Source organism: Protopterus annectens, chromosome 8.part0, assembly GCF_019279795.1.
Source record: "Protopterus annectens isolate FY-2018-M chromosome 8.part0, PAN1.0, whole genome shotgun sequence".
NCBI lineage: Eukaryota > Metazoa > Chordata > Ceratodontiformes > Protopteridae > Protopterus > Protopterus annectens.
Window position 1 is genome coordinate 1,595,054,612 of NC_056741.1, and position 72,089 is coordinate 1,595,126,700.

The window sequence follows — 72,089 nt, forward strand, 5'->3', positions numbered from 1 at the left end:
AAAGGCTAAACTAGGATTTCTCCTACCAGCCTCCTTGCGAGACCATCCTTTACCAAAACACAGTGAAAGTATGTACTGTAACAGCTACTAGAACATTGTTCATTACTATTGTTTAAATCTGTCCCTGGTGTGGCAAGCTTCCTACTTAGGTTGTCAGCAGTCAACAATCTCCCCCTCATTTATCTTATCCTTATCTAACCCTTACATCCAACTAGCTTCCCTCTTCTAACAACTAGCCTATCCTCCCCCCTCTTGTAGCCTGCTACCCCCTGTAGACGGACATTTCGCCACTATAACGTACTGGCCATTAGGTGGCGCTTTACCATTAGCCTCTGTATATTCTTTTCTCACAACTGTTCCTTACCATAACCCTTATGCCATACTTTTTTCTGCCTCTACTTTCTTGTACTTTCTGTTTCACTCTCTCACCCTTGTCCTAAGGTATCTTTCATCCCATTCTACTACTTCTGACACCCTAATCCTCCTTCTTACTAGCCTCAAAACTTGCCTGTATATTCTCTCCCTTTTAGACTTACCTGTAGAACTCTCACACTTCACAGATTTTCATCTTTATAGTCTACTTTCCTGTCTCTACCCACTCCGTTCACCCTTTGGGCTCACTCCTCTCCCCTACCCTGCCCCCAATTCTCACCCACCCCCAGTATTCCTAAATTTATTCTCACTAGGTCACACCCCTATTACTCCACACCCTATCGCACAAATCACATCAGTACCACACCCTACCCCTCCACACATAACTCCCCCACCATTACCTCCCCCCTTCCAATATACAATACCTAGTGACACTCCTCCTAATCTATATATACAACTTACCTCACCTTTAATTTCCAACTCACCAACCAATAGCATGTCTAAATTAATCATCCCATACCAACTACAACTATTAATATTGATTGCACTCACAACTGCTCTAACTACTACCTATCTCTCAACCTCCTATGAAAAGCCTCTTTTCTCTAGCATTCCCTTCCCTTCCAAACTCACTTCAACACCAATACAAACATTCTCTCCAAACATTTTATATTCTATCTGCAAACCTAGATACCTACTAGCCAAATTTCACAGACTAGTACACATTAAATTCAACAACCAAAAAACTAAAAAAACATTTGACCCCTGTTGTAAGCCTCACCAAATAAATTACTATATTCTCCTCCACTCCTTAATAGACGGAGACATTCATCCTAACCCTGGCCCAATCTTTACCCCTACCATTGCAAACTGCCACCAAGATAAAACTAGTGCCCTACCACATACAAAACCTTCCAATTCACTTTCCATTGCACATCTTAATATACGTAGCATTTGTAATAAAATCACCCAAGTCCATGCCCTCCTTGACGTCCACCAATTTGACATCCTTTATTTATCTGAAACATGGCTAAAACCTATAATAAAAGACAATTAAATCATCCCCCCAGGTTATAACATAACTTTACTAGACCGCATAACTAAAAAAGGTGGAGGGGTAGCAATTCTCTACAAATCTGAATTACATGTTAGCACTGTAAATCTTAATGAACCTCTAATTAATAATGCCGAAATAGTCATCTCCAAACTCCAGCTTAACCCACATAAAGCTATAAATATCATCTGTGCATATCTTCCCCCAGGAAACAATATTAGCTTACTTGAATACATACTCAATTGGCTTTCCCATAATCACCCACAAGAAACCATAGTCTTAGGAGACTTCAATATAGATTGGACTTCATGTAGCGGTACAAACCCCACTTCCCATATAAACATTTATGGCTTCTCTCAAACTATAAACTCCCCTACTAGAACTAATAAACTCAACAATAAAGACTACCTTGGATTGGATACTCACCAATAATCCTCACCAAACTTATACCACAGGAACTCTTCCAGATGACCTAAGTGACCATTCGCTAATATACATTATCAGACATAAAACCAACCTAACTCTCCCTAATACTTTTAGAACTGTACGTACCAAAAAGCACTTTAATTCCAAGCTATTCCAAACAGAACTAACGCAATGTAATTGGACTATACTGAAATCTCTCCCTATAAATAAAGCAGTTGAATACTTTAACTCTACATTCTTAAAAATCCTGGACCATCACGCCCCATTATGATCTACTAGAAATAAAACTAAACCTGCCCCTTGGCTCTCTAATAAAACCAGGCATTTAATCCATCAACGAAACAAATCCTGGGCAAAATGGCGTACTACTAAGAATCATGTAGATCACCAAACCTTCAGACAACTCAGAAACAATACAAAAAAAGCCATTTTACTAAACAAAAAGAACTATTACCACCAGTTACAACAATCCTCCCTCAAGTATCCACAAACATTTTGGACCAGCATTAACAAACTGCTTAACCCAGGACAATCTATCACCCCAACCCACTAGGCTCGAACCCTGAAAATCCAATACAAACAGCCAATGCCTTTAATTCTTTCTTTACTGACACTATCCAGACCCTTGCAAGCCATCTATCTCCCAATGGCGCTAACCTGCCTACTCCCACTGCATTTCATTTACAACCAGTGTCCACATCTTTTATCTGCTCCCTTCTACATAAAGTAAAACCAACCACCCCTTCAGCCGACAAACTCCCAGCAGAATTTCTGCAAAAAGGGGCCAATGCCATTGCTTAACCCATCTCTATTCTCATAAATAGAACTATAAATGAAGGTACTATCCCATCTATCTGGAAAATTTCTCACATCATTCCACTACATAAAGGCGGTAACTCCAATGACTTCTCTAACTTTCGCCCTATAGCTCTACTATCCCCCCTTGCAAAGATAATGGAAAAAATGCATTCACAAACAACTTCTTAACCACCTTCTCCCTCACATCCTATTAGCCAACTGTTAGCATGGATTCAGACCTTCCCACAGTACAACCACTTGCCCTGCTATCCATCACAAACTGTATCAACAAAAACCGCAATACAAATTTACTTTCCTCTGCAGTTTTTGTGGATTTATCTAAAGCTTTTGACATGGTTAATCACCAACTTCTTCTACACATACTGAAATCTCTTTCACTCAACACTCTATCCATGAGTTGGTTCACATCTTACCTTGAAAACCGACATCAAGCTGTACTGTGGCAAAATAAACTATCTAATCATCTTTCTATCTCCCTAGGTATACTACAGGGCTCCATATTAGGTCCACTCCTGTTTTCCATCTATATCAATGACCTTCATTTAGTTATTTCACACTCCACCTGCATCCAATATGCAGATGACTCTACAATAATCTGCTCAGCCACCTCCCAAGCCAAACTCCAGTCTCTTACCCAAAAAGCTTTCAATATTGTTGAGCATTGGTTCTCAAACAGCTGCCTCCTCCTAAACCCCCAAAAAACTAAACTGCTACTCTTCACACCTACCCATAAATCTTCTCCTTTACATTTTACCCTCACATCCAATAATGGTACTCTTATCTCTCCTGACCTAACCACCAAACTCTTAGGTATCACAGTTGACAACAACCTCAACTTTGACACTCACATAAATTCCACTATAAAATTAGTTAACAGAAAACTAGGATCCCCCTATAAAATTAAGCCCTTTCTTACACCACTAGCAAGGACCGCTATAGCTAGAACACACCTAATCTCAACCCTACTATACGCCTCTCCTAGATACACTAACCTCTCTAAGAATAACCTCAATAAACATGCCACATCTTATCACAATATTGCTAGATTTGCTACCGGCTCTCCATTCAGAACTCATCACTGTCTGCACCTAAAGCAACCAGGCTGGCTAGAATTTCTTAACCAGCTTCAATTCCACCAACTTACAATAGCCCATAAGACCCTGTATCAACCCTCTAACACGCCAATACTCTCAAGCCTTATTATACCTTATAAAAATCTCAATAATCTGTGCTCCTCACACAAAATGTTGATTAATACCACCAAAACTAAAAACTCAGCAGGTGACTCCTTGTTTTCTAACGCTGTCGGAAAAGTATGGAATCAACTACCTCCCAATCTCACATCTCAGACCTCTCTCTTGCTTTTTAAAAAGAATCTAAGGCTATTTCTTAATCAACACTGGTTATGCTCCTGCACCAATCCTGACTAACTTCTGTCCCCTACTCTAACATCCTACATCCTATACTTTTCCTCCCTCTCTCTGTTTCTACATAATTTGTTTTGTACACAAACCCCCTAGTTATTTTTATCTACACTAAGAAATATACTCAGAAAAAAAAATTATATATATATATATATATATATATATATATATATATATATATATATATATTGTTTTTATAATGTCATTCTTAACAATTGATGTATTTTATATTGTTTCTGTATTACCCTATATCAATGCTTTTATAATACATCTATGTAACAATTTGTTGTTTTTTATAATGGCTCTGTCTTAACCTAGACTAACTCTGTATGATTCCTGGAGCTTTTCTCCCCGGGCCTCTACTGAAAATGGTCATGTATCCAGTTAGACTAGCCCGGTCAACAAATGTAAAATAAATAAATAAATAAATAAATAAATAAATATTGGTACAACAGCTGTCTTCACATTGGCCATGGCGTAGTGGTTAAGTTTTGTGACTTCAGTGTATAGGGTATTGGGTTCAAGACCTGCAAGGGCTGTTCATTTTGTTGCTTAATGTAGTGCTGACAACAGGCACACCTGCGGGCATGGCTGGACACCGAGGCCTCCCTGTTGTATCCCTGGTGTGTGAGCTGTGTCACAGTATATACCCCTTACTGGGTAATGATTCATCATGTGGAATGTAACTGTAGACTACTACCTGTATAGCACATGTTAGTGAGGGCATCCAGGTTGGGAGGGTGGCCTAATGGTTAAAGTGTTTGCCTTACAAACACAAGGTGCAGGGTTTGAATCTCACAAGGGATAATTGGCTAGGCTTAAAATGGCTCACAAGGGCAGTTAGCTCAGTACTAATCTATGAACCTATGAACCTATGTAGTAATGGCATTCATATTGTTGTCAGACGTCTGTCAACACACTCATGCTGCTGCATAGCTACTTGCCAAGCTGATGACTGTCAGTACCTGTACAGATGTGCAGATGGCAGGTATCCAGCTGGGATATGTACAGGCAACCTAAGCTTGATTGACACTGACATGTCTGCCCAGCTGTGTAAGAAGTGGCACATATAGGAGATGTCACCCTGTATGTACCACATGCCACAGGTACCTACACTACACTACATAACCACAGTCAACCAAACATGCTTGGGTACAGGTCAGCATCACATACAGTAACCATGTGTTGTAATGCATGTTGCATACATGTCAACTTGATCACTTCAGTGGCCATGTGGAGGAGGCACCTGAAGGATTGGCTAATGCATGTCATTCACACCTTGAAGGTCGCAACAGTAGTGTCTTTCAATAAATGCCCACTGCCATCTGGTAGGTGGCAAGATAACACTGTACACACAACTTCTACACAACCCATCTCCCCTTGGACAATAGCTAGTTACACAGCTATGACCACCTGCAGGGATGCACCCCTGTACTGACACATGTGCACATGTGCATGACTGAGTATAGCAGTGTCTGTGTGTTAGCACACCTGTACTTGGGAATTCCATGAGGGCCTTCACAACCAATGCAACACCCATTGTCATAGTCAGTTGTGGCTGCTGCTGTATGGGACATTACATGTACCCTGTTAAGCTCCCCCCTTACTAGCTACATGAGCATTACAGTACCAGTACAACAGTGTTTTACAAATGGGGTGATAGGCTTGGGATACCCATTGTGTTCTGGCATGTATGTGAAGGTGTGCATGTCTGTATATCTGTAGAGTACAGCATTCTGAGGTCACATACTCCTATTACAGTACCCATTGCCACACAGTAGTACAGATAGTGTTGTTGCTGTCCATAGGTGAGACATGACAATGCAACACCCTACTATGCATGTAGCATATGCATGAAATGCATATCCCTGTATTACCACTGTTGGAGTATACTATGGGTTGTATCGCAGTCACAGCCAATGTGTGATGGTGGGTATGGCAGGTGTCATCATGGGTTTCAGGGAGTACAATATTCACTGGGGGATGTGGGTGCTGTGTACACTGTCATTACACCAAGGTACACCCAGTATATGTCCCATGTACCACGATATGGTTGCCACTGTCACCATCAACCATACAGGTAACTGTTACCACAATCCAAGCCAGTTATGCATGTGATGTGAGCAGCCTACCTGTAACACATTGGTAACATGGTCAGGTTAGTTAGTAGCGATAGGCCCTGGTATCTCGAATGTGTGTCTGGCTGTTATGTGTTTGTAAATGTGTATATGACGGTATGTCACACTACATATTGTCCAAATACAACCATCACATCCCCCATTAACATACTGTACATGTCTGGGGATGTTCTGCATGTAACATGTAACCTGGGACACACCTCACACTAAATGCTGTGTGGTGTGTGCAATGTAAGCCACACACATCAGTATCACTACATAGCTAGGTAGGGGTCTAGTCCCAGTTTTTCCAAGTAACAGTGTGGGTGTATGTGGATTGGTCTACATCAGGTTGCAGGGTATACATGCCTCAGCGGGCCACCGTCCATGTGGCACAGGCAATAACCAGTTTAGTAACCTGTGATATGTGTTCAGCTGTACCCCAGATATGTCACAGCCATGGTGTCACCACAGTGACATACTCCATTGTGGAATATGACTGCAGACCATCCTCGTGCTGACACCTGTACACCTACAATAAAAATGGATAACATTATAGGGACTGCAATCAACCAGTGTTACTAACAGCTATAAGGCATCATTGCTGGATGGCTACACTACCTGCCATATATGCATTACACTCTACTCCCTACAACATGTTATACTGCAGTACTGTGGTACACTGTAGTACAGTCACCATGTGCATCAAAACTGTATCAGCCTGTCCCCACATTGATGGTATGGATGACAGGGATGTGGCACAGGTATCATCTTATGCACAGGGCATCCTAGTGCTGACACAGTCACCATGTGCATCAGAACTATCATCATATGCACAGGGCATCCTAGTGCTGACACATGTACACCTACAACACAAATGGATAACATTATAGTGACCACATCCAACCAGTGTTACTAACAGCTATAAGGCATCATTGCTGGATGGCTACACTACCTGCCTTATATGCATTGCACTTTACTCCCTACAACATGTTACACTGCAGTACTGTGGTACATTGTTGTACAGTCACCATGTGCATCAAAACCATATCAGCCTGTCCCTGCATTGATGGTATGGATGACAGGGATATGGCACAGTTATCATCATATGCACAGAGTGTGATGTTGGTTTGCCAGAGGCCGAGGGTGGGCCATACATTTGACACCATGTGTGTGGGTGAGGGGTGTACTGTGGAGAGCTGGGTGAGGTGATGTGGTGTGTGTAGGTATGGGGTTGCCCTAGGTGTGTTTGCATAGTGTGTGGGTATTCATGCACACAGTTCTGCCATGTGGTTGCCCTACACAGGTGTTTATGGACAGATGCAGACCATACCTGGCAGGGTGTGCAGTTCACTGCCTCTGGCCATGGACACGTGGACTGTGCCTGCCAGGGGTTCCATGGGCATGTCCAGGTTCAGGCCTCGATGTGCTAGTCTCACCTGCTGATGGTAATTGTCTGCTGGTACCAGGTCTCTCTTGGGACTGGCCAGGACCATGTGCATGTGGCCTGTTGTGGTGTGGTGTGGACAGTACACCCCCACACTGCCGGGGCTGCTACTGCCACTACAGGAGCCCCTTGGTGTCCTAGCACGCCCATGTTGACTGTCAGCTGTTAGTGTTGCTGGCCCACATCCACGCGGGTGTCATCGCATCCCCACCAAACATTGAAGCTCGGACACACCACGGCCGATGAGGGCCATCATCTCACCATGCCATCTATCCATGAGCTCGGTATAAGCACGGATGGCACATGACAGTTCACAGAGGTTGTCACTTACAGATGCGAGAGCAGCCCCCTGTAGCCTCAGGCCCTGTCTGGTGTAACATTCCATATGTGCCTGCACCACCATGACAGCCTGAAACATGTGCCTGCTGGTACCAGCTATGTCACCTATGTCAGGAGCATGATGTCCAGTGGCCGTACTATGAGCACCCTGGGACATTGGCCTATGTAGTGCCCTGCTGGACATCCAGCTATGCCTGCTGTGACCAGACACAGTAAGCATGGTAACCACACTTCCCTGTACACTGCCACCAAATGCCAGCTGTTCCTCTGCTATGGCCACTGGTGATGGGGTATGTGTAGGCACTGAAACTGTGTGTAGGGTTGGGGTGGCTAAAAGGGGATGTCAAATGTTGGTACAGTGTTGGCCCCTGACAACCCCACCTGTACCTCAACAGTACTATCATCATCTTCAGTGTCTGTATGGACACCAACATCAGATTGCATGCAGGAGGGACCCTGACCCACCTTGTCACCTGTGGGGGAAAACAATAAACACACTTTAAAACCTGTACAGCATTGCTTAACAGTACACACACACACACACACACACACACACACACACACACACACACACACACACACACACACACACACACACACATCCATAATATCTACTTGTCCATGGCTGTACAGGCAGTCCCACGTATAAGCCCATGTGGTACGCCATCCTGCATCACACTTGTTAACATATACACATTGATACCACTCCTTAACATATCAGTCCTCTAAATGCCTACACAAGTGGACACACCACAAGACCTGTTACTACATTACCTGCCTGACTTGTGTGTAGTGGTTTTACATGGCCTCACTGCTGTCATTCTGTATGTACCCTCTGTATGTTCATACATCATGAGCTTGGCCCCTATATTTGTCGGATACTATGTTCTATACACAATTTCACTCACTGGTGTGGCATGAGTATGTCATGCTCAGTACATGTCAGATATGCTGCTCGTGCAGCCTATCATGTGACAACTGTAACATATGGAGACACTCCCTGGTGTTAACTAGTACTTCCCCAAAGAATCTATGGTGCTGCATATGTGGGTTGTAGGTGACCTCCCTGCTGAATGCGATATTATGGGTGTACCTGGTGTCTGCCTTCCCTCTGGATGCCTGTTCCATGCTACAGACCATATTATATTATCAGCTGTCCTGTGATTACGCACATGACAGGTATTCCTGGTATGTAATGTGGCAATCCATGTCCATGTACTGCATAGACCCAAAGGGAGGTACAGCTGTATGAACACCCCACAATCTCACATGTGCATACATGGCCACCCACACACACACATGCACACACGCATCCTACATGCATCTACCTCCCTCCACTTCCCCAGGGTGACTCTGCAGACAAACTAACTAACCACCAGGATGCACACACACACACACACACACACACACACACACACACACACACACACACACACACACACACACACACACACTCACGTGAGGTTGCACAATGATAGTACACACAGTTCTCCCATTATACAACTGTCAATATGCAGAACATATGGTACAGAACAACATGCAGTTCAGCTATAGTCAATCCATGCTAGCAACAGTATACATGTGTATGATGCATGTGCTGTGTCACTCGGTGATCTTCCTTCCTCTGGATACCACTGCACCCATGTACACAGTATTGCTGTGCACCAGTTCTGCACCCTTCCATGTAGTGTGCACCACAACTCACAGGTGTATAACCCATTGCGGAATGTGTAGTACTTTGTCAGTTATATCAGCTTTACTGCTCACATCCCCTATGTTTTTTAGCAACATATACCTGGGATGATATGTGGACATTTGTCATTGGTGAATACCTGATGCCTGATTTACAGTTGTCATCAACAGACCATGTATGACTAATCCAATACTCTTTACACTGACAACCATGAGAGTATACCATGGCTATGGGGGGGGGGGTTGTACACACCTTTATTGATTTGACACACACACATCCTTGATCTGCCATGGGACCACATCACCACATATCTTAGCAGTACACGAGCCCGATATGTGACATATGTCCTGTACTTTCACATGCAGTGTCTACAGACTGTGTTAGGTCGGCGGCCGCTGACCGCAATGCACACACACCGTGTGGGCATATGTGCGCACACCCTTATCATGACGGTTTATCGCACCTCTTGTGTGTACTACAACAGTCACTACTCCTGGCAGGGGTATACCAGCATGGGCCATCTGCATTTGCCAGTGTATGTTCAGTCTGCCCAACACATATCCCCCTATTCTGCATGATTGCAAGGTCTACTCGTGCATATCCCATGGTGTTCACACACTGTTGTCACTATTGCTGTGTGGGTAGGGTATGGCTGCCACAGGTCCTCAACCTGACTATGTGCAGATAGAGCCATTCCTAGCATCCTTAGGATCCCCTGGTGCAGTGCACTGGTGTGTCATGCTGAAACCCCACCTTCAGCCTTTATGCAGATGCATGACAAGCAAGCCCTACACATGTGTGCTACTTTGCAGTGTCCCATACACTGAACACCACATGTTGCAGCCTAGACCCAGCTGATAATGTGGACTACTATAATGCCTCATGCCATAGAGTATCTCTGCAGCAGTTGCCATTGTCCTACAGGTATATACACTGGTGTTGCACTGGATATGGGTGTTGTTCCGAACATGTCCCTACTGTAGGCCATGTCTACCACCAGTATGTTACTCCCTGTGGACACATTCCGCAATGACAGGATGTTAGTTATCATGCAGGTGTCTGACATACCCTTCCAATACCCCATCGTGGTCACCCCGTGACACCGTACATTTTACAGCAACAATACATGCACATGTACAGCATGCATTCAGAATAGGTGTGTTAGATGTGTGCATGGAATATACCATCGCCATTACATGCCCGGTGTGTTGGCAAGCATCTACATAAAACATACTCACCAGCTATAGGCTGCTGCCTTGGTGGTATCCCGGAGGGACCTACATAAGATTGTGAGAGATGCAATGTCACTGGCCACACCTATGGCAGTGCTACAGGGTGGGTGCAGTATTACAATACATCAACGGTACATTCTCACGATACTACCACATCTGGACATCTGTTTATCACGACAATGCAGCAACACAATATATCTATGACATGTCAGATTTGCATGTTCTACCTGTACCAATGCAGATGTATACACAAGAGTGGTCTACTGATGTGCCCAGTGTCCTTACCTGCATGCACCTTGGCCAGTGTGTGGGTGCCACCCTCCTCCACGAAGGTGTCCAGCGGTTGACAGCTGGCCAGGTGCTATGAGGCTGGCCAGGAGCTCCTCCACACATGTCAGGGGGAAGGATGACATGGCCCCCCATGGCAAGGTGATACCCCGGATTGCAGCAGCATGCCGACGTGCATTGCAAAGCAGGTCAGTACAATGATGTCAGACCTGCTCATAAATGCAGTTGTGCAGTCCGACATCATTGACCCTGTGGACTAGGTCCTTCCACAGGGCAGTCCACTCCTGCTGCTCATGGGCAGCCCTGCCAAGCAGCACTGGGTAGTGCTGGATTAGGTGTGATATAACCACATCATTCTCCTCTGTTGAATAGGTGGGCAACCATGCATGTGACATCTTGGCTGAAAGATATAAAGATGGAAACAGGTCTGCGCAACTCATACAGCAAGGTTACCACAGTTCGTAATACACATCTTTGTCACACCCCCCACTATATCATTTTCAACAAACTGTACACATAACTCATTAGGTATGGCTACAGCTTACCTACCAAACGGACATATATTGTATTGTACCACACTTTCTACTATGTGATTGTAGCCATGTCCCCTTGTGGACACTATCATTGCTGGCCTGCTACAGACTATTCAACTGCATGCCATTGTCAGGGCCACTATAGTTCCATTATGCCAGTGGTATGGCTGCTTTGGCATTGCTTCACATCTGACATTCTGTGTTACTGGGGATATCTATGCATGTTATTGGACATGTTTCGGGATTGTGTAGACTATTACTACCAACATATGTTCTATAACAGTGACACAATAACATTTATATGTTCTATTGGCCAGCAGAACCACCTCTCCAAATCCCTCTGCCCATGATACCAGGCCACATCACATGTGTGTCCCAACCTGGGGTCTCCTCATGTACTGGTCCAGCAATACCATCAGGTGGAACCAACCCAGGGGATGTTACCCACCTGGGGGGCACACACAGACATGTTCCTGTCCCCTGAGGTCAGGTCTAGGGTCTGTTCCATACCGGGCTCCACAGCCACATGTAGGATGCGCTACATCATTCTGAGGCACCCAGTACACATTCACAGGGCTGACATGCTCCTCCTGCTTAGCCTCCAGGCCAGGCACCTTCAGGATGTGGACTGCTGTTGTGAGTAGCAGTGAGTGGGAGGCTTGTTCCCATTGTGCCCTTATTGGGGCCCATGGGGTGTCCACATCACAGACCACACACATCATCCAGGGTGTTTATCCACCACATATGTCACATACCACCCCTGTAGGCTGTCCTCTATATCTACCAACCCTGACCACCTCCATAAGTATACCTGCCATACTTCCCCATATTCCCATTGAATACTTCATAGACGGGGGCAATGTGGTCTCAACAAGGGACTAACATGTGACATACCCGCTCATGTTGCACACGCTGCCAGCTGTAGATATCTGTGTGTATTGCTATGTGTGCTGGTGCCTCACACATAGCATGCATCACTGCGGTAGTAATATAGGGGACATGTCTTTACATACATATATGTTTGTGTGTGTGTTTGTATATATGTAAACGTGCATATAGGTATATATCTATATATGTGTAGATATATGTGATGTATATATGTGCACATATATATGTCTACTCATGGGTATCTGTATATTTGTGGACATACATGCGGATATTTATATATATCTTTACATATTATATATGTGACATCTGTACACATATGCCTACCTATATGTGGGTGCATTCAGACATCAGCTCCACAATCTCACAAAACCTTCCTGCACAGCTGCACTGCTCTGCCTTGCTACAACACAGACAGGTGCCACATATGGACATGGCCTAACATTAGGGGGTATATCTAGAACCCAATTGCAAGTAACCTTATTAAACGCCTATGGCATTCCTGCATGCTACATTACAGATTAACCTGAGTATCCTGCCAATGGTAGACCATGGGTCCCATGTGTCCATCATAATGGCATTACTTCCACCACCAACTACTGGCCACATAATATACATACTTCCCATTGCACAACAGACACTATAATGGTTTACATCTTGTCAGTCCATGCTGACCTGCACAGTTGACGACTATGGCCCACTACCCACAGGGACAGACACTATTGTCCATAGCAGTTGTTCAGTTGAACATCATCACAACAACACCTGATGGCACATATAAATCATTCCACATCAGCTATCCCATTATTATGGACCAGGTGCTACATTCTATTACATGTATATATACCTCACATACCTGCATGGGAATGATGTATTGATGAAAGAATGATGAATATATGCCTTTGCCTTAGGCATTTTGTTTTTGAAGTTTGTTTTTTTTCTTTTGTTCTCTTTCTCTTTCTCTCTCTCTCTCTCTCTCTCTTTCGGTCTCTCTCCAGTAAATGGATTGAACTGCTTTGAATAGATTACAACATGGCTTTAGTAGGTGATGCACATGATCAGGTGATGGCCCTTGCACCAATCAGTGTCCTCCACTTACTAATTGCATGTAGCTTGCTGTGTAGTACTTCCAATTACCACTGTTATGGCAACCACCTACTATAAATCCTTACATCATGTGGGTATGGTATGTTTACCTTTACTGTGGGATGGACATCCTTCCTGTGTGTGGTCATCAGTGTTACAGACAGCAGGTAGCAATGCCTCTTACAGGAGAACCTGCACACTCAGGCCAGCTACAGATTTGTAGGACATTTCAGAACTACAGACAGAGTGTGAGTAGAGTTGTGTTATGCTTTGTATAGTACTGGTGTTACAGGGTTTGTGTGTGCATACTAGTTTACCTTGGAATGCAGTCTGTCTGCATAGCTCTCAGCTGTGGGCCTATCCTCTTGATGGGCAGAGGTGTGTTTATCATGTTTTGCCTGTCAACCACGCAGGCCCTGTGTCAGATATTTCACTGGCAGTGTGTGTGTGTTGAGTGCTATCAGTACATGGCTACATCCATTTATGTTTCTAACCTCAAATCCCTGACTAAGGATATGTTACAGACCATCCTGTAACACCAGCAACTTGCTTAGTGTACGGCAACAGTTTTCCACATATGGGCCTGTGATCCAACCTCTGTCCTCCACCCTCATACCAAGCTTTGCACATATGACATGTTGTCAGGGGTTGTTCTGTAGTGGGCTGTGAGTATATCATGCTGGCATTCCTGCCATCAGTTCACTGCTGTTGTATCCCCCACACATACGGTGGGGTGGGGACCATATATGTGTGGGCTTCACCTACACAATACATGTATGCCCTTATGCACTCCAGAGGCCAGTGTATGTAACAGTGGTATATGGCCCTGTATTATTGAGCCGGGGGGGGGGGTGCACCATAAATAACCTATGCTGTTACAACATGTGGGGGTATCTAGGGTGAGCTGCCTTAAGGTATCTGGATGTATATTACCATACAATTCACCTATATTTAAATGAATTACATAAATTGCGTTAATGCAGGCCTACTGCCTCCTGCTATACAGACTGTTCTGTTTGTCAGTGTGCTTGTGATGGTGTCAGTTATGCCTTGTTATGTAACAGTTACATCCCATTGTGTAAACTGAGGTCTTTACCACCTAGTGATTGTGTACAGAGTGTAGAAAGAGGCTGCTGAACTATACACCTGCATTACTTACTACTGATTGTTTGGTATCCTGTGGCCCAGTCTGTCTTTACTATTGTACTAGTTGAAGGGCTCGGCTTGGACAGCAACATTTGTAAACCTTTCCAGACTACTGTATTAGTATAACTGTTTCACAGTTGCATTACTCTGTTTATATGGATGTCAGTGTCTGAACAGCTATATGACATGGCATATACAACTGTAATAGTACACAAATAAAGGTTTTCCATTTATGCAAACCTGTGTGTGGTGTTATATCCTATGACCTCTCTGTGGGTATATGTTGCAGGCAATGATTGTGATTTGTATGGGTGGCTCATACAGTGTCCAGTTGTTAAGGTGTTAACTGTAGGCATGGTGGCACATATGTATCTTACTGTACATATCTCTGCATGTGTATGTGTAGTCACACATATATATCTATCTCTCTTTCTCTCTCTCTCTCTCTATATATATATATATATATGTATATGTATATCTGTATCTGCATATATGTGTCTGTGCATATGTATCCTGGGGATGTTGATAGATTCCACATTGTACATTTCCTATGGGAGCCAGACTGTACTGCATGATATGCTACCGATACCAGCCTGACATAATACAGGTGGGATGTAGTACTGTTAACATCTTGTGCCCATGTCGTGTCAGGTCCTGGTTATGGGATCTGCAACACTTAACTCCAAAAAACCTCACGAACCAATGAAGACAAAAAGATGCCAAGGACCCAGTCTATCAAAGTCAGCTATTGCACGTTGTAAACACACTGCCACCGTCAGCTTTCATATGATGTAAAACTCTGCCAAAAGTAGATATTACACCAGTATAAGCCTAAGCAGTAATCCAGGTGTAAAACAGTAAGAACCACAAGTCACCGGACTTGAAGAAATAACGTAAGAACTTTTATTGTAACACAAGCACTTTTCCTTCCTTCCTCAGACAAAATCCAAACACTAATACATCCATTGTCTGCTTTAAATAACAGCATGATTAGTAACAATTCAATTAGTGATTATTCAATTAACCACCATGTTGTGTTGTTAAAACTAGTTCTCATATATTTTGTAAATAAATAAATAATTAAAAGTTATTGAGTGTATTGAAACATAACTTGACTTGATTGTTGCTTTAGTAATGTTTGTCCCTATTAGCTAGTTCGTGTAAGGAGTATGTTATACTTAACTAAGACCTTACTTAATACTGCTTACTATTCTAAATGTGCTCTCCCCAGCAAGAAGTAAAGCCAAGGGTCCCTAACTGTCACCCAAAAGAACCTACTACGCTGCTTAGCTGCCCAAACACTACCTTAACTGTAGTCATGTTAATTTCAGCAAAACACCATGCTACACTCACCCCATCAAACTCTTAGTCCCCTTACTAAAATCTGCACGACATGTTAAATAAGTTGCGTACCTTGTGTGCAAAAATGTTGTTAAAAATATAAAAACATACAGCCCATATAAAGTCTTATACTAGGTCATATAAAGTCTTACACTAGGATCGCTTATGTGTTCCCGATGTTCCGTGCCCTTAAAACCCCAGTACAAGAACCACCTGTAAAGGGTCCTTCCCGTTATGTTTTAGACCAAATTATCTCCTTAGGGCTAAAAGTTTTAAAATACAGTCAATAGTATCGTTTAACCCTGAAACATGTAAGCTGCCAGATAAACCACTGATTTGGATGTACAGTTAAACCTCCCTGTCAATTTGTATTTCACCCCATTTATTAGAACCGAGCTCCCTTCATGTATAAACTTACAGTACCTGCAACACCCACATACAGCCATTCCTTTATGCCTTTGAAAATCAGTGTTGTTGTTCTTTTCTAAAAGGGCTTTTAAGTTAAATCCTTTCCTAAAGGTGATGTTAGGTGTATCCCCCAATAACTGTTTTAAGTGTCTATCCTCCATTATATTTGCCCAGTTCTTCTGTAAAATGTTCCTAATGAAATGGTGATCAATGGAAAATGTACATAGAAATCTGACCTCAGTACCGGACTTTTTGTAATCTTGCCTGTCTTGTTGTGTGCTCTGTTGATCAACACCTATAGTGCTATCTTGCCCCCATAGGATAGGTTTAAAGTGTCCAGATTCTATGAGATGACTACAGTTAAGGTAGTGTTTGGGCAGCTAAGCAGCGTAGTAGGTTCTTTTGGGTGACAGTTAGGGACCCTTGGCTTTACTTCTTGCTGGGGAGAGCACATTTAGAATAGTAAGCAGTATTAAGTAAGGTCTTAGTTAAGTATAACATATTCCTTACACGAACTAGCTAATAGGGACAAACATTACTAAAGCAACAATCAAGTCAAGTTACGTTTCAATACACTCAATAACTTTTAATTATTTATTTATTTACAAAATATATGAGAACTAGTTTTAACAACACAACATGGTGGTTAATTGAATAATCACTAATTGAATTGTTACTAATCATGCTGTTATTTAAAGCAGACAATGGATGTATTAGTGTTTGGATTTTGTCTGAGGAAGGAAGGATATGTTACAATAAAAGTTCTTACGTTATTTCTTCAAGTCCAGTGACTTGTGGTTCTTACTGTTTTACACCTGGATTACTGCTTAGGCTTATACTGGTGTAATATCTACTTTTGGCAGAGTTTTACATCATATGAAAGCTGACGGTGGCAGTGTGTTTACAACGTGCAATAGCTGACTTTGATAGACTGGGTCCTTGGCGTCTTTTTGGATCTGCAACACTTGGTAGTGTATTGCAGGGCAGACGTGTTTGGCTGTGGGGGGCGTATACCTACTCGTACAAGACTTATATTGTTTGGGGCCTCTCAACCCCATTAACGGTGCATGTGGACATATATGTTTTAGTTATTTTCCCATTGTTATCTACAGATGTATGTCCATATATACCTATATAGATATATATATATCTGCTTACATAAATATAACTGTGTCCTTATATGCCTATATATATATATATATATATATATATATATATATATAGATATATATGCTTACATATATATATAACTTGCTGTATATATTTAGACATATAGATGTAGGCCTTTGCATGCATATATGTTCATATATATTTGTATATATGTATATATTTGTGTATGTGTGTGTGTATATATATATATATATATATATATATATATATATATATATATGTTGTATCTGTTTAGATATTAATATATTTACACACACACATACATCTGCATGTTGGAATACATTCTCTGTACTGTCAAATGACTGGTCTGGATGATATGTTTGTGAATACATCGGGGTTATTTATATCTGACATGGCTTAGTGGTAAATCATTTTGTCTGTGGTGTACAGGGTCCTGAGTTTGACCCTTGCAGAGGCTGGTTTGCGCATGTTTGTGCAAAGGTAAGGACTGCTAACTTCTGGTTGCAGTTTCTTATACTCAGTTAGCTTCTAAATTGCTTAACCAGTGTAGGCATTGCTTACCTCCGCGCAAACAGGCTTAAACCCACTTAAAAGTGCTTACTCCTGCTTACCCCCACGCTAATTTCTTTAAAAGAAAAGATAAAGGGGTTGTTAGGGAAGTGGTGAAAAGAGGGAAAGACTGTAGGGAAACTAGCCAGGTATGTGCAGGAAGGGTGTAGGGAAGGTCCATAGCTGCCCATTTCTTCTACAGCAACAGCTGTGCATATACACTGAATTTGGAGGTAGATTTGGACACGCAAACCCTTGGGAGGGGGTGAGGACAACAATAATAAGTTGTGATGCCAATTAGTCCAGATTACATGTGTCCAGTGGACATGTGTGCAAAATGGACAGCTATGTATGGGGCGAGATTTTTTTGTGGGAACAGATTGCCCTTTTTTTTCAGGTGACAGTGGGATGTTGGGGAGGGATAGTAAGTATATTTGGGGTGGTTGGTTGGGTAGATTAACAGACAAGACAAACAAGACACATACAGGGGCAATATGTGACACATGTTTATGGGGAGGGGGTGTTGGGAAATTGGAAGACCCTGAGCCCCCTAGTGGAAACAGAGGGATTGAGGTCCCTACTCATGGGCAGTCACCACTGCACCTTCACAGCCCTGATGGTGGCTATGCTTGGGGCTGAGTCGCAGAGCCAGATTGATGCACTAGTTGTGACATGCAGCCCTTGAGCTGGAGTAGAAGATCACCAAGCTGCTGGTTGATCTCTCTATGCACCACGACCCTGGCCAGGTGACAGGTGCCTGTCCACACCCGCTCCCAGGGGGGGGGTGAGCCCCATCCCCTGAGGTGGTTCCAACCAAAGGTGGTGCAGGACCAATGGACAGGGAGGTCCTGGGTTGGGTCCCAGACATGCTGTTGCCCGGTGCCACGGCCAGCTGAGGTAGGACAGGTGGGTCCGCTGGGACCGGCCTTTCCAAGCGTTCTATAGTGTTTAGAGTTCATCACCATATGTGGGTTAGTAATAGTCAACACATTCCAGGGTCAGGTATAACAGCTTGCACAGATATTCCCATTAACCCAGACACCAGATATGGAACAGTTGTATAGCAAACAGAACACATGCATATATGGGACCACAGTGGTAATAAGAAGAGCATGCAGGTCCATTGATGGCAACATGCCATCAGTGTTGGAATAATTCAATATAGCACATGCATGGGAACAATTAAAATATTTATCAAACAATTGGACATTATCAGAACATAGGTGTCATTACATACCAGTTGGGGTGGGTATGTTAATTATTGTTGTAGATATACGGTAGTAGAAAAAGCAAACAAACTAGTAAAAAACTGGAAAACAGCAACCTTGTAGCCGGAAAGCCAACTCTAACCCAACAGAAATCAAATTCAGGATTACTTCTTAGAGAAAGATGTCAATTAACAACTAGTGAATTCCTGTAGTCCACATTACTTTCCTAGTCAGTGGTGTTATCTGTACCTTACAAGTCTTACTACATTACCCTATAGCCTTAGTTTGGACAGTAATATGGCTGTCATCATCATTACACATGAACTAGTTTTACCTGCAGTATACACCTCTTACCTGGTATATCTGTGGAGGGAATGTTTATTAACACTAACTAACTGTTTCTACACATACTCCCAGATTCTGGGTTGATGTTGTGCACATAGCTATCCAACTCTTTCCGACTCTGGCTACGTGTTGACCATATTGTCCCCTTTCACCTTTAGTGACCTGACTCACACACATATACATGCTTTACTACACAGTTATATTATGTAGCACAGTGTGAGGGACTGTGATCAGTGATACTTTATTATTCAGAGAAACTACAACAGTCACAATTCCCTACAAAACCAGAGTGAACAGTACCAGTACAGGTTATAATGGTCTTTATTTCTCAGCACAGTGTTCATATCCGACGTACCTGTGGGAACAATGTTTGTTAGCACTACCTGACTGGTGCCATACAAACTTCCAGATTACACATTAGTATTATGCACATACATCTCACTCTGTTACTCTACACACTCTGGTCACAGCTTAACAACATGGGAGCGTAGAAAGGACATACTTGAAATATTACTCTCCTAACAGTTTTGGGGTTGCTACAGTGACAGGTTTGTTCTCATAGATGTTTGACAATCACTTGTATTCCCTGTTTGCTAGCTAAACATCTGGGATCATCCCACAGACTTACCAGGGGGACAGGGGGACAGGCAGCAGATATGGGCTCATATACTGGACATTCTGGCCTCATCTGTACAGTTGTGGAGTATGATTCTGTATGCAGCCTATGTCCATTCCCAGGATTCAGACTATGGCTGTATCTGCTACAACTTAAACACTGTTCATCACAGTTGTGTCTGCTATATAGATATTGCTGCACTGTCTATCACAGTTGTGTCTGCTATATAGATATTGCTGTATATCTCCTATCTGCTTTCTGTCTTATTAATCCCCTATGCTTTTGAATTCTGAACTGTCACCTGTATAAGCATTTAAAAATTAATTAAAGAAATTAAAAATTAGAATATCAAAAGTTTACTAGAAAAGCCCCTAGTCATTGAGGCCCAGGGGAGTATGGTACCCTGTGGTATGTGCCATCAATGTAAGCACATACTGAGAACAATAAGTATCTGTATTAGTGGTAAATAAATTGTGGTTAAGGATAAATATAATTGCCATACTCATGCAGTTGTTTACGCTGCTTTCTGTTCCCAGTGTTCAGCCTTTTACATAGGGAAGACGCAGCATAAACTTGCACAAAGTATATACGAACATTTTTATGAAATCCATCAGCAGGATGTAAAAAATGCATTATATAGACATCTAAGGATATTTCCAGACCATACTTTTAAATTTTTAGTGATTCAACAATTGGTGTGTGTAGCTAGGGGGGACCTTGGAAATTACACCTTGAGAAGAAAGAAGCCTGGTGGCAAGTTTTTTTAAATATTTATTCTCCACCAGGACTCAATGATGCAATATCCATTTCTAGTAGACTCAAAAGTCTTTGATAGATGAATAGAAACTATTTAAATGATCAAAATAAAAAGGTTTTAGTATGTATATGTGTGTATATTTAAATGTATGTTTGTATGTATTATTACAGAAGGTATTCTCTTTACATTTATATATTTTTTAACATATTTTTATAAGTCAATGTGTATTAAATATGGTTGAACAGAATATATTTTCTTGGTGTTCCTTAGTTCATAAGAGAAAGTTTTCTTCTTTAGGGCTGTATTTCTTTAAATATTTAATTGAATGTAATTTGTTTTTTAAATTGATTAATTGATTTATTCTACATGGGTATAAAAATTTTACAATGCACAGTTAATTTTGTCTGAAGAAGTCTGGTGATGCTTACCAGATGAAAGTGCTTACCAGTGGTTAATAAAGTTCGTTTTGGTGCTGTTTCCTGATTTCCAGCCTCGTGTGCCTCCTTTTGGACTGTTTGGTTTGTGGTAGCATTTGTTTTTTCCTGTATTTTTTGCACCATGGCCGAAGGAAATCTTGGTGTCACCTATGAGGATTTTAAGCAGCTAAGAAACTCCGTGCAGTCTCTAACAGACCTAGTACAGCAACTTCTACCTAAACCGACTATGGAGAAAGACTGTCTAAGCTCAGAACGAATTTCAATGAAACACCTATTGTTTTGAGGGAAGGAGGTATTACTACCAATCCTAGTTTACTGGGCTCTGAGCAATTTCCAGCCCTTCCCTCTCAGACTGTAAGTTCTTTTTCAGTCAGTAATAATAATGTTAACGTTGGTTCATTTGGAATGCTCGATTCCTGGCTTGACAGGAACGTACCATCATCCCAGGCCGGTGCGGGTGTTTCTGATCTTATGGATACTAAATTAACTGTGTTAAAAAACAAATGAATAGATTATAAAAAATTACAACAGGAGAATGCTTATTTCAATGAGTGTCTCAGAGTTTGCCAAGAACCAATAGGCCTTCAGACTTGGAAATTCCCAACTGGTTTGGTTCAGCATTCCCTTTTTCATTAAGAACTGTTGGCCCTTTTCGACCGGCATGGTTGTGAACTCATGGAGCTCATGGTTAAACATAATAATACTTGCCTGGAGAGCTTACTTGTTGAAATCCGTGCTTTGGATCAGGAAATTCACTCGGCGGGCTTGCATGAAAGCAGCCAACATCAGTACAATGCTATTTTTAAACAGGTCGATGGTATGGTAACAGTTATTGCCAATCAAAAGCAAAAATGTTGGAATGTGACCGTAAAGCCTACCAGGCTGGTAAGGCTTATCCTGCAACACCAGTTACATGTGGGAATCATATGGAACATCAAAGGCAGTCTACGGACTCGGGAGAACCTGCAACAATTGACTTTGAAGGGGAGGTTGCCCCTTTAGATGTACCAGGGCCGCGGAGGTCGGAGAGGCTCAGGAACAGGAGGCCCCAACACTGAAACCCCTATCCACAGGGGAATGGGTGGAATCAACAAGGACAGAGGAACGGCCAAGTTTTCAACAACAGGAGACAACAGAGGTGACTGTTTTAAGAAAATTAAATATTGTTTCTAATTCATCTTGTGACTTTAAAATCTACAATTACTATGGCTTTTCCCTTACTGTTCAACATGCTGACCTTTTTAGTAAAGGGTACAATTTTGTACCTAGTAAATCATTTAACCTTAGAGAGTTAATTTGTGATTTTAAAATGTATATTAGGAACTTGAATTTAAAATGTTTGCATAGAAATGACAACCATAACTACAATAGTAATAATAATGACTGTAGAATACCAAGTACTTTTAACCCTGGCCCACATCATTTGTTTAAATCCCTTGAAACAATGTGTGAGATGGATTTTCACTACTATATGGACAATTTTAGAGTAGATGACAATTTAAATAATCTTTCTGCTCTTGAAACAATTTTATTCTCTGACCTTAGGTGGTAAAACTGACCTCAGGTTTATGCAACCAGACAAAGGGAGAAGGATGGTGATTGTTCAAAAAGAAGATTATATACAGAACATGTTTAAACTATTATATAGTAGTACCTATATTGAGGCCTCTCTTAATGAGGTCAGTATAGCATACAATAGGATTGATTGGGAACTTTTTGACATGGTTACTGAAGAACAGATGGGTATTAATGATTACAACTATATGACTATCGAAACCCCTAGAATTCCTGTTATATTTGGAGTTCCAAAAATCCACAAGGACCTGGCTAACCCACTTCTTCGGCCAATAGTAGATTTGGGTTGGTCAAACACTAGTTATATAGCCAGGTTCTTGGATAGTAAACTGAAAAATATGATCTTGAACATCCCACATCTATGCCATGATTCATGGCAGTTTTTGGAAAAATGTAAAAACCTTATCCCTTTTGGGGAGGGGGGGGTTTATCATGATCGATGTCAAGGACCTTTTCAGTTGCATACTCCATGGTATGGGTTTGGATTGTTTTTCTGACTTCTTGTACACCAATTTTGGTATTGAACAGGGGTTCATCAATACTTATACTCAGTTAATTGAAATAGTTTTAAAAAATAATTACATGTATTTTGAGGGCCACCACTTTAAACAACTTGAAGGTGTAGCAATGGGGTAGGCTTGTTAGTGCTGGCCTGGTGGGAGAAACACTTCCTCTTCTGTTCTTCTGTTTTTGAACACATCCCTTTGTATCTTCATTACCTTGATGACCTGTTTGTGGCATGGACAGGACCCTCAGAAGATATTCCTGTATTTATAGATTATCTTAACCAAAGTATTAATTTTCTGAAATTTACCTATATAGTGGAAGAATAAATTATTTCCTATTTGGATGTATTGATTACAAAAGTAGGTGATGGAAACATTAAGTCAAGAATTTTCAGGAAGCCCACCTATTCAAACAGTATGCTCCATTATTCTAGCAGTCATCCTATGAATGTCAAGTGTGGGATTATCAAGGGTCAGTTTGTTAGAGCTGCCCGGATGGTCTCTCAGCTTAATGATTTCTTGTCAGAATGTGATTTTATGAGTAATATGTTTCTTGATAGGGGGTACCCTCTAAGTTTGATATATAATATCAAACAGGAGGTTATCAATAAATGAAGTAATGGTTTTTATACCCCTATATTGGGAAGTTCTGATATGACAATGAATGGTCAATTTTTATTACCCCTTAGAACTAATAATTATTACATAAACAATGGAGAAGTTATAGTTACTAATGGTGAATTACAAAAAGGTATTGAAAATACTCAGGAGATTATATGTTCTTTAGTCTGTACATATCCCAGTGATAGTAATGTAGTGCAGCATACTGTCAAGAAAAACTGGGTTATTCTTATGCATGAACAGGCTATGTTGGGCACCTTTGGGGATCATCCTAATTTTGTATTTTGGAAAGGCAAGAATATCAAGAGTTTACTAGAAAAGCCCCTAGTCATTGAGGCCCAGGGGAGTATGGCACCCTGTGGTATGTGCCATCAATATAAGCACATACTGACAACATCAAGTATCAGTATTAGTAGTAAAAAAAATTGTGGTTAAGGGGAAATATAATTGCCATACTCATGCAGTTGTTTACGCTACTGTCTGTTCCCAGTGTTCAGCCTTTTACATAGGGAAGACGCAGCATAAACTTGCACAACATATATACGAACATTTTTATGAAATCCATCAGCAGGATGTAAAAAATGCATTATATAGACATCTAAGGATATTTCCAGACCATACTTTTAAATTTTTAGTGATTCAACAAGTGAAGTGTGAAGCTAGGGGGGACCTTAGAAATTGCACCTTGAGGAGAAAAAAGCCTGGTGGCAAGTTTTTTTTTTTTCTAAATGTGCTTATTCTCCACCAAGGCTCAATGATGCAATATCCAGTTCTAGTAGACTCAAATTAAAAGTCTCTGATAGATGAATAGAAATGATTTAAATGACCATAATAAAAAAGGTTTTAGTATGTATATAAGTGTGTATATATAAATGAATTTTTATGTATTTTTTCAGAAGGTATTCTATTTACATTTATATATTTTTTTAACATGTTTTTATAACTCACTGTGTTTTAAATATGGTTGAACAGGATATATTTTCTTGGTGTTCCTTAGTTCATAAGAGAAGTTTTTCTTCTTTAGGGCTGTATTTCTTTAAATATTTAATTGAATGTAATTTGTTTTTTAAATTGATTAATTGATTTATTCTACATGGGTATAAAAGTTTTACAATGCACGGTTAATTTTGTCTGAAGAAGTCTGGTGATGCTCATCAGACAAAAGTGCTTACCAGCGGTTAATAAAGTTAATTTTGGTACTATTTTCTGATTTCTAGCCTTGTGTGCCTCCTTTTGGACTGTTTGGTTAGTGGTAACATTTGTTTTTTCATATCCATGATATACCTGAGCTGGCAATTATTACACACATAGTGGGGGTGATACACACAACTGGAACATCCCCTGCCGCTCTAGCCTCTTGGATCTACTGGTCCAAGAGATCCCCCTTATGCTGCTTCAGGTCGGCATAGTGATGCCTGACCTGCTCACCAGCTCGGGGTATGCCAGTGGCACTGGTGAGGTCATGGGCAAGACGGTCCCAGGCCTCTGCCTTATATTGGGAGCCCTGGTGCTAGACCTGCAGCAGTCTCTGATCATGGTCTTTGACAAGGAGTCCTGCCATGACTCTGGGCTCCTGGATGCACCACCACTGTGTCCCAAAGCGCACACCTTCTCCCCTTACTGCAATTGTGCCTGCAAGAGGAAGCTACAACCAGTTATGAGATGTATTCCTGCCTCTTGGGTTTAAGTAGGGCTGATTTCCCACACTTTTCCATGATTGGCCAGTTTTGAAAAAAGGCTAAGTTATGGGCAAACCTGCTTACCTAGGGTTGGCATTGTTTAAAGGGGTATAACACTAGACACATTGAGTTAGCTGGCCTACACATTGCTTACACCTCCTAAGCTGGCCTGTGCAATGCTTAGCGTTGCTTACATTAGACTTTGCATTATAATTCCTTTTTGGCATTGAGTTATTATTCATTGCACCTTATATGTATACCTAGTATCCATGATTCATGTGTACATACACTGTATGAGTTCCTTGTGTTTTATTGGGGACTTCAACACTCTTATTACAATTACACCTGACTTCTGGGCTTACTGTTTACTCCAGTTCACATATTTATGTTATGTAGTGGGTTAAGGCACATATATCTGCATACTGATTCCTTTCACAGGTTCAGTTTGGTTTTACTATGGTGAAGACTTGTTTGCTGATGCCTCATTCTTCTGCACTTCTCTGATGGCTTGGTGGTTAACTACTGTGACTGTGGTGTATAGGTCCTGGTTTTGAGACCTGCATGTCTGTTTATTTTGTTGATGGGCAGAACAAGGGAGGTTGGATACAGAGTGATTAAGGCACTTTTGAGCATTTGTAAGTGGGTTTGCGCAGGTTGGTGCAAGGGTAAGCAATGCTACCCTCCGGTTACATATGCTTACAGAGAGTTAGCTTCAGAATTGCTTAACCTGTGTGCGCATTACTTACCCCCAAGCAAATGGGCTTAAGCTCACTTACTAGTGCTTAAATATGCTTACTACTGCTTATTGGTGCTTAAACCTGCTTACTAGAGCTTTATTCATTATGACACTGACACCTCACATGTGCAGGTACTGCAGTACTCCAGTTCATAAATATATGTTATTTAGTGGATTATGCAGCAAAAATATTAGTCATAACGTGCTTTGCCATGGAAAGTGCTGCAGTGGGACTCGAACCAGGAATGCCTGCTCATAAGGTGAATGCTCTGCCCACTACACTATTGCTATGCTACTTCATTTGCATATATCTTCCTTGTTATCCTTCAGCCATTTAAGCTGCATTAACCATAGCTAAGCGATGGACACACCCGTGCACCTACGGTTAGCTTTAATCGGATTTAAAAAGAAAAAGCGGGTTTGTTCATTTTATTTCTGTATACTTTTGCTGTTGCACATGAGGGGGACTGTTGGTGGGAATATGCGGACACCTATGAACAGTCTCACTCATTTCTTACCCCTTTCTGCTGTTCTTCATTGCGGGGGCATGTATATTCTGAGAGCTCTGCTCTCAGACATGTCCCCTGCACTCTTACATGCTCTGTGTAAGATTAGGAGCTCAGGCAGTGCACCTCATTACTATGCATGGCGTGCTGCTGCCCTACTCCTAAACAGCCACCTCCATGCAGGACTAACCTAGTCCTGCATGGAGGAATAGTAAATCTGGGAGAATATGTTGGGAGATTTTCCAACTTCTCAAATGACAAGTGCAACTTTTGGTGTGATCTGATAGATGTTCTGTTGAAAAACAATTTTTTATGTTTAATAACCAAATGTACAAACAGAACAGAGGGGTTGCTATGGGGTCTCCAGCCACCCCTTAATTTGCAAATATCATTGTTGGATGGTGGGAACACACATTTTTGGAGTCTATTATGGGTATATATAATGTTTTGTTTTTTAAAAGATTTGTTGATGACTTGTTTTTCATCTTAGAAGGTGACCCAACCAGGTGAAAAAGTTTATAGATTGTTTAAATTCTGGTTCTGAGTTTCTAAAATTTACTTTAGGTGACATGGGTTTAAAGGTTAACTTCTTGGATGTCACTTTAGAGTGGGTAAAGGTACTGAAGAGATTTGTAAGCAGGATTTACTGTCAAAAAAAAAAAACTTTTACCAACAGTTACCTACACTATAAACTCTTTCATCTAAAATTTATGAAAGACAACATACCCAAAGGCCAATTTATCAGGGCCAGTTGAATGACTAGTGAAGACAGTGATTTTATTAATGAAATAGATTTTATTTGTTCACTTTTTTTGGAAAGAAGTTACCATGAAGACAAATTAAGAAGTACAGCTAAGTATGTCATGGACAATTGAATTACACTCTACCCACCCATATTACAAGTTCCTTATAGTGGCTCCAAAGTTTCGAGCAAGTCCAACAAAGAAATATTTTCCAATTTGAACATGACTTTGGACAGTGGGTTGATAAGAGGCATTATACAGGACAGTTGAAAAATTTTAGAAGATAATCAGGACCTTTTTGCGACGGTCGGCCCCCACCCCCATTTTGTGTATAAAAATCAGAATAATTTAAAATTATTATTTGAGGGGGGGACAGAGAAAAGGACTATTTTACACACAAACAAACCATATGGCATGCACAAATGTGGAAGTTGTACAGTTTGTAGGTACATATTAGAGGGACCTTTTGTAAATTTGCCACATTTGCCACACACTATTCCAGTGTCAGGTCATTTTAACTGCAAAACCAAATGTGTGGTGTACATTAGGTTACGTTCCCATTTTACTGCATTTTATATCGGGATGACCACCCGGGTTATCTGTGCCAGGATTAAAGAGCACTACTATAGCATAAAAAAGGGTAGTAGAAACATGTTTTTTAAACACACTTTGAAGTGTCCTAACTATAGCAAGTTCCTTTTTTCAGTTCTGTAACAGGGAACACATCATACAAGGGATGGGGATTTAACACAGAGTTGAAACAAAAAGAAGCACTGTGGCAGATCAGGTTAAACTCTGACAAAGCACCAGGGTTGAATGATGTAGTCAACATCAAGTGTTTCTTAAAGAACTGCAGGGTTCACTTGAACAAATAAGTTTTTAACAGAAATATATGTCTTTAATAGTTGAGTTTGTGATGTCACTTAATTGTGGGATGAAGATGTACTTTCTACTGGTTTACAGATATTTTTAAACTGAGAGTTTTTTGCAGTTGAACGTATTGCTTTCTGATGAAGTCTAATGATGAAAGTGGAAAATAAATTGTTTACGCTAAAATGTGTGCCTCTTGTTCTCAGTCCATTGTACACATTGGTTTATGCAAATAGCATTTAGAACATTATGTATGCCTTGTTTCATAGTTTATGAATAAGAAATAGTGTTGAGCAAGTTTTAATACCTGAAATTCGTTTCTGACCTCTTTTATGAAGTATGCACATTTTAGGGATGATTCCTCCTGTATATTCCACCTGTCCCAAGCAAGTGCCTAAAGTTGTTTTAGCCATGCCATCTCTAGCTTGACTCTCTGTAACATAGATGAAAAGCAGGTGGGGTAGATGCTTTAATGCATAGAAACACATAAGGATAGATAGCAGCATCATAAATGCAAACAAATTAGTTAAGAGACAGACCTTAAATACACGCATGCTTACAGCTCAATAGCTTACCACAAAACTGAAGTCTAGCTTGCATGTGCTCAGTATTTATACACTTGTACAAGCCCTTGAATAGCTTCTTAAAGGTACATACACACATTGATCTACACTTGGTAACTCTAGACCCAAAAGATGCTTACTGCCATATTACCATAGCCTCAGGCTTTCGGAAATTTCTAAGATTCACTGGTTTGGGGTCACATTATCAGTTCTCTGAATTACCCATTGGGTTTATCTACAACTTCTACGGTATCCACAAAATGCCTAGCCCCAGTCATAGCTTATTACAGACTGAATGGAATTAACATATTTCCTTATTTAGACTTGCTTATCTTTGCAGAGTCTTTATCCAGATGTCAAGAGGCATTAAAATGGGTCCGCAATCCATCACATAGAGTACAACTACATAAGACAATTGTTTTACAAGCCTTTTTTGGACATGAGTGTCCTGTGTTTATTTTTGACCAGATTTTAATTTGGAAATGGGAGTATTTGATAGAGATAAAAGGGTAAACAAACAGGGCTTCCAGATAAATATTGCAAAATCCTCTTCAATTTTGTCACACAGGATTGTGTTTCTGGGATGTCTTGTTGACTCTTCTCTTCAAAATACCTTTTTTAACACAAGACAAGAATAATCTTTAGCTGGAATCTTTTCCATCAGTCACAGACTTCTGCATGAGAATTTTTCAGGATCCACACTTTCACATCTTCTAAGATACTCATGATACTTCTTAACCAGATTACACGAGACAGATATAGTGGTTCCTAAAACCGTACATGGACCCAGTATGCTCATTCTGTAAAGTATCAAATTCCATTTTGGGAATTTAAAAAAGGAAACTGCAATGGTGGAGGATCATAGAAAGTTATCAGGTTAAGGGCTCTAGGGTCCTTATAAGCCTGCCAAGTTCTACCCTTATTTAACTGAACTCAGGTGTCCCTTTCTCTCCTCAGACCCTAATCCAACCTGTCACCACAGACAGCAGTTTCTAGAATGGTAGAAGTGCAACACTTACAGAATCCTTCAGAAAAGCCAAAGCTCATCAACTTAATATAGATGTTGGCTGTGATCCATGCCTTGAAGTTTCTCCATCAGCTTTGGTCCCCAGGACCTCTACAAGTGATTGATTACACATTCAGGGTTGTACCTCCATGCAGGCTGGCAATTATAGCTTGGGAGTTAACACTCACATAAGTTTATTTCTTCTTAACCCTGCAAGCATCTTATGTTCTGTTAGACCAGAACATAGTGGCAGACAAGCTGAGAAGGACGATAAACCCTCACAAATGGAAACTGAAAAAGGTAGTTTCCAAGAATTGATCCAGTTGTGGAGAATACTTCAAATAGCTCTGTTCCTCCTCCTTTCAAAACTGAAAACATAACACGTTTCCTCCCCAGGCTTCTTGCAAACAAACCTGAAAAACAGATGCATTTTCATTTCCTTGGATGGGAATGTTCATTTATGCATTTCCACTCGTTATACTGATATCCATGGTAATTCTGAAGATTCAGATATATACCTCAGAAATAATTGTGTGACCCCCTTTTGACCAGGGCAATATTGGTTCTCCCTTCTTCTGAAATAGGCCAAGGGGAATATTGGTTCTCCCTTCTTATGAAATTGGCCAAGGGCAGTTACCACAAACGTCCTCACAGTCTGGATTTACTCACACAAAACAGGTGGAGTTTGATACATTCCAGTATCAATCAATTTCCAATGATTGCCTGGATGATTCAATTTTAATACCTTTTAGGCACTTATTCATGAGGATGTGCAGTGGGAACTAAAAGCGCCAAGAAAGCCTGTTACAAAATCCTATGTTGGTAAGCAGAAGCAATTTTATAAGTGGTGTTTAACAAATAATCAGGGGCCCTGCAGAGATTTTTTACCACTTTTAATCAAATATTTGAGTTACTTTCCTCAAACCCTGATCAAATTTGTGTAAAGGTTCATCTTGCAGCCATAATAGCATGTCTGACCAGTGATCCTCCTTTCTTCTCTGTTTATTATCAAAGTTGCTGAAAGGAGTTTTAAACCTAAGATCTCCTCATAAACATGTTGCACCTCCTTACAATCTTAACTGTGTGCTGGAGACAAAGACTGTCGCTCATTTTTAACCTTCCCATCAAGTTGATTTAAGGATGTTCTTTGTATTATTCACCGCCGAAGTAGCCTTACGTGTTATATATCCTGTCAAAGACATAATGACCGGCCAGCTTCCAAAGTTTCAGGGTACCTTCCTGCACCCAAACTGTCAAGCAGCTCATTGCTGAACTGACTAAAACACAAGTCTGAACATGAAGTTCTCTGGTGCTTTACTACTTGAAGTGTATGCTCCTCTGAGGCTTTTGAGGACTGTTAGTAGGCTTGTGCTTTTCATTGCTGGGCAGATAAGTTCCCTGTGAAGAAAAAATTAAATTTTCCTTAAATTTGTTAGCATTTAATTACTTTCTTCTTCAGGAAAGTTATTTTAAAACTAGTAGTGCTATTTAATGTACTGTCTCAAGACTAACATTCTTTTAAACAGAGGACTTGTTCCTTTGCCATTTTAAAACTACTGTAAACTAACTGTAAACAATTTGTGTAGAGAAATTGTTTTTGTTTTTTTTCATTGTGGGGCTAACATAGTGTTTCAAAATGATTTTTACTGTGTTTTGTCTGTCAAAAAAGTCATTTTTTTGGACAGGTAGTTTTACCGGCAGTTGTTGCACATCTTCCCCAAAAAAGAGGCACCATTTAAAGCTTCATCATGGAACAGAAAAACACTCCCATGGTTGGTCCTTCTTTCAGCCATAAAGAGAAGAAAAAAAAAGTTAAATAAACAACCTTTGCCATCACATCAGGCTAGCAGTTTGCCTCAGTCACAGGTGGGTGGCTCTGCTGTGGCCATTTATTGTACCTCAGATGACTCATCCTTTACTCTGTATCCTTCTGTTGTAGCACCTACAGCTACTATGGACTGGGGGTTACCTACACCCTGTGCAGCTGCTGGAATCTCCTAAGTGGCCAAGGGGGAGCCACTCTTGTTGGTCCTGGTTGAGGGAACTGGGAATATTTCCCTGCTGTTCATAGGTTCATAGGTAGGTACTAGGCTATGGGACCTAGGGCCTATATAAGCCTAACCAAAAAGGTACCCTGGCTTTCGCCACCCAAGAAAATTATTTTCCTGTGCTCCTGTCAAACAGAGCCACACAGGTGATCCCCGGGGTGAATTTCCTATTTCCCATCTAATCATCAAGATTTTTCTTGATGAGTGCTAATGAGGAGCTTTGTTTGATATAGATAGGTAGTTTGTTCCAGAGTATGGGAGGTCTCTGGGACAGAAATCTATCCCTCCAACATGTTCTGTTTATTTTATTGACAAGGTTTAGGTCCCTAGAGTGTGTAGCTCAGAGGGATTGGGATTTCTTTAAGTGGAGCATGTCCATCAGCTCTGGGTTTGGCATAGCTTTTTATGTTAGGCAGAGAGCGCCTCTGAGTAGGCGATATGCAACAGAGTAAAGCAGGAGTTTTTTGAGATGATCTGCGTAGGGCATTTGTTTGAGGTTGATATTCCTCTTTGTGAAGTATTTCTGCAGCCTTTCAAGTTGTTGTAGATGTCTTGTGAGGTACATACCAAAAGGGGCGTTGTACTCTATAATGGATCTAATGAGTGATGAGTAGATGGGGACAATGACCTTTTTTTTCCTGGATGAGAAACCATTTGTGATGAGGTGTGCCAAGTAGAAGGATTTCCTGACTACTGTGGCGATGTGATTATCAAAGGAGGGACTACTGTCCACCTGTGTCCCAAGGTCTCTTACCACACTTTCGATGTTAAGTAGACTACCACCTATGTGGTAGCTCATGGGTACAGAGTTTTTACCAAAGGGGATGACAATGCACTTTTTGACATTGAGCATGAGGTCATGGCTTTGAGACCAGGCATCTGTCTCCATGAGGCCCTTTTGTAGGATGTTCACATTGTTAGGAGTTTTGATTATGGCTCCTAGTTTGCAGTCATCTGTGAACTTCAGTATGCCAAAGACCTTCTGTGTTAGCCTGTACTTCAGAAAAGTAGATTCCAAACAGGAGAAGACCCAGGACTTAACCCTGTGGTACTCCAGTTGTCACTGGTCTAAAGTCGAATTTGGAGTCTGCTACTTTCACAGTATGGGTTCTGTCAATGAGCCAGTTGGTAACCCATCTTGTGACATAGAGATTTATACCTAGTTTACTGAGTTTATCTATAATTCCAGAGTGGGGGATGGTGTCAAAAGCCTTGGTGAGATCTAGATAGGCTGTGTGAACCACCTTACCCTCATCTATGGCTTTGGTGACTGCTTCAAAGAAATCTATCAGGTTTAGGGGACATGATCTGCCTTTTACAAACCTGAACTGGGTAGGGTCCAGAGTTTGGAGATTACCAATGTCTTTGTGTATAAGATCCATGATGATACATTCCATGGCCTTGCAGACCAGGCTCATTAGGCTAATGGGGCGGTAGTTCCTGGGGTCCGTGCTGGCTCCCCCTTTGTGGAGTGGGATAACCATTGCTGTGTGCCATTGTGTGGGCACAAAGCCTGAGGTGAGGCTATGATTGAACATGGTGCTTAGGTGAAGTGCCAGTTCATTCTGCAGTTTGTGTAGAATGCAGACTGGGATGTTGTCAGGTCCCATGAATGCTGTGTTCTTGGCTTTGGAGAGTGTGGTTTTTACCTGTGCAGCCGTGATTACAGGAATTTTGCATTCTTTCAGTATAGAGACAGGCCCTTTAGGGGGTGAGAGGGGGTAAAGTTAGCACTGCACCTATCTGCCAGGATGTTGGCAATATCAGTCGGTTCTGTATATTTAGTGCCATTGTGCTGTAACTCAGAGCAGATCTGAGTGTTGCCATTGAGATTCTTGACATAGCTATAGAATGCTTTGTGGTTGTCTTTAGAATCAGTGACAATTTTGTTTTTGTAACTAGCTTTGGAGGATTTTATGAGGGATCTCAGCTTCTTACTGAGGCTGACCAGAGAATTCCTCCAATCATGGGATTTTACTCTTTTTTGCAACAATTTCTTTCTTCTGTTGTAGAATTTGTTTACGGCAGGGGACCACCAGATTGGCTTTTTTTTTTGAGGATAGCATCTTGGTTCTGTTAGGGATAGCACAATCCATGCACTCATGTAAGTGCTTATAAAGTGCATTTGTGTAGGATTCAGCAGTCGTACCTCTATTGTCCATCTGGATGGGTGTCGTGAAGTTTGCCACTTCTGTCTTAAGAAGCGTGAAGTTGGCTTTGGATAAATTTTTTACAGTGGTTTCCCTAATGGGAGGTGAGGGTGGGATGTGGATGTCTAAGGTGATTAGCTTGATGTCGGATCTGACCAACGAGGAATTGACCTTTGGTGTGGAACACCAGTTGCCCATGTTGGTAATAACCAGGTCTAAGATATTGCTGCCCCTGGTGAGGGTGTGGATAAGTTGATCCAAAGCATTGGAATTTATGAATTCCAGAAAACGTTGAGCAAAAGAGATGGTACATGAGTAGTTTTCCCAGTTAATGGTGGGTAGTTGAAATTGCCCATTATTAGGGTGTTGATTTGTACCCTAATACTTTCCAGTGTATCAAGAAATGAGGAGTGGGAATTCTGGGGCATGGTGGGGGATTTGCAGCAAGTTACAATTTGGATTGCGGTCTTGCCCAGAGTTACTTGCACTTGGATAATCTCGGAAGCATTATGCTGAGCAACTAGCCTGGAGGTGTGGATATCCTTAATGAATGTGGACACGCCTCCACTTTTAGTGTTTTGGTCCAGGTTAGGTGGCCAAAGGTGTGGTATGAATTATAGCCTGGTAATGCAGGGGTGCTCTCTGGAGCCTTGAACCAGGTCTCTGTCACTGCACAGATGTCGATGTTCCCCATTTTAAGGAGTGCCTCGAGTGAATGCATTTTGAGGTTTAGACTTCTAGCATTGAGTAGCATTACCCCCAGATTTTGCTTGCTTGTACCTGTTAAGGTGGTGAATTTATCACTTGAATTTTGCCTAAAAATGGCACTATGGGGGTGGCAAGAGCCCTAGCCAGTATCCAGAATCCCAAGGGTGACAGGTGCAGGCCATCTCTGGCAAAGCATCATGGTCTGTTGATGATGTCATCTCAGGCAGACAGATACTGGATCCCCTTAGAATGGCACCAGAATTTAAGGCAATTGTTGAAGTCATTCATTTTGTCCTTGTACAGTGGTATCATTCCGAGTAATGGCAGGATGCTACTCAGGGCTAGGGTGACACCTGCCTGGGCTACAAGATCAGAGAGCTCCTCCATGTCTCTTTTCATGTAGTCCAAGGAGGTACATCTCAGGTCATTCACACCAACATGGACAATGACAGTGTCATATTTGTACTTGCTGTGGAGTGACCTGAGTGCATGCATTATGTGGTGGATCCTGGCACCCGACAGGCAGCTGACAGTAACTTTCTCCTTGTTTAGCCTGGTGAGTGGAACATCAGTGTGCCTAACTATAGAGTCACATATGCCTAGAGTGATGGGTATGTTGTTATGCCTTATGGGCTGTGAATGAGTGGCACACTGAGTTTGTGGGCTATGTGTCATTTGGGTTGTGCTGGGGGTGGATGTTGCTTGCGTTTCTGCTTTGGAGGTCCCTGTTGCTTGAGCAGATTTTTATTGAGAGCCTCCGCAAATGTAGGTGTGTGTTTTGTGTTGCTACGTATGTGTTTTGGTGGTGTAAATTTAGAAGGACTATGTGATGAGTGTGGTGTGGTGCAAGTGTTTACCTTCTCCTCTTGACTGTCTAGTCCAGTCTTGGGTGAAGAGAGCTTTGCTTCCAGTTTGACTATTTAAGTGCATCTCTCACAGGTTGCAGTGTTGAGTGGTAGGAGGAGAGGGTTGTCTGTGTACATGAGGCAATTACTGCATTGCCTCAATATGCCCAGATTCATCAGGTAGACAAGAGAAAACACCGGGAGCTGACCCTTAGACATGCTTGGATCGGTGCTTATTTATTAAGTATTAAAAACTGTTTTCCTCTAGACAAGTGAGGAAAGTTGAGTGCTGTAGTAATTTGTAGCTTGTTTAGTTCTTACAATGAGCTCTGAACAAATACTGAGCTTAACGAAACAGATTTTAGTGCTAAAACTAAAAAAAAACTGGCTTGTTCTAAGGGAAAATTTGAAAAGCAGACTTTATGGCACCGGGAATAGTTTAACCCTAAATAAGCGGCGATGCATAAAGTGTATATTTGTTTTTAATATAACAGTAGCAAATGAGCAAACTGATTTAAACAAATTAACCAATTAAACAATAAAAAGCTAAAAACTGAGCACCGTTCCAGCAGTCTTTGATCAGAAAAGTTCTAACTGCACACTGCTGCCACTAGGGTGCAGGGGAACCTACTCCAAAAAAAGATGGTCTGGATTAGTGCTCATGTTGTACAAACAAAGCTAGATTCAGCAGGTCTGAATTTAGTCTGTGCTACAGAAAACAAGGCATACCAATTTCAGAAAGAAACAGTTTGAATAAGCAGGCACAATAAGCTTTTAACCAGAAGCTCCAAGCTCAAAAGGGCAGAATCTACCCTCTCCTCCCACAAGAGCGCAGACCACACCTTCTTAATGTAAAATAACTAGCCCAAAGCCCAAGTGCTTAAACCAAAACTAATACACTTTTAGAATAACAGACACTAAGCCTTCAATCAGCAACTCCCAACTTAGAAGGATGTAAGCTACCTGTCCTGCCACAACAGTGCAGACCACAAACCTTCTTAATGTAAAAGACTGGTCTGAAGCCCAAGTGCTTCAACCAAAGGCTTAGAATAACAGTTACAATTTAATCAGGCTACTAACAAGCAGCAATAAATGCTGCAGAATAAATGCAATTAAGTGCTTTTAAGAACAAGCAGCAAAAACAAAATAAAGTAATAAAGTAGGAAGAAACGCAAATACAGTAAAAGCAGATGAATAAAGTGCAATTTTTTTATATAATAATAGAAAACGAGCAAACTGAATTAAACAAATTACCCAATTAACCAGTACAAAAGCTCAAAACGGAGCCCTGTTCCAGCAGTCTTCAGTCAGACAAGTTCTAACTGCACACTCCTGCCACTAGAGTGCAGGGGAACCTTCTCCAAAAGAGATGGACTGGATTAGTGCTCAAGTTATACAAACAAAACTAGATTCAGAATGCCTGAATCTAGTCTATGCTACAGCAACCAAGGTGCACTAATTTCAGAATGATGAGCAAATCCTTGGGCAAGCAGCTGTTACCATTTGTAACCATGTTGTCCTCATTTTTCTGTCAAAGAGAGACAGAAAACCAAGCATGTATCTATCCCTCCTTCAAATTTCTTTAGATAGGACTAGTTCACTGGGACTGAATCGGGTTAATTCATACTATTGATCCTGCTTGTAAAGCAGTTTCTGTTAAACAGGAAGGATTCCTCTTTTCCTGAAGATTCTGAATCTGAACAGAAAGATGCAGGGACAGATTCAGGGCTTTGTCCTCAGATTTTTGATTCAGACTCAGAGGGCAGCTCAGTTTCTGATTCTCCCTGAGGGGGTTTCTTTTTCTCTGAACTATTGCAAGAATGTCCCAATATTTTCAGTGGGAGAACACTGAGGTTTTGCAGTCCCACAGAAAATACTATGGAATTATTACAGAAGGATTTTTCAGAACCTACATCCATTCCTGTTGTCTGCTTTAGAGGATATGTCTTACTGACTGCAATTTTCCTGATAGCCAGCCAGCTATCCCTAAAAAGGCAGAAAGAAGAAAGTTTCTCAGTCTTTTTTATACACTATTACCAAACCTGAACCAGCAGCTACAACTTTAGTTGATTCCACTGCTGCTAAGCACTTAGTTAATTCCAATCCTCTCTTTCTAATAAGGATGAAAAAATTATTGATAGGAGTGAGGGAAAAAAATATTCTTCTGCAGCTCTGATTTCCAGAATTTTTGATTGTCAGGCTATGTTCAATTTATTCTGACAAACTGTAAAATTACAAAGAACGTTTTACCTGCAGTTTCTTCTTGTGAAGCGAAATCTGCTTTAAATAACATAGCTTCTTCTATTGCACAAATCACTACTCATTGTTTGTAAAGTGTATATGAGACACTGTTGATACGTCTTGACAGTCCAAAAAGTCTGAATGACTATTAGAAACTGTATGACCCACGCCTGCCATGGCCCCCTTTTCTTCCAGAAAGTCTGAATGTCTATTTTCCCTCTGGAAATAGACTGTTTCAGATAAATGGATTCTGAAAATCATTCAAGGTTACAGTAGGCAGTGGGAGGAAATTCATAATTTCCAGGGGGTCATTCCTCATCCTGCAGACCAGTCTCTCTCTTTTATTACTTGTTCTTCATCACATGTGATCCCAAAGAGTGATAGAGCCAGTTCCTCCTTCCCAGATGGGGAATGGTTTTATTCAAGTTACAAAGAAAGGAACTACTTGGAGAACAGTTTTGGATCTTTCTTTTCAAAACCTGTTTGTGATAGTGCCCAAATTTACAATGTTGTCACTTCACAACATGTTACCTATTCTACCTGTTTCAAGTTTCCTGGTAACACTAGACTTAAAAATTCTTATTATCACATTCTTATTCATCCAGGCTTCAGGATTCTCTTAAGGTTTTGTTTGCCTGGATTGTATTATCAGTTCTCTACCTTATCACTTTGACTACTCACTGCACTAATAGTGTTCACAGAGTGTCTAGCTCCAACTATAGCTCATTGCAGACTAGAGTATCCACATTTTTCCATATTAAAATGACTTGCTTATCTTTTTCATTGTGTCAGAAATCTCTCTCTTTCTCTCTTGGGTGAGAGATCTCTTGTGCAAATTAGAATTCCAAGAAAACAATCAAGTCTTTCAGAATTGTGCTCTTGGTATGTCGACTACACACCTCAGTTCAAAGAACTTTTCTTTCACAAGAAAAGAAAAAAGGATCTTTATCTAGATCTATGCCTAAAGTTTTTCACTCCGACTTTGGTCACTTTGAAGGAATATCTCAGGATTTTGGGTCTCGTGGCATCTATGATAAACATAATACCCCTTTCAAGACTCCAAATGAGAAAGATACACTGGCATCTGAAATATCTTTGGTCCCAGCATCAACACCCTCCATTTTTTCAGATCCCAGTGCTGGGGTGTGACAGAAGAAAAAACATTTGGTTGAGTTAACAGATACCCTTAAATCTAGGCCCCCCCCCCTTCTCACTGCTTGCTCCAAAGCAGTCACCAGAGAAGCTTTGGACTTTGCTTGGGGATCAGTTTTTGGAGGGACAAAAGTTCAGGGGGTGTGGGACACCAAGGACATATGCAAATACATAACTATCAAGGTGATGCTTGGCCTAATCAAAGAACTCATCTCTTAGAACCATCTTTGGTCCCAGGACCTCTTCAAGTGGTTTCAGACAATACTACAGTTGTGTGGTGGGTCTATATTAGAATGTCAAAACCTCACTTATGCGACACATAAACAGCAAACTGCAAGAACACCGAACGTCCTGAAGCGCGAAATTCAAAATACCGAAGTGCCATAGTTGTCCACACCATGTTTAGTGAGGTAAAACATCAGTAGGAGATTCCCTTATCTGGTATAGCTCCCTAACATAAATGTGCAATAGTTGTTGATCTTAGGGTTAGAGTGCGGGTTAAGGTAAGTGCATATATAGTAACACATTCAACCTACACCTTAGGGTTAGAAGTAGGGTTAAGTGCATATATAGTACTACAGTTGTGTAGCCGAATAGATACATAAATTACACATTTCCCATACTTGGGTGTTGTTTGTTTATATTCAGATACATTTGTGTGTAATGCATGTTTGATTAGGATATGGGATGTATGGGTGAAGTGTACATATGGGTGAAGTGTGAATTATTTATTTTGTTTGGGTAGGCAGTATGTAGCGGGCGATGGAGTTGGCCAACTATGGGAATTTGATATTCTGAATTTTTGCACTTAAGGACGTTCGCTGTTCTTGCGGTTCGCTGCTTATGTGTTGGCCTTTTGGGATTCGCATAAGTGAGGTTTTGGTATTCTAATATAGACCCTTGTGTAGTATACAGATTAGTACTGTGCTAACTGCCTTTGCAGACCACTATAAGCCTAGCTACGTACCTCACGTGAGACTCAAACCTTGCACTTTGTGTCTCTAAGGTAAACTCCTTAACCATTATGCCAACCTCCCATCTTTAAAAACAATATGTATTATTCTTAACATGCCAAAAATCTGGATAGCTCATGATTAGAACCCTGAACACCAGCACACAAGCTACCTGTCTTGGTCCTTTGAGCCACAGAGACTGCTTTAAAAAAATACTGAGGCATACATAACAGTTCTCACTGTTTAAATAACTTCCTCCATCCAAAGCAGAAGCTCAGTTACTGACATAGCTTCATAGGAGAATACTAGTCTGACTGCCCTGAAGGGCCATTTAAAGCTTAGGCAATAACCTGAGGTTAGAATCAAACCTTGTGTTTATTAGGTGAAGTCCTTAACCATGACACCAAACCAACTCATCAACAACTAAGGGGGAACCAGGGTGTATCCCCTTTATAGACTAGCCATGTTAGCTTGAGATATAGCTTCACAACACAATGTCACTCTAGAGGCATCTTGCTTTCCATAAGAGCAAAACTGTGTGGCAGACAAGCTGAGCAGGGCCAGAGCAGACCAGAAGAAATGGAAACTAGATCAGGGGATATTCCAATATCTGATCCATTTGTGTGAAGTTCCTCAAGTACACTACTTTTCCTCCTCAATGAATAATCAACTGACACAGTTATGTTCCAGGACTCCATGCAAGAAGGCCTGGAAGATGGATGCCTTTCTTTTGACAGGAATGCTTCTCTGTGCCTTTCCACTAATATCCAAGGTACTTCTGAAGATTCAGAAGGAATCCCCAAGATCATTGTGGTGACTGCCTTCTGTCCCAGACAACCATTGTTCTCCCTTTTTCCTGTTTGGAAATGGCTAGGGTCAATTACCACAAGCTTCCTCATAGACTGGATCTACTCACACAAGACCAGGGGTGTTTGATACACCCTGACATAAATCCTCAATTGACTGTCTGGAAGATAGGGTCTTAATTCCTCTTAGGCACCCATTTTCTGAGGATTTGTAGCAAATATTAATGAAGGCAAGAAAGCCTGCTATTAGAAAATCACATATTAGTGACTGGAAAGGATGTCGTGGTTGGTGCCAACAACATAACCAGCACCTATTCAGGGCTAGTTGTTCTCTGGTTTCACAATATTTGTGAGAGTTACTGTCCTATGGCCTTTTTTATTCCTCTTTCAAGGTTCATTTATAAGCCATTTCAGCACATCTGCTCATGTTTCCTCCTCTTTCAATGCGGAAATGTTTTTGAAAGGGTTTTTGCATAAGTAGCCTCCTAGAAAACCAGTAGCACCTCCTTGGGATTTTAATTTTGCATTTGAGAAGCTAACATTTGCTCCATTTGAACCAGCTAATCTGGCTGATTTGAGTTTCTTAACATGGAAAATAATTTCACTGATTGCTCTGACCTCCACAAGAAGGGTATCTGAGTTTCAAGCTCTTATGGTGAGTAAACCCTATCTCATTTTCCACAGGGACATTGTTTCTTTGAGAACTAAGTGGTATCCAAGTTTACTTTAATCCAAACTGCCATCTCCCAGGTTTCTTTCATGAACCCAAAAATAAGGGAGAAAGGATCTCTATACCTTGGATGTTTATAGACAACTCAGGTACTATCTTGACCGAACTAAATCTTTCAGATCTTCATCTCAATTGTTCATTTCTTGTGAAAGTAATAAGAAGAGACAATCTGTGTCAAAACAGACCATTTCCAAATATTTGTCTAGGGGTATTATACTTTGTTATACTCACCATAACAAATCTGTTCAAGGCGGTGGCAAGGCCTACATCTATGGCTTTTTGGAAAGGGTTGGATTCCAGAAGTATTCTAGAAGTTGTATTTGTTCTTCCTCACATATATTTACAAAGCACTATAACCCTGATTCCTTCTGTGGGTCTAGATCAAGCTTTGGTAGCACCATTCTCCAGGGGCATCTGGGCCCCTCTCTTTCCACCTCTCAAATTTAGTTAGCTATGGCAATCTACCCATATAGCCAAGGCTACTGCAGCAGTGCAGTGATCAATATGAAGAACATAGTACACTTGTGTAAGTTGAGCTTACTGTAACAGTATATGTTTTAATGATTACTGCTGTATTAACTACTCCCTTCCTCCATCTCCCTTGTTTCTGGTGTGTATTTTATGCTAGGGTATAGACATTTAGTTTTTTGGTTAGTCCTAGCACTGTGCCTCTCTCTTTTTACTTGAACTCAGCTCACACTGCTTGACAGTTTGGGTGCATGGAAGGTGCCCTGAAGCTTTGGAAGCTGGCTGGACATTTTATCCTTGGCAGGATATAACCCATATAGCTAAAGTTTACACAACTGTACTTTGACTTGGACATCTGTAAGAAGATTACCTGAGTCACAAGATCTCTTGGTCTTAGAATAATAAGGATGTTAACGGTATAAGACATGTAGGAATTTCAAAAATGAATTTAATTCAACAAGTGGTAGGACCACTGAATGTGGGTTTGCTGTCAATGTTCTTTTATTCTGGAGAGCAAAAATTGACTGGACAGCATTAATGGGGTTCATTTGTATTATTTATTGGCTAGTAATTGCAATTCACCATGTTTAATTTATTTGGTACAGTGTCAGAGGTTTCAGGCCTTTTACCTGGGGAAAAATGAATGCACCTTACGTAAAATAATATGTTAACATCCATATGATGTGGGTAGAGCAAATATCAATAATACTTTTTGCAAATATTCCACATCTTGTGATGGTTTTACATCATTTAAATTAATGATATTGAAGAGAATTAAAAAAATAGGAGTGGCTTGTGGGAGGCGACTATTGAATATTGTGAATTAATTTGGCAACTTATGCAAAATGCTTTGGTATTCCCAGGGTTAAATGAATGTATGTCTATCATTCCTGTGTTAATGTGTGCTTCTAAATTATGATTAGATATGATCTAATTATATATATTTATATGTAAATATTTTAGTATTGAGTGTAGATTTGACTATGGATATTTTGTATTTCATAACATTTCACAATGTGGATTAAGAGTTGTTGTAACTTTAAAGTAATTATTGACTAGTTAATTAACTGCATTAAGATTTCATCATGTGGCCAGGATTGATATATATATATATATATATATATATATATATATGGATCTAGGACTTATGCACGAATGTGCAAAGTCCCGAATCCATAATCACCGAACATATATTAACGAAAGCGTTTTCGCTGAAAAAGTGCTTTTGTTAATATATGTTAAAAAAGAAAAGAAAAGAAAGAAATCTACGTTTATGCAGGGAGGATTGCCCCCCTGCACCCCCCACACACCCCCTACTTTAATATTCTCACTCCGAGACTGCACTACAGTGAGAAAAAGTGAATTTTTCCTTATCCACACCATAGTGCAGTCTCGCAAACAGGCATACTTATGCGAAAATGCTTCTTCGGTGAAAAGCACTTTCGCGCAAGTATGCCAAACAGAAATTAGTTTTGGAGATTTTGTCTTCGGGGATCTGTACGGATCCCTATATATATATATATATATATATATATATATATATATATATATATATATATGTTTACTATCACTTACCTAAAAGTGCTGTCTCTGAAACTGACATGACCGTCACGTAAAATGCAGAAAATCATGTAATCGGCAGTTGAAATGTCGAATACTGATGTTCGAGAGTGCAGTTCCCCTTCAAGATATTTTATTATTTACTTTATTTTATTTATTTTACAGTTGTTTACGGGGATAGTCCGAATGGATACATGTCCATTTTCGGCAGAGGCCCAGGGAGAAAAACCGCAAAAAAAATTCAACAAACTGTTACATTTTTACAGTTTAAAACACAAAATAAAACACAAATAAAAGGATTTTTACACAGATGTAAACAAACACAAAAACAGATACACAAACAAAGTATTACATTTTTCGTCAGATGGAAAATTCTAGACAGGCTAACCTGAAAGTAGGTCCAAGGAGATCATAGGATTTATAAGTTAAGAAACAATAAAGTGTCGACCATTGCAAACAGGAGAGTTACCATTTTCCGCACTATAGTGCAATCTCAGAGCTGGAATATGTAAGTGGCAGGGGGTGTAGGGGGAGTAGCCCCCCAACAGGTGGGTGCAGGGTGGTCTGCCTCCCTGTAAAACATAGAGATTTTGAATTAGCACTTCTGGTGTTGTGGTGTGTGAATGGTAAGATGTGAGTTTGAGTATGTATGTATGTGTATGTGTATGTGTGTTGGTTAGGAGCTTTAGTGTATGTCAGTGCATGTTTTGACTGTGCTGTGTGTGTGCAAGTGTGTGTACAATGTATGGGAGTGAGTTACCTGTGTGTGTCTAATTGTGCAATCTCTGAGTTAGTATATATAAGTAGGGGGGTGTGGGGAGGCTTGCCCCCCACATACGGAGTGCAGGGGGCTTGCCCCCTACTTATCTGTAGTATAAGATATTATGTTTGAGTTGGGGGTAAGTTGTGTGTATGTGTTTGTGTGTGCTGTATCTGTAGTGTACCATCAGGATTTTGAATTTTGCGGTTTTAGGGTTTCAGTGTTTTGTGTGTTCGGTTATGTAATTTCGAAATACTGAAATTCGGGATTTCAATATTTCGAAATTACATAGTGAATCCACACAGACAGATAGAAATATATATATATATATATATATATATATATATATATATATATATATATATATATATATATATATATATATATATATATATGTGTGTGTGTGTGTGTGTGTGTGTGTATATATATATATATATATATATATATATATATATATATATATATATATATGTGTGTGTGTGTGTGTGTGTGTGTGTGTGTGTGTGTATATATATATATATATATATATATATATATATATATATATATATATATATATATATATATATATATATATCTATAGGTCTACTTTACATGGTCGACATTTCATAAAGTTGAAGACCATATGGCTGAGACCATATGACTGACTTTCAAAACGTCGACCATGTAAAAAAAAAAACAACACACCAATCACTTACCTTCACATTGCAAGCAGGGGGGCCTCTGCTTCCCCACACCCCTGGAACTTAAATATACCAACGCCGAGATTGCACTACAGTGCTGAAGATGGAAATCTTTTCATTCTGCACTGTATGGAGATGCCCATTCTGCATGGTCAACGTTTCAAAAGTCTATCATATGGTCTCGACCATATGGTCTTCGACTTTATGAAATGTCGACCATGTGAAGCGGACCTATATATATATATATATATATATATATATATATATATATATATATATATATATATAGTTGGTTTAGTCTTTGTTTTAATGAAGTCCATGTGTATTGGTGGGCAAAAGCTCTCTAAAGTAAAACATGTATTTTGTGATATTTTTAAGTGGTCATTCATCTATCTGTCTTTGTGACCCACGATGGAACAATGATCCTTTTTTCTTGAATTTATAAACTTGAAGAATGCCAACCCCATGTTGTGCTGAAGTAGGAGTAGGGGAAAAGTCTTGGCATTTAAACACACGACTAAGCAAGAAAATAGCTGGAAACAAAGTAACGCTTCATCAGTATTATAAATCAGCATGTTGTTATACACAATATTGCGTTTTTTAAGATAACCCCATGTAATATTCAGAATATGCTTTCAGAACAGGGGTAAATATAATAGGATGCAAAACAAATTGTAGTGAATAAGTTTTAAGAAAGCAAAAGGTGCAGTGCTAAAATTAGATATGACACTTGAGATCCTCTCTAATGGGTGCTGCATTTAGAGTAATGCTCTGTACAGATTTCAAACCATTCCATGCTCAGGGCACATCCACATAGTGGCTGAATGAGCCATGATACTGGGTTTGACTATGTAAACACGCCTAGCTCTCTGTCTGCCAATTCTTTTCTGCCACTGTTATAGATCAGAACTTGGTCCTAAAATATGCAGTGCACAGATTTCCAGTTCAAAATCTAAATAGAAATCAATAAATGCTCCCCACTGGCATCAGATTAGTAGTCAGTTATACACTTGCATTGCTTTTACTGATTGGATGAGTACTATAAAACAAAGCAATGCCGTAAGTGCCAATGGTTCAATCCTGACAAGATTCATCAACCTGAGAAAGTTTTAACTTACATTGCCACCAAATATGTCTGGGAGGGTCCTACAAATAACCTGAGGCATTAGCCAAAGAATTTTCACAAAGACAATCTCATCGGGTAAGCCATAGCAAATAAAGTCCATTACAAAGTAAATTTCTGGTTTTCTCCCATACTGAGGTAATCCTTGATGAACAGTGGATTGAATGCATACTAGTCTACTTTCTTATCAGAAGATTAAGGGTTCAGAGCCCCTAATCTAACACTAGAAGGTGAATTCTAGTCTGCAAATACTAACCAGCTCCCTTTTGACTGACCATAGTTCAAGACAACTGGCCTGATCCTGAAGAGTTGTCCTTTGACTCAACAACTGCAAGATGGAGGTGCTCAAGACTGAGGTCTTACATAGCCAAGCCTCGCCCATAGCTTAGCAGGGTCTGCTTTAAATTTTGTGCACATTAAGTATTCTTTTGCAGTTAAGACCTTCTTGCAATTAAGATGAAGGGGTAGCCTGATTTATAAAGATAGACCAGTAGTTCAGAGTCTATAGTTACTTATTCAACCTTGTAAATATAAAACGGTAAATGTAGGAGCAACTTAGTAATCAGGTAAGCTATTGATATGGAATTGTATGACTTGCCCTTCAGAGATATAGAAAGCTTCATTTTCTTGAAAACTGTGATGATTTCATTTTAAATACTTTTCTGGTCTAAAGTGTTTTGAGGAATCGGCCCATGTGTTGTATGTAACAAATGCAACAACAGGACAGGTGTTGATTCCATTTTGTTTGCTTTTCCAATGTGTGAAAACATATTTACAGTACAAACACAGGACGTGACATTATGGTGTCCTGTTGTAATGGAAGACAATATACAAATCAGAGATGTGACATTTTGTAAGTCATGACCCCTTGCTACTTATTTACTAAAAACAACACCTGGCTATGGCATTATTAGCTTTTACAATGTAGTTGGTAAGTAATCAATAGAAGTCTGCATTGTGACTCTAAAATAAAATGAGACATTTTGTGCAAACATGCTTGAGAAATATCTGGAAGTAACAGAACAACACCTTAAGAAAAATTCCCTTACACATCTATGAGACATATTTAACAAGAGTTGACCTTGCATCTGCATTCCAATGCTACGCAAGTCAGAATACATCACCATGGTGACTATCTGTATATAATATGTCAAATCTGGGTTCTCTTGTGAATTTGTATGAGTACAAAGATATTTTAAAGAATCTACATGAGAACTGGAAGTCCTCTAGAGAAAACAGACTAATTATTTAGAGACTAACTGCAAAATCAGCCACAGACACTGCAAAGAAACAGATATACGACTAAAAAAAACCAGAAGAAGGCAGAATGTCAAGATCATACTCATCTGTTAGAAAAAGTTGGATTCTGTCAAAAGATGAACAAGTCTGTCTCTACATATAAATATTTTATATATATATATATATATATATATATATATATATATATATATATGGATCTATTTTTAATACCCGAATGACCACATCATCGAATTTCATTTTTGCGAGATGAAAATTGCAAAAATGAAATGCCTGAACAGTGTTTTTCCCAAGGCAAGTAAACACTGATCTGTGTAAAACACAGGACCTGGAGGGACTGGGTAAAGGATGAGGAGAGTGCGCACCCAATGCTGGCTTGCCCACCCTAGAGGGATGGAAGCAGAATGTACTGCCTGGGGAGCTCTGAACTGCAAGCATTTTTCCACTTGATCAGGAAGTTGCTCACACACCTCCCTGTGGTAGTCATAGAGGAGCTCGTAAAGGTGTCAAGTGGTGGTGGGTTAGGATATGCTCACTAGCAGCAGTATAACACTGAACCAATATCCTTGATCTCCTCACTGCCCTTGAAAGTGGTTTGGCTAGAGCCCATGGAAGATGAAATTAATAAGCAGAGGAGATCCTGGCAGCTGATGATCAGATATGTGAAGTTAGCAAAAACACAGTAGATTCAGTTGTCTATTTTTAGCTTTTTTATTACTAATTAGGGTCATATGTAAGTGCTTCCAATCTGTTTTATAGTCTTCATTAAACCAATGCATGATGGCCTTAAAGTTTGTTGCTAAATCATATTTAATGAGGAAAGTCTATGCCTCCTTTCTTCCAGGACCCAATATAATTTTTGTAGCTTATTCTTAGCTTATTAGGATGTCGGAAATATAAATTGGCTTACCTTTCAGTTTTGTTTGGTGCAAGGCAGCACTGCAGTTCGTTTAACTAAAACTTTTTGATAAAATCTGTTAATCGATTTTCATTTGTGTATTGATGGCACTTCTGAAGCAAGACTTAACTGCAGTAACACCCAATTTGCTGCTTTATGCTACTTTCATAATTTATTCTTTTTATATTTACTTAAAAAAACTTTTTAAGTAGCAACACGATTAAATGTCATTATTCTTTACTGGTTACCATACTTTAAATGTACAAACTTCTAGGCCTCATCATTCAAAGTTGAAGCTTGTATGAAAGTACAAAAAAAAATAAAATAAACACCAGAATGAGTATCCTCCTAGAGATCTCTAGGATCAAGAATTCTCCCATGTTTGCCTGCTGTGACAAACTCCAGTTGTATATAGAAGAACATGGTAGGAGCTAATCCAAACCTAAAGTATGTGTTCACATTTTCTGATTGTCTTTATTCTTTTTATTCTGATGTCTTCAATAGCTTCTAACCTGGAAACCCATATGTAGAATTTAACAAATTCTACAGCTATTAAACATTTTAAAATATTGATTGCAACACACTATTCCCTTTCTTTGTACACTATTTGGTTTCTCCCAATTGTTTCCTCAGTTTGAAGCTTAAACCATCCTTTTCACATATTTTTCTTTATTACAGTGTACATTATTTCTTATGTCAACAATACAATGCTAACAAAAGCAGACTATATTAGATTTCTCAGTTATATAAAACTGATTTGCATATCAAGATTTTTAAACATTAAAATCCAAATAATCCTTAGAACTTAATCTGGAATACATTCAGAGCAGGAAGACAGTGTCTTTATGTAAAACATTGGTTTCTAGCCTTCAAAACCTTATTTTAATCAAAAAAAAAAAAAAAAACAGCTACCACAGCAGGTCTCCAGGCCCAAGAAGCCAAAAAAGTCCAGAAGCATACAGACCAAAAAAGGGCCAGGAATAAGCTGCAGGTTCCAGTATAAAGATTATTTATTGTAGAACAAGCCACGGAATAAAAAACATAAGCGCTTTCGTAGGTGTTTACCTCACTTCATCAGATGTAATTGTGATGCATCCTGACCTTCATTTTATACTCTAAAAGCACTAATCACATCCTATTAAATAATCACATGCCCCAAATATTTAAAACCATACATACATATATACTCTGAATACAAATCTAGCTACTGTCTTATAAAAATAGCACCAATATATTTAAAATAACTTCATATAAAAATACATATATATATATATATATATATATATATATATATATATATATATATATGAAACTTCATATAAAAATGCATGCATATAAAAAACTGACATTTCCATAAAATATATGGGGAGTGCATACTGTCATATGACAGTAAACTATTGACATGACATGGTTTCCTGTATTGTTTCGTGTACAGTCTATTGTTCTCATCCAACCTTAAAATAAAGTTATGCTTCCCAAGGAGTAAGGTCAATGCCCCAGAAAATGGAGGTCTGACTATGTGTAGGCATTGTAATTTTTGTAGTTACTTGGACACTAGTACCAAGTATATGCATCCAGATGAAAAAAGACAATACAACTTTAATGTTTCTGCTTAATGTAACACCAAAAATGTAGTGTATCTTGTGCATTGTTTGAAATGTTTAAAATTTTATGTTGGTAAAACTGACAAGAGTATTTAAAGATCGGATTAGGGAACATGTGTACCACATTAATAGAAAGGACAGAGTCAGTTCACTTTCTAAACATGTTAGTGACACTGACAATGAACACATTTTTAAACTTCTTGTAATAAAGAGGGTATATGAAAGTATCAGGGGTGGCGATGTCCATAACAAGACAGAGGATTTGGAAGCCAAATGGATTGTAAGGCTGAAGGCAGATAGTGGATATGGCCTGAATGATTATGTACCCCTGACGCCTATATTAAAGAAAAGGCCCCTCTTTAGATGAACTTTATGTGTGTATATATTCCATGCATTTATTCCTAATGTAACTGTCAGTTTTTTATATGCATGTATTTTTTATATGAAGTTTCATATATATATGTATTTTTTATATTAAGTTATTTTAAATATATTGGTGATATTTTTATAACAGAGTAACTAGATTTGTATTCAGGGTATATATGTATGTATGGTTTTAAATATTTGGGTCATGTGATTATTTAATAGGATGTGATTAGTGCTTTTAGAGTATAAAATGAAGGTCAGGATGCATCACAATTACATCTGATGAAGTTGGGTACACACCTACAAAAGTGCTGATGTTTTTTATTCCGTGGTTTGTTCTACAACAAATAATCTTTATACTGGAACCTGCAGCCCATTCCTGGTCCTTTTATGGTTTGTATGCTTATTTTATACAAGTTTCTTATCTCTGAACACCAGAAAAACTATTGAGCACAATACGCTTATTCTGTTTCTTTGAACTACTATTATCTAACAAGCCTATTCTTCTACTAAAACAATATTTTATTGAAAAATATTACTATTTATCCATTACTGCCCTACAATACTATTGAATGCTAAACAGGATACTTGAATAAAAAGGAATAACATGCTTTAGGACTATCCTTTAACTCTGATACTGACACTTTCATTTCTATCTTTAAGGGGTTATGTCAGGATTAATCAGACACAGAAATTGAAAATAACTAAATTTTAGCAGCAGATTATCACTGTCATTCTCATGAAGGTAGATATTGTGTATCTCTAATACCACTGTAACATATCATCTTTATAAAATAACTCTTTGCATGAAGTAAACTGTGTGTCAGGCCTAATTTGTACTTAGTTGGAGTTCATTTGGGGGAATTATAACAGTGCTCTTTGCAATTAAACTTTTTATAGTTTTGCTGTACTGCATTTATTTACATATATGCTGTATGGTAGCCACAAGACTCCTAACTAATTTCTGTGTAGAGTTTCTAAAGTGAAGCAAATTTACTTTCTGTTTTCTTCTTGCTAATTTAAATGATCTTCCCCCATCTTTAGTTCTTATTCTGTCTGCTTTTCCTGCCTCGGGTATTTAATTCTTTGCCAAGCTCCCTGGGTCTGTCCTCACAATGTAGACATTCACCAGATGTGCAGTGGATTCTATCCAAACTCTTCCCATGGGCACATTAGTGAAGGAAAAGCAAGCACAAACAATAACACTTAAGGCACATTTTCCACTTATCCTGACAAATGTGCTTAGCGTCTTACAATTCTATTTTTTTTTTCTTTTTTAGAACTATGTTAAGGCAGGAGGTATTTCAATTGTTGCTCTTGGCTGGAAATTTCCTTTCAAAGCACTTCTATCGCAATGCATATATTACTTTAGGGTGAGTCTACTGCTTAAAATAGTGGACCAACATACACTAGTTTACTGTCATACAGTTATTAGCATTGCCTCTTTTCTCCAGGCTGTCATTTGCATTTGCACCTATCCTTTTTGAGATAATTGCTAGGTCCATTGCCTTGACTGATTAACTACCAAGGCAGTGGGAGTTGTGTCCTCTTTGCGCCCATCCACAACTACCCAGCCACCCGTTATATTTGCTTTGATCTCCGCCAGTGTCAGATCCCCAAGACACCCCTCTTGAAAAGACACTACCATAAAACCACATATCCTCTTATCTCACTACCCTCATTATCAGTACTACAATATTACTGGAAGTCTTAACTCCCACTTACTATTTCCTGTACAAATACAACACACATCTGATCAGTAAAATTTTCCTCTTTCCACAACTTACCCTGTTCTACTTCATCTTCCTTTTCTCTTCACCTCTCTCACCCCCCACAACAAACTTCATCATAAAACACTTGCACAACCAATCACATCACTATGTATTACCCCTACTTCCATAACTTCCTCACAAAAAAAAAAATCACAACCCTCTAGTAATCAGATCAAGCCTAGTTCCCATCTCAGCACTGTCATTTTCACTCATCTATATAATTACCAAGACTCAAACATTTTCCTTTCTGCTAAAAAACACCAAAGACCTCCTTCAGACTATTCTCCATAATCATCAAACTCCATTTTAAAAGAGTGACACTGAACGCAGATCAGGCATAATAACTACTCCCTTTCCTCAACATCAGAACTACTCTCTTCCTACACTGGCATGCACCCTCCTCAGTGCACACAGTTTCAGAAACCAGATGGACCATGCAAGTGCTTTTATTTCCCATCACAATCCAGATATTCTAGCAGTCACAGAATCTTGAGTCAAAAAGACTCCCAACCTCCAACACTTTCTAACCTCCTACCAGACCAGGCAAACAATCAGGTGTAGGCTCTCTAATTATGCATAAAAATAACCTAAACTCAAAAGTTATTGCCCAAAGAAACTACGCCTCATACTCTGGTCCTAAATGGATTTTTGTAAAATGTTCACCTCACAAAGGCATTACTGATTTCTGCAACCTAACATCCTCTGCTTTCCTAAAAAAATTAAATCACTCATAACTAACATTCTTAATAACTGTTCCCAAAAAAATAATAATCAGGCTAGGTGACTTCAACCTTAGTTATCCTGGCCCTCTTTCTTAAGACAAGGGTACTTTCCTAGCAGACCTAGGTCATCTCAGACTTATAAAAGAACCAACAAGGCCTAACTTCAGGTCCTCCAAACATTCCATATGTGACCTGATTATTGCAAACATACCGAGCTCCATCTCAAACAAACATTCTGCTACCACCACTAAAAAAAAAAACACTGCCCAATCACCTTTACAGCTGTCAACCATCCTATAAAACTACCACTAATATTAAAAGCCTTCAGAAACCAGAGTAGCACAAATACAGACAAACTCAGAACCTACTAGCCAACAACTGGAACCATATACACCCCTTACATGACCCTAATACAGCAGCTAAAAGCCTAAACCAGCTTTTTACTCCAGGTGCAAGACAAATTCTTCCCACTTATCCACAGACTTTATAAATCTGCCAAAACTGAATGGCTATCCACTGAACTCAAACATATTTTAATTGTAAGGGCTAAAGCATGGCAGAAAATGGGTACAGACATCCACAACTGATAACTGCCCTTCCTTTATAGTCTTGTGAAACCCAACCAAATCATCCATCAGACAAAAGTAAATCTCCACATAAAAACAAATTACACTCTTACATTCTCACAAACACTTCTGGAAAGTGCTAATCTACTACAGGAAAAAAAAACTCATTATACCTTGTTTAGAAACACCATTCGATGTAGTAAAACAAAACTTTGCTAAATTCTTTTAACAAAATTTTCTGGACAATCTTTCATCAATAAACTCCACATCTCCCATAGATCATGCATTGCCCACTCAACCACTATTTTCACCCTCTACCACACGAGATGCATATATCCCAAAGTCTATACATGAAAAATATTTCCACTGACACCCCTCAAACCCTTGGTTCATATATCACTGCAGAGAGCACCAGTGGCAGCTTGTGTTATTGGACTGCAGGGCTGCAGCCCCCCCCCCCAGCAGTGGAAAGAAAAAGAAATAACATTTAAAAAAAAAAAATATATATATATATATATATATATATATATATATTTATATATATATATATATATATATATATATATATATATATATATATATATTTATTTTTATATTCTACATTATTTATATTGGCTGGCTGTGAGTCCGACTGACTCTCTGACACTCTGTTAAAGTCCCAGAACTGGAACTGTGCATGCTCGGCGAGTTCTGGGTTAAAAAAAAATAAATAAATAGTTTCTGACTCTTTGTAGATCCGGACTGCTGTAAAAGCAGTCGAGATTAAGGAGAGAAGGCATCAGTGTGTGTGATGCCCAGAAGTCTATGCGGTTTCAAACCGCAGTAAACTGGAAGGAGATCGGACTGCCACATCCACAGTGATATAGGTGATGTGGATGGCTGGGTGGCTACTGACTGATTCTCACTCTCTTCCCACACTTTGCGTGCTGGGAAGAGCAAGAAACAGTCAGTAGCAGTAGAGTAGACAGTACTTTGGTTTTTGCCTGGTTAGATCATGGAGTTCGTAACTTCAAACTTAGATCAGGAATCGGACAAAATAAAATCTTGAAATATAACTAAACTTCCACAGTTCTATTTCTGTCAAGAAGACTCAAGGTAATCATCCAGTGCCACCCAAACAAATGCTTACTGCTGTTAGCAACCAAACACTCTGATGATCTAGGCTAATGGTATTGCCATGGCAAAACCTCTCTCCTCTGTTAGTTCTGCTGTTGTTGTACAACTTTGGTTGCTAATATATGTTTATGTATTTTTCTGCTGTAATGTGCAAGCTGAATGTTGATCATCAATTTACTCAAAAAGTACCATGTTGTTTTTATTTTGTAAGAGGAAGCTGAAAACGTCAAATAATCAAGACACTTGATAGCGGAGGAAATTATTAGTGTAGGGTTTTCAAGCGTACTTAGACAATAATTATTCAGATACTTGACTCCATATAAGTACTTTAAAACACACCAGAGTCGCATGTTAATACTGATATAATATCTCACTATTAGTTGATTTCTTTGGTATTAATAACTGAATAAGCATGCCATATTTGAATGTCAGTTTAAAAGGACATATTGCCAGCTTTAGTCTGGTTAACTGCCTTGCTCATCATAAAACAATATACAAGTAGAATCTGTCAGAATTACATATAGATCTCTGCAAAGCTGATTATTCATAGTTTACTACCTTACCCATTAAGTTCATAGGTTCGTGGGTGTCAGGAGGCATACACAGTCCACAAAGCTGTACACATTTTAAAAATGCAATAACCTTGCTGTGGATTTGTCACAGAACAATATGTTGCAAAATCCTATACAAGAGAATGCACCATTCTCGGCCTCAAAGTGCAAACTAGTAACTGGATAGTTCACAGCCAGGTTAAGTTAGGACAACTATGCATTCTTTTGTTGTTGTAGTGAGTGAGTCACTTGTAACTTAATACCTTCATTGTGATAATAACCACAGATTTGTCTTTTTTTGGGGAGGGGGTTGCAGCACTCCACAGCAGATTTCTTGTCATAACTATGTAATCCTTTTCTTTTGGAAAGTTTTCTGTCCTTCTTGTTTGTAACACCAATATAAAAAATTATATTAGTTTACATGGGGGTGATATTATATGTGGTGTCCTATGTTAAGCAGATCTAGTTCTAGTATGATGCTGAAAAGTGAAATGTATATGTGAGCCCATTGTTTTGGTATTGGCAACTGATGTTTATGACTATTAATGCAGTATTGTGATGGATAGTACACATGTTGGTGAACAAGTGCTGTGTCTGGATGGGTGGTTGTAAAGGAAAACACAAAGATCAATGCACGTAAGGTTCAAGTAAGGCACCCTTTATTACTTGCAGCAAGGAGACAAAGCATGTAAGTACAAAGTTTGTCTGATTTTTCATAGTTCAGCATGCTATTCTTATTTAGTTCTCTGCATGTACATAAGAAAATATTATTAGATTTACTGCTGACATGGTCAGAAAAGAAGATATTGTTAGATTTACTGCTGACATGGTCAGAAAATTGCTGTCTTGCAAAAACATGTTTGAAAAAAACAACCTGGCCTTGGGCTAATTTCAGCCCTCCTTTGTTTCTCACACTTCAGCTGTCCAGTTCTTGATATGATACATTTGCCTAGGGTCAAGATAAAACCCTGGCCTCCATACACATTCTGCTGACTATGGTAGACTTTCAGGTGTCAATTGTTCTCTTATCAAGGTTTCCTGCAGCTGCACATATTTCACACAGAATAAGCAGAATAAACATATTATTTTTTTTTTAACCCTAAATGCATCTGAGCTTGCACATTGCAGTTATACATTTTTTTAACATTTCCCCCTTTTAATACTTTATTCTACCTTCAAAACAAGCATAAACAGTTTTTCTTCTCATAACCATTTCCTACTTAGGATTTGCAGTTAGAGAGTCATTCAGTTTAAGGCTGTGAAAGCATTTTTTCAGTTTTGAGTAATTCCTCGAATTCAGCATCCTGATATAAAGTTTCTGAAACTGAAGCATCTATGATATTCTTAACTAGTCCTTTCATACAGGGGATGCAGCAGCATCCACACACCATCAGTAAGGCTATCCCTACACAGATGGCAATCAGAATGTTCATCAGGATGCTGCCCCAACCCCCGAACCATTTCTGAAAAAAGTCCGTCAATGGATTTGGTCCTGGTTTGGTCATGTCCGACACCTGCTGAATTACTTCAAGATGGTTGTCTATCTCATGTTTGTTGTCAGGAATATATGAACAGCACTCCTCCTGGATTAAAGCACACATACCTCCTTTCGTCGCTAGGGTGAAGTCAAGAGCCATGCGATTTTGAAGTACCACTGTTCTCATGGCAGTTAGTTCATCGGTTGCCAATTCTGGGGCAGAAAAGGTTACATTACTCATTATTTCAAGAAGTTTAGATAGTTTTCTCAGCTCCCAGATCGATTTTGTTGCTCCATATGCTGGTATTATGCCTGCCCACGATATGACATCATCACCCAGATCCATGTGCGACAGTCCTTTGTTATTCCCAGGGCCTAAGTCATGATGGTATTTCCTGGGTGCATCGATTTGTCCCACTGGTTTAGCAGGCTTCTTGATTTCTCGGACATTTTGAATTTTCCCTTGAGGTAAGACTGCCGTGTGTCATATGGCCGGAACCAGGTACACCAAAAAACAGCTACCAGACCAGTTTTCAGGTAGCCATTTAAATGCTTTTCTTCCGCATATAAAGTAACAATCTTCTACTTTAGTGGTAACTTTACTATAAAAATACCCTTGTCCTGTGTGAAACATTTTTCTGTCAATTATAGACAGTTGTTTGTAGAGAACAGAATCATGTTTTACTTCCTCAATTGTTCTATGCATCAATTCAAAAAACGAATCATAGTTTGTATTGCAATAAGATCCGGTGTTATCAAGTTTAGTGTAGCATCTATAAGGATCTGTTACATTGCAATATCTCCATCCTACCCTGACTGTATATTTCTTATGAAAACATACAGTTCCCTTTTGACGAACGGACAAGTGTAATGCTACTTTATCTTCTGATGCGACATTCAATGTGTCATGAATTAGGTTTTCCCAGGTCTTATTAGCCCATAGGGGAACTGAAGTTAGCAGTAGTCTCCCATATGCTGTTGGTAGAGCTGTGCAGATCCAGCAATTCTAAACATTGAAGGTTTAGCATACATGTATTTGATTGCCTGGTAAGTATTGAAGTTCGCGTGCCACTCATGCTTACTAAATTCTACTTGCATGACAGAGAAGAGAAATGGCCATAACAAAAAGATTATTGTTACCATGATGATCAGTAGGATGGTCATGCAATATTTCTGTGGAAATTATTGTTCCGTATTGTCTCTGTCTTCTCCAGTTCTTCCAAAAAGATATTTTCTTGATTCAGTCATTTTATTTGGACACGTGATCTTACTCTCTACCCTACCTTAGCACCGATGATTGCTTCACTGGGTTTGAGACGGATCAGTTCCTATTGATCTGACCCCCCCCCCTTTGTAGCCAGACGTTTGTGCTTAGGGTCCCGATGGAGAGGTAAGGTCTTTGCCCAATTCGAAGTTTCTCATCAACTTGCAGTGTGTCAGGTGTATCCACGAAGCCCGTTCTGCTATCTTGACTGCAGTAGGTGTTGAAAGAAGCACCTGGTAGGGACCTTCCCACTTTGGCGATGCCCAGTTTTTTTGCTTCACAATTTTAATCCACACCCAGTCTCCTGGCGTCACTGTCACTTCTGATATTTCGGCTTGCTTCTGACCTGAAACAGAATTAAACTGCAACAGATGTTTAGAACTCAACAACTTTTTCATATATTCAGCTAGTGTAAAATCAGCTTCCTGGTCTGATGACATGAGAGGTTTCCACTGGGGTGTGTAATAAGCCCTTCCATACAGCTTTTCAAAAAAAGGAGTCAGTCCTTTTGCTGTAGGGACAGTTCTCATGCTCAACAATGCTAATAGTAAACAGTACAGCCAGGTTTTTCCTGTTTCAGCTATCAATTTCCTTAGTTTGCTTTTTAGTATGCCATTATGCCTTTCAACCAGCCCTGCAGACTGTGGATGATATGCACAATGATTTTTAAGAGAAATACCAAAAAACTTACTCAGCTGCTGTATGGTTTGATTTACAAAGGCGTACCATTGTCACTATAGATTCTTTCCAGAATACCAAACCTAGGAATAATGTCCTTAACAAGTACCTTTGCTACTGTAGCTGCATCTGGATGTTTGGTTGGAAAAGCTTCCACCCACCTGGAAAACTTATCTATAATGACAAGGCAGTACTTCTTGTTTTCACATTTGTTTAGTTCTGTAAAATCCATACAGATAGTGTGAAACGGATATGTTGGTGTGGGAAAACTCACTTGCTTAGGCTTTATCGCCCCCTGTGCATGGTGTTTGTTACAGATCTGACACATTAAACAAAATTTTTTAGAATAGTTTGTAAATCCGTATGTTGTGAACACCTGGTTCACCAGCTGTACCATCCCCCCTGTTGAGTCTTGGCACTGCTCATGGCTCAACAATGCTGCATAGCAAAACAAGTTAGAGGGTAATATTGGTTTTCCCTCCTTAGAGATGTACAGCCCTTTTTTGAGGATTGCTCCTCGTTTTATCCATTGCTGTTTTTCTGCTTGCATAGTGAGTGCCTGCATTGTTTTTAACATATCTAAATTCAAGGTTTCAGAGGGTTGTAATTCCTTATCTAGAAGGAATACCTCTGTAGCTGCCTGTTTTGCAGCTGCATCAGCTCACGCATTACCTTTTGAAATTATGTCTTGTTGTTTAGTATGAGCTGTACATTTGCAAATAGCTACCCTTCGAGGCAATTGAATAGATTCTAAAAGATCTAAAATAAGCTGCACATGATTTATAGGTTTGTCAGTAGATGTTATCATTCCCTGGTTTTTCCACTGTTGTGCAAACACATGTACAGTGGAAAAAGCATATTGGCTATCAGTGAAGATGTTTACACATTTATCCTTTGTTAAGGTACATGCTCATGTCAGCACAATCAATTCTGTTGCCTGTGCAGATAAATGATGCGGTAAAGATTTTGCCTCTATAACTTCAGTATCAGAGACTACTGCATATCCTACTAGGTTCTGTCCTGCAGGGCCCCTTTTGCACAAGCCATCTGTGACGGATCCACACAGTTTACCTGATCTTTGATGCCCTAAGCCATTGAACTGCTGTGTGTTTGTAGGTGTGCTTGATGTTAGATTGATATGCTGTTAATTGAATAAATACATGATATGCTGCTTAATGTTAATATACCTAAAAGAATTATGCTTCAAAGGCAAGCCTTGCACACTGATGCTGGTATAACTGAACTTTAGTTAACCCTTGGAGTTGTTTGCCAGTTTAAAAGTTGTTTACCAGACAGAGGGGGATTTCAAAGAGGAACTATACCACAGGTGTGTGGGCAAACGGCCTTCTGAAAGGAGGAAGTAATGTATAAAACTAGACATTACGGGCTTGTTGACAACTCAGGAAATGATTTGTAATGTTTAAAAACAGTTCATTAGCTCATGAATAAACTGGTGATCTAAATGTCATCAGCTGAATGATTAACCTAATGGCCTAGGTGTCATCAATTGAACCTATTGACCCTATGGCATGCTCAAACCTATAAAAGGCTCAGAGGTTGGCAATAGACTGGAACTCATCATCATCCGGATCTGATTGAAGCAAGAGCCTGAACTGAGCATACAGCATTGCCTGCCAGTGTCGGCCCTGTCTTGACTGAACAGATAGCTGTACTGAATAGGTTTGGAGTCCCCCTATCAGTGGCAAAGATGATTCTCTTTTTGCATATGCTTGTAAGTACATGATTTAACAGTTTTTATAATTGTTAATGTGATAGGTCATAGGTTAGGTTTTGCATATTAATGTGATAGGTTTTTTTGCATATTGACTAGTCAATTGCTTTTTTTGTTACAAACCTTAATTGTTAAAAGCTAAAAATAAAATTGCTAAAGTTTAAGCCTTGGTCTCTTGTGTCATCTCTAATACTGTATTAACCACAGAATTTAGTAATCTGACCAGAACAGCTGGCGTAGTCGGCAGGATCTGTGGTTTGCAGTAGATATGTCACAACAGCCAATGTTTTTTCCATTTAAGCACCTAGGTGTAGGGTTAAATAAGAAACAATCTGTAGATGCCAAAAGTAAGGGAGGGGCAAATGTTGAATTTCCAGCATTGTTTGGAAAATGGGACCCCCTTGCTAAGGCATTGAGTCAGGTTTCACCTCCACCTTCCCCAAAGTCCTCACCAGTAAACCCAGTAGACCCTGAGGAGCTGGCAAAGGCCTTATCAGGTTTAAAATTGGAGGATAAGGGAAAGAAGGTGAAAGAGGGAGTGGGAGCAGCTGGATGGCTGTTCTTTAAAGCAAACCAGGAGTCCCTCTTGGCTTGGTTTCTTCGGGTCTGGGATACAGGGGGAGAGGTGGTGTCACTGAGTGATGAAGAGATGCACCAGTGTGCCTGTTTAGTATTTCACCCCCGGCTGAAGCAGATAGTGAACAATTGTGACCATAAAGATCCCCATATCAATACATTGGTGGTATGGTTAGCCTCAGCCTTTCGGGCCACTTGGCCGGATGCTACAGCAGTAGCAGAGGAGTGCAAATCCTGGAAAACGATAGCTGAAGCAATCCAACAGCTAAGGGAAATGGCCATGTTAGCAACTATTTACTCATTAGAAATGATAAATGGGTAGTTGCATATTCCAAAAGGGCCAGACGGACAAATCTTTACTGGTAATATGAGGAATAAGTTAATTAAAAATGCCCCACAATGGTGGAAAGGGCAGCTTATGGCTGCCTTGGCAGGGTGTATTGGCCAACCGATATGGGATGTAATGTCTACATTAAACCAGCTGGCAGAGCTGGTAGAAGAGAAAGAGCAGAGGAAGGCCAGAAAGGCAAATACAGACAAGTTAAAAAGCACGGGTAGTGAAAAAGTAACAAGGAGACAGATGTTTCTAGATTTGTTAAGATGGGGGGTAGAAGCTGCAGAAATAGATGGAATAACTACAGAAGAAATATACAAAAAATGGAAACAGAAGCAGAAAGGAAGAGAATCAGATCTTTCAGGGAAAACAAACCCCTGCAAAAAGCCCAAACAGAAGTACCACTGAAAGGAAGAAAGGGTGGAATCAGTTGTATCCTGACATCCCCACTGATGAGGAGCTAGCACAATGGCAGAGGGGAGAGTTTACTGATGAAAGAGATTGGGGAGAGAAGGGGTGGAAAACCCCAATGGAAAAAATGGAAGCAAATTGACTAGAAGGCGGGTCCCCAGTAGCTAGAGGCACCGTTAGAGCCATTACACCTGGGGACCGGCCTATGTGCCTCTTACCATTTTTTGGAGGAGGACCACAACACGTAATGGCTTTAGTAGATACTGGATCAGAAATAACTATTTTTGCAGGCAACCCCCGTAAATTTCGTGGACAGTCTGTGGAGATTGATGGATATGGGGGGGCAAAGACGATAGGTGTCAAAACCAAAGTAAAAATAGCCTTTGGGATGGTATTCCTAGTGCCATTGTAGCCGTGATAGCTCCTGTACCAGAACACATTTTAGGAATAGATGTTCTAAAGGGTAGGACCTTAGAAACTACAGTAGGGCCATTTAGATTTGGAGTACGACACTGTTCAGTCAATGCAGTCAAGGCTGTTGTTCGAGGTGATGCCAAGTGGGAACCTTTGCATATTCCCACACCAAAAGTGGTGACCAACATCAAACAATATCGTGTTCCAGGGGGCCATTCAGAAATTACTGAAACAATCCAGGAATTACTTCGTGTTGGCATACTCGAACCAACTGTGAGCCCATTTAATAGCCCGTGTGGCCTGTCAAAAAACCTGATGGTTCCTGGCGTATGACGGTAGATTATCGGGGCTTGAATAAGGTGGCTCCACCTTTAACTGCAGCAGTGCCGGACATTGTTACCATTGTAGAGAGACTTTCTTCTTCTGCTGGGCCGTACCATGCAGTTTGGGACTTAGCAAATGCTTTCTTCTCCATACCTATAGCAGAAGAAAGTAGGGCTCAATTTGCATTTACCTGGGAGGGGAGGCAATATACCTTCCAGGTACTTCCACAAGGATATCTACACAGCCCAACCCTTTGCCATGGTCTGGTGGCCAGAGATCTGGCTAAGTTGCAGTTAAATAATGTGACTGTATTCCATTACATTGATGACGCCCTGATTACAGGAGAAAAGCCGGATGTGGACATTGCATTGAAAACAGTGATCAAACACCTTCAGAGCCGAGGGTGGGCAATAAATGAGGATAAAACACAGCAGGGAACATCAGTGAAATTCCTGGGTATGATATGGAATGGAGCAAAAAGAGAAATACCTGCATCGGCCTTTAGAAGTATCCAAAGATTGCGGTCCCAAAACAAAACAGCAGGCACAAGCCTTTTTGGGAGCAATGGGCTTTTGAGCATTTGTACCACACCTTGGGCAAGTTTTACGACCTATTCATTATGTGACTAGAAAGAAATGTGACTTTCAGTGGGGTCCTAAACAGCAGATGGCCTTGAGGAAGCAAAAAGCCTTGCAACAAAGTGTGGGACTGGGTCCAATAGACCCACAGCAACCTTTATTTTGGAAGTGACTGTTGCTAATAATGTCATGTCCTGGGATTGTGGCAAAAGAATGATGTGGAAAGAAAAGACCACTGGGATTTTGGTCTAAATCCCTGACCGGAGCACAGACTAGATACAGCCCTCTCAAACAGCATGTACTGGCTGTATATACTGCCTTGATTCATGTGGAGGGGCTGACCAAACAACAGACAGTGGAGCACATTGTAAAAAAGAAAGCCTCATCCATGTTTACATAATGGGACTGGAGAATGTGCTTGGCATAGATATATAGTGAATGGGACAGACATTTATCAACTCAATGATACCACAGCTTGTGTAGTATCCTCCTGTAAACTGGCTTGGAGTGATGGAACAATCACAGACAGTGGAGCACATTGTAAAAGTAATGTACATGCAATCATTGATTTTTGTACTGGGGAATTGATCAGATTGACTAGATGGATGGACATCACATTAAATGCTAGCATAGAACCATTGCACACTTTTCGATGGCCATCTCTAGTCCACCCGGACTTTAAACAGATTAAGGAAGGGCAAGCTGTACTGCTCCTGCTGAATAAGACTTTACATGATGCATCAAACTGTAATTAAAATGATTAAAGACAAAGGTACCATTCTTCAAATTGCCAATGAAATTCAAGACATGACTGTTTCACATTGGTATGATATTTTTATGTGGTCACCAAAGGCTTCTGCCTGGTTTAACTTGCTTTTACACCCTTTATTGCTGACCACAATAGTTTCAGTGTTGTTCTGCTTAATTTCCTGCTGCATTTATTGTAAGGTCATGAAAAAATACAATGAGATGCTGTCAATTTTGCACATTATTAGAAGCACACAGCGATCATTGCTTAGTGCAAGGTGGCTCAGACGGATCCACACAGTTTACCTGATCTTTGATGCCCTAAGCCATTGAACTGCTGTGTGTTTGTAGGTGTGCTTGATGTTAGATTGATATGCTGTTAATTGAATAAATACATGATATGCTGCTTAATGTTAATATACCTAAAAGAATTATGCTTCAAAGGCAAGCCTTGCACACTGATGCTGGTATAACTGAACTTTAGTTAACCCTTGGAGTTGTTTGCCAGTTTAAAAGTTGTTTACCAGACAGAGGGGGATTTCAAAGAGGAACTATACCACAGGTGTGTGGGCAATCGGCCTTCTGAAAGGAGGAAGTAATGTATAAAACTAGACATTACGGGGCTTGTTGACAACTCAGGAAATGATTTGTAATGTTTTAAAAACAGTTCATTAGCTCATGAATAAACTGGTGATCTAAATGTCATCAGCTGAATGATTAACCTAATGGCCTAGGTGTCATCAATTGAACCTATTGACCCTATGGCATGCTCAAACCTATAAAAGGCTCAGAGGTTGGCAATAGACTGGAACTCATCATCATCCGGATCTGATTGAAGCAAGAGCCTGAACTGAGCATACAGCATTGCCTGCCAGTGTCGGCCCTGTCTTGACTGAACAGATAGCTGTACTGAATAGGTTTGGAGTCCCCCTATCAGTGGCAAAGATGATTCTCTTTTTGCATATGCTTGTAAGTACATGATTTAACAGTTTTTATAATTGTTAATGTGATAGGTCATAGGTTAGGTTTTGCATATTAATGTGATAGGTTTTTTTGCATATTGACTAGTCAATTGCTTTTTTTTGTTACAAACCTTAATTGTTAAAAGCTAAAAATAAAATTGCTAAAGTTTAAGCCTTGGTCTCTTGTGTCATCTCTAATACTGTATTAACCACAGAATTTAGTAATCTGACCAGAACACCATCCACGTAGTATGTCACCTCGGCATTATCCAAGGGGACATCCGTGAGGTCTTTCCTAGGTAATGTCTTCTGCTCGATTATTTGCAGGCAGCGATGTGGTGTGCCGTCTGCAGGAGTTGGGAGCAGGGTAGAAGGATTTAAGGTCGTACATCGTTCAATTGTCATATGAGGTTGGCTCAACAATATGGTCATGCAGGAGAGATGCCTAGCAGGAGAGAGATATGCTATTTTTTCTTGTAATAAAATAATCGTGACTGCATGAGGTACCCTTAGAGTGAGTGGGTGAAACAAGACTACTGAAGCCAAAGCTTGTACTGCCATTGCTGCCGCGACTACTGCCTGCACACAGTGTGGCAAGGATTGTGCCACTGGGTCTAATTGTGAAGAATAGTAAGCAATGGGATGTTGCTTATCCCCATGTTGTTGTGTTCGTACTGATGTCATATAACCCTGCTTGCAATCTACAGTCTGGAAAAAACGCTTATGGTAATTAGGCAAACCCAGAACTAGAGAGGAGGCTATTAACTGTTTCAGTTTACAGAAAGCAGATTCTACCTCCGTTGTCCATTGTAACAAGTCCTGCACTGCCATCGGTGTCTTATAAATAAGGTCAGTTAAAGGTGCAGATTTCAAGGCATAGTTTGGAATCCAGCTCCGACAAAAATTAGTCGTTCCCAAGAACGACATCATTTCCTTCTTGGTGGTGGGCTTCGGTGCCTGCAAAATTGCCAGTTTTCTGTCCTCATCTAAAGTTCTACCTCCCTTGGATATTACATATCCCAAGTACTTTACCTGTTTTTTTCAAAGTTGCAGTTTGTTCTTATTCACTTTGTGTCCTACAGCAGCTAGAAATTGTAGAAGTGCTACTGTATCTTCCCTGCAATCCTGCAGGATGGGGGGGGCTGCTAATAGAATGTCATCGACATAAAGTAAGACCTGACTACCCTTTGGTGGGTTAAATCCTGCCAGGTTACTTGACATTTCTTGTGAAAATATTGTAGGGCTCTCACAATATCCCTGTGGTAATCGCGTATATGTGTATCTTTTTCCCTGAAACGTGAATGCAAACCAATACTGGCTGTCTGGGTGTATTGGTATTGAAAAGAATGCATTACTAATGTCTACCACAGAGAACTATTCTTGTTGAGGTTTTAAGTCATTCAACAAGGTGTGTGGATCCGGCACGCTAGGTGCCCTTGGTATTACTGCGTCATTTACAGCTTGCAAATCCTGAACCATACGCCATTCTCCATTGGCTTTTTTAACTGGAAATAAAGGTGTACTACACGGAGACTCAGGGGATTCTACTAGCACCCCTCCTTTAAGTAATGCTGCTATGATAGGTTTTATTCCTGCCTCTGCATCCTTTCTTAAGGGATACTGTCTTTTTTGTGGTCTAAATGCTGATTTTGGTGTAATACTAACTGGACCTGAAGTACGGATAAGTCCTACATCTGATTTTCCTGCTGACCAGAGGGTCTCTGGTATATCTCGTAAGGCATTTTCTTCTTCCGTCAACAGGAGTATCCATCAGCTGTCTCTGCGAGACTGCAGATGTACAGCTGGGTTAGCTTGAGTCACCCAATTCAATTTTTGCACTTGTATTCCCTGTCCTGACAACTCCAGTTCTGTTTGTTTTTCCCACCTTGTAACTCTCTCCCTTAGGTCTGCCCACCGTATGTTTTTATTTTTGGTCAAGCTTACATGTGGTAGTCGATTGGACTTATAAAGTGTCAAAAACTCCTGGGGCAGTGAACAGCTGGCTACACTATTCCCTTCTGTGTCCCAGTATAAGTTTCTCAGTACCAATCTGTTTGTACGATGCTTAAATAATTATTTTTCATACTCATTATCAGGCCCTGGTGTGTTACAAAAATACAGGGTGTAATGCAGCAGGTGCTGTTTATCAATGTCCAGGGAGGCAAACTTACTGATGGCTACATTCATCAGTTCTTTGGTCACAGTCCCTGGACCAGTCGTAACCAGGTCCTGACTGTACCAATAAAACGTTTCACCCCCGGATTGAACCATAAAGGTGTCAGTTCGTTGCTGCGCTTCCATGCCCTGCAAAGTTGGAACCACCGCTATGCCAAATAACTGCATAAGATCCCTGCCCAAGAGATTTACTGGGCATTTCGCAGAAACTACAATCTTACTTATTTGTGTTAATCCTGAAACAGGATCTGTTATGGTGATATTGTGGGAGAGGGGCTCCTGTTATAGCTGCCCATTCGCTGCTTTGACTAATATGTAATCTGGTGACTCTGAATTGTCTGGTAATTTGGAGGGGTGTATCAGGGTCCGTGATGCCCCTGAATCACACAAAAATTTAACCTCACTGCCTTCCACTAAAAGTGTAACTTCCGGTTTTGTATCTGCTAAATAGAGCTCCAGGCTCAATAAAGCTAAATCTAGTACTTCATCTTCTTCTGCACCATCATTAATTTCCTGCACTTCCTCTACTTCCCTTTTCACATCCTCATTTGTCCTTTCTCTACTGGTCTCTTTTTGTGATTCCTGACTATCATATAGTCAGTCTTCACCTTCTTTATCTTCCGTTGTTGCTTTCTTATTTTTTCTGCAATCCCTTGCCAAATGTCCCTTTTTACCACATTTAAAACATTCTTCACTTTTCTTGCGTCCTTCAAAGTCTTCTGATCGCTGATCAGACTGCCTACCTCCCTGTGTATTTTTCCTGCCCTTTTTCCCGGGGTGCACTACATAAACTTCTGCTCCGTCTTCTATGGAAAATACCTGAGCCTTCTTCTTCTTTTTGCTATTAAAATGCCTTTCAGCATGTATAGCATATTCGAGTAGTGAATGTAATCTACTCGTTCGGTGGTTAACCATGTGTTTTGTAATGAAACTGCTTATAGGTGTACTACTACCTTTTAGAAATGCATTCTTCAACCGCTGTTCATATGGGGAATCTTGTTTTTGATCTTCAGGAACCTGCATTCCACAGTGGTTGTTAAAACATTCTAACAGTCTAGCAAAGTATTGGTCAACTGATTCACCTTCCTGCTGGACACATTGATTAATGCAAGTCCAGTCTGCCCTAGGTTTCCATTTCTCAAAGATGCGGTCTATAAGTCGCTTCACTCTAGTGTCTAATTCTGCGCTGCTGTGTGGAAGAGGTTCTTGTGCAGTGTCACGAGGATTCCAGTTGCCACAAATCATGTACCGATCTGGTCCTACAATCTGTCGAACTACTTTTTCTATCTCTTCCCCATTTAAGTTATAACTTAGCCTCATTCCTTGTAAATCTTCCGAAAATTTTCTGAAATTAAGTTTCAGATGGTGAATCCCTTCTGTAGCTTTCCGGATATCTTCCGGAGTCCAGGGTCGATACACTAAGATAGTTGGGGTCTGGTCTTCCTGTCCTGCCTGAGGGTTCGGAACTTCTATAAGTGGGCATATTTCTTCTTCTACAGGTTGTGTATCCTTAACTACCTGCCATAATTCAGAGCCTTCTTCTTGATTTTTCCCTTTGTTCGGGACCTAGTTTCGATGGGATCTCTAACTTTAGCTAGTTTCAATTTTATAAAGTCCCTATCTCTAGTGAGCATAGGATATAATGGGGGTGGGTCAATCTGTCCACTTGCTCCGTACTCTGGTAGAGATGGGGGAGGCGGAGGTGCCGATGCTACTACCAAATTATTGTCTTCCTTATCTAGAAACATTGTCTTTAAGTTTTTGTTCTTTTGGTCTCTGTGGTTTGCTTCCTCCAGCTACCTGTGTGCCTGGGGAATTCCTAACTGTCGTTGTTTTTTAACTTGACCCTTAGAATCAGTTTTGAGTTGCTTGATAAGTTTGATAAGTGAAGATTTTTCTAACTTTCCATCAAATTCATACTTAATAATCCATTTTGAAAAGTATTTAATATTGTCTGCGTGTTGTGACTGCATATATTTTGCATCTTCCGTTAACAGTGGATTTCTGGGTGTCTTTGCACAATTATTACCCATTTTTCCGTATTTTGTTTGCTACGTAGACTGTTCAGAAAAAATATTACCTGATGCCTTCAGATTTTTACGTGTACCACGGATTTTGTTAAAGTCTCTTCAGAATGACTGTCTAAAGCCTACTGATCTGTTTCACCTGATCTATGACAAGATTGTACCTTTTCTATCCCTGACTGTAAGAAAACACAATCTGACAGAAACAATACACATCCAGTCCCTGATCTTGAAACAGAAAAAGTAGATTCACCTTACCTGAGCCCACATGATTGATCGCTGATTTGCGGAAAACCCATCCTTCAGTCGCAGATCAGAAAGTGGCTGGCCTCTTTTGACGACAATTCAGTCGGAGGATTTTTCACATAAGAAGAACCGATTTGGCTTCTTCCCCGTACGGTTTCAGCCACCTGGCTGTCTGATCCAAGGTGAAGTTAAGGTTTCCGGTCCGAAGGACCAATCTGTAAAGGAAAACACAAAGATCAATGCATGTAAGGTTCAAGTAAGGCACCCTTTATTACTTGCAGCAAGGAGACAAAGCATGTAAGTACAAGGTTTGTCTGATTTTCCATAGTTCAGCATTCTATTCTTATACAGTTCTCTGCATATACACAAGAAAATATTGTTAGATTTACTGCTGACATGGTCAGAAAAGAAGATATTGTTAGATTTACTGCTGACATGGTCAGAAAAGAAGATATTGTTAGATTTACTGCTGACATGGTCAGAAAATTGCTGTCTTGCAAAAACATGTTTGAGAAAAACAACCTGGCCTTGGGCTAATTTCAGCCCTCCTTTGTTTCTCACACTTCTTCAGCTGTCCATTTCTTGATATGACACATTTGCCTAGGGTCAAGATACAACCCTGGCCTCAACACACATTCTGCTGACTATGGTAGACTTTCAGGCGTCAATTGTTCTCTTATCAAGGTTTCCTGCAGCTGCACATATTTCACACAGAATAAGCAGAATAAACGTATTAATTTCTTTTTAACCCTAAATGCATCTGAGCTTGCACATTGCAGTTATACATTTTCTTAACAGTGGTATACTTAGATATGACCTAGTACAGCTCTTGAATATGCTGTGGACATGAATATTATCCTAGCATAGCAAATCTAGTGTGATGGTTGGATATTCAGGGTGCACAGACAGGATTCCAGTGTAATATTGAAAAGGACAGCTGTAATGCGGTTGATCTTAGTATAATGCTGGGATGCATAATATATCGGAACGTGCTCTGGTCTGGTGGTGGCTAGATGAGGACTTCTGATGGATATGACATAAGTTTGAGATGTGTTTGGCAGGAGACAGAGACATAAACCATCAGAAAACACCCTGATATGCTCCTGACTTGTGTAACACATGTGGATACAATAACAATGTAACAACAGAACAGGAAGCACATATATAGCTGTGATCCTAGTCTGTTGTGAGAATATGCACTGTTTGTATATGTGATTATCATGTAATACTGGAATGTGTAGTACAAATGGATACCATCCTTACCTGATACTGAAATATGTAATGCTTATGGGTGTGATAATTACATTGAGCTAAAATGTTCATCTCATAAAAGATTGCATTGTCTCATGTTGAAATGGACAGCTATGTTTGCTGTCTCTCAGTGTTCCCTTTAACATAAAGTGCTGTGTAGCCTGACAGCTGATTAAGTAAAGGAGTATGTGCAACATCCTAGATGGTATCGGAATGCTTTGAATTCCACAGAGAAACATATTTTCTTTACTTTTTATCTAAAACATGTTGAGCATATTGCTTTCTTTTCTGAAGAGTTATGTCATGTTTTATTTTGGCAGAAATGGTGCAACAGAGTCATTTTTGTATCACATTTTTGGTCCATTTTTCATAAATTTGTGGTTTTCTGGCAAATTAGTGGCAAATCATTAAAGACTGACATTAGAAAATAATGACAGACATTTGAGTTTTAGATTTCATAACCTTCAGAAAATTCACACTAATGTAAGACCTACTATTTTATTAACTTTCTAAGTTTGTAAGAGCAATATTTAAAAATTGTCCTTATTTTTGGGCCTTTGTGACTTATCCCACTTTTATTAAAGTATGGCTATGTCCAGATGTCTTGCTCTGAGGTTGAGAGTATGATAAATGTGTCAGGGCCATCACTGTTAGCCAGAGACATTTCAAATTGTGACATCATTGTTGCACCCCACTCCCCCATGTAGTGACTCTGGATGTGTCCAAGCAAGGCAAGGAACAGTTATGCAGTGTAAGTGTGCAGAGTATCGCCCCATCCAAGTTAGACACAAGTACTACAGTGGCTTTTCATCTGTCCTTGATTTTGCAGAATGTTCTGGTTTTCTGTCATATTTTTATACTGTTGATTTATGCTTCTTGTTATTCAGAAAATGCATGTTGTTGCAGTGCCTGTTGCTCTGTGTTTAAGTAGCAATGCTTTAATGACTATCAGATAAGCTTGTCTGAGATTGTAAGATGGAAGTAAGCTTTAATAAGCATATTGTTAAAGAACAACCAACACTGAAAGCCTTTTTGTTGCTGGCATGAGAGAATATTTACATAACTAGATAACGTATAAGCCTTAGCTATTGAAATGCATATGACAGTATTTGTAATAGAGGACAGGGTTACAGTATTTTTAAAAGCTCATTACATTTGTTGGAGACTTGCAGTCATCTTTGCAGCCCTTACTCATAAACTAAACAGAATGCCAATCTATCATGTGTAGTCCATAACCTATGCAGTAATCCTGTAAACAATTTATCTTGAGCTTGTTTCTTGTTTGCAGTTCATTTTTTGCTTTGATCATGTTTTTCCCATGAAACAAGTAGATAGTTGTTGTCAGGCAGCAGGTCTTTT